The sequence below is a fragment of the Pituophis catenifer genome, unplaced genomic scaffold (genome assembly GCF_029215685.1).
Source record: "Pituophis catenifer annectens isolate HBS135680 unplaced genomic scaffold, rPitCat1.0.hap2 SCAF_2, whole genome shotgun sequence".
NCBI lineage: Eukaryota > Metazoa > Chordata > Lepidosauria > Squamata > Colubridae > Pituophis > Pituophis catenifer.
Genome location: NW_027256882.1, coordinates 177,962,405 through 178,034,493, shown reverse-complemented (window position 1 = coordinate 178,034,493; position 72,089 = coordinate 177,962,405). Strand labels below are relative to the sequence as shown.

The window sequence follows — 72,089 nt, the reverse complement described above, 5'->3', positions numbered from 1 at the left end:
CTGTGTTTCATTCCTCTTTTCAGTTTGAGGAAGTAGGAGCTGAAAGACTGAGTCATATGATTCTTTCTCATTCTCATTCTTTAACTACAGTTTCTCCCCCCTCCTTCAGAACACTACGCTAAGCTGCAAACTTCTCTCTCTGCAAAGAACATTCATGGTATAATTCCCAGGAAATGAGCAAGCAGCATAGTTCTAGTTTATCAATGTTCTTACTTCAGAAAAATCATCGGTGCTAATTGTTGTTCCTTCCAATGATCCATCGGTGACCTGAAAGCTGGAAAGATACATATGACTCCTCTGTAACTAATCCCAGATTAAATCCTGGCATGTCTAATTAAAAGGATCTTGACTAACAGAGCTGGGAAGAGCTCCTTCCTAGAGTCTAAGCAACCACCCTTCAGAAGAGATAATAATGCACCAGAAAAAAACAATCTCCTAAATTGGGACAATTCAAACATAGATAGATGATAGAATCCTCTTCATCATCTCAGCAGCAGAAGCAGCATTCCCACAGGTGCAGGGTCTGCTTTTCGGATCGATGAACACCATCTTACAGGTCAAATGCAGCTTCCGAGGCCAACTGGGCAATTTTCATGTCTGTGTTTATTGTGTCTTGACGTCTTTGATTTTGTTGGAAGAAGCATCCTTCTAGGTTCTGCTCCAAGTGGGGAAACAGACACTGGAAACATGGAGACTGCTTGGAAAGATGGTTTAATGGTGGACAGGATCACATGGCTTGAGTTCCTGAACAGAAAAGGGCAGTTACAGCGAGTTTTTCAGGTTTTATGGTCTCTCTGGCTTTGAACTTCCTGGGGTGCAGAAAGAGTACTCTGATTGGTTGTCAGACTCCCAGGGGGTGGGGGCCTTGCTGACTGATGGTCACATGTGCTTCCCAGGTCACATGTGGTGAGTTTCTGCTGCTATTGTGTAGAGGGCTAATCCTATCTTTGTTGGATCTTTGGCAATTCCTACTATGGCTCTGCCTGAAGGAGGCAGATCTTTGTTATGTAGACTAGACTGGCCCAGGCCTTAATGGCCCATTGACAAAGGGTGGGGGGCAGGAAGATGGGAGCTGCATTGTCTGTAAAATATGCTTCTCCATTTCTCATCCAGGGAAATATAATATTCTGCCTTTTTCATATTTCCTAAAATATTTCACTCTTCCAGGAAAGGGGTGGGTGCTAACTTCCTACAATTTGGCCTTCCATGTGGGCACTTGCCATCTGTGTCGAAGTGGGAGGAGATGCAGGCAACGGTGTGGGGAGCTGCTAAAGGGACTTGGCCATACCACTGTAGCAGGAGTGGGTTTCAGTGGTGGAATTCAACCAGTTCACACCACTTCGGGAGAACCGGTTGTTAACTTTCTGAGCAGTTTGGTGAATTTGTTGTTGGAAGAAATCATTAGGACAGAGAACCGGTTGTTAAATTATTTGAATCCCACCACTGGTGGGTGCTACTTAGCTTTACTACTGGTTTGCAGCGGGGCTGTGTGCCCGCTCTTCTGTGCATGCACAGAAGCATTTTAGTGACATCGGGTTGGTGGGCGGAGCCTCCCACCAGTTTTATTACCGGTTCTATAGAACCGGTGTGAACCAGGGGCAACCCACCACTGCACTGTAGGCATTTTTCTCACAGATATTGGTGCAATGCCCATTTGCTGCTGTACTGTGTCATTGCTGACATGGTCAAGAAGAGAAACACCTATCAACCAACAAAGCATATGCATCTCCATGGCACATAAAGAGCCCTCAATGCATTTGGTGGTTGGCCAGCACTCAGCACTATACAAAGCTACTAGGTGTACTATTGTTTATACACCTGTGATTTTAGATAGATTGGCATGTGTCAATTCTAGAGCGTAGCGATAGATGATAGAATGATAGAGACATTATTGTTTGTTTATTCATATAATCCAAACAAATTCATCTAGTTGCATTGGGGAAATTCAAGTTCCATACTGCTCTATCAGTGGAACTGAATCTTTTCTTTCTTTAAGCAGTTTTGTCAAACTCAGATCACTGGAAAGCCAGAACTAAGATTGGAATATCTTATGTTTGAATCTATTCCAGTTAGTCAAGTACTTGCTGCAGTGGTGGGATTCAATTTTTTTAACAACCGGTTCTGTGGGTGTGGCTTAGCTGGGGGCGGGGCTTGGTTGTCATGTGACCGGATGGGCATGGCTAGCTGGTCATGTGACCGGGTGGGCATGGCTATGTGCATAGGGACTACTCAGAGGACTGAAAAAAGTCATTTCTGACTGGTCCTCGCACTTATGACCATCTTCACATTTATGCCTGTTGCGGCATTCTTAACAACCGTGTCAGTCATTTCACCACTACTTGTCTTCACCACGGTGACAAGATAGGGCGCAAAATGTAAAATGTGAGGACAGTCGTAAGTTCAAGGACTGGTCAAAAGTGCGAGGACCGGTCAAAAATAACTTTTTCAGCCTTCTGACTTCAGTCCATGGGCACATAGGGACTATTCAGAGGGCTGAAAAAAGTCATTTCTAACTGGTCCTCACATTTTTGACCGGTCCTCGCACTTATGACCTTCCTCGCATTTATGACCGTTGCGGCATTCTTAACAACTGTGTCAGTCATTTCACCACTACTTGTCTTCACCACAGTGACAAGATAGGGCGCAAAACATAAAATGTGAGGACAGTCGTAAATTCAAAGACTGGTCAAAAGTGCGAGGACCAGTCAAAAATAACTTTTTCAGCCTTCTGACTAGTCCATGTGCACATAGGATACAGCAATAGAGAGGGATGAAGGAAGGAGAAGAGAGATGGAAGAAAGAAGGAGAGAGAGGGAAGGAAGAGAAGGGAGGAAGGAAGGGAAGGGAAATTAGAGTAGAGTGAGGGTAAGAGAGGGAGGAAGAGAGAAGGAGAAGGAGAAAGGAAGAGGAACTAGGGAGGAGAAGAAGCGGGGGGGGAAGAAAGTAAGAAGGAAAGAAAAGAGAGAGGTGGTAGGTTTGAGGAGAAAGATTGCTGTACAATAAAAAAGATGAAAGGGAAGAAAGGCAACCCCAAACAAATACAAAGATATTAAGATAAAGAATGAATAGTTAAACTTTAAAGAATAAAAGAGTACAAATATGAATAAATAGCAGTAATTAGAAACACACATACAATTTATTTTCTTTGAACAGAGTATTTGGCCGGTTCACAAATTTAAACAGTGTTTAGTCATTTCAATTAAATTTACAATTTCTATATTTCCTTTTTGCCATATTTATTCCTCATCTATTTTTTTAAAAAAAACAATATTACCCTTCATCCTCATCTCTAATCTTAATCAAATTCAATTTTTCCCTTCTATTCTATATTATACCCCTTCCCATTGTCATCTATTTTTATATCCATCCTCACATTGGTTAATTATGTAATATTACAGTTGTTTAATATAAATTCAACATTTTAATATGAATCAGTTATATAACTCTTTTTTTGTATATTAATCAATATCACATGAATATTTCAATTATTTCCATGCAATCCAATTTCTTACAAATCAATTAATTATATTTACCAATAATAATAAACCAAATAATTTCCCCCATATATTCCTCCAAACCACAACTTAACCATTTCTGCTTTCAACACAATATACAATTAATAGTATCTCAATTATTACAATTCCCTAGTTAAATAGAGCTTTTTTTCTTTTGTGTTTTAAAATCTTGAACTCTCCTCTTTTTCCCTAAAGAGGAACTACCTCTTTAGGGAAAACTACCTTTTCACTAAAGGTAGTTTGCACCTACCTTTTTTGATGAGGAAAAAGAAAAAAAATCTGCCTGCCTAATTTTCCAACGTTGCAGCAACAGCAAAGCCAACAGCCTGCTTTACTTTCAGTTTCGCTTTGCAGCATAGCTAGGGGAAAAAAAATCTGCTCCAGCAAGCAAGCAAACACCAGAGCCCTGAGCAAAACAGCTGAGAGCAAATCAGCTGAGAGTCGGGAGACTGATCTAATCAACAGGCTAATTAGCCTATGCTGAAGCTCCGCGGGCCAATAATCTGTCCTGTGCCCCTCTCCTGCAAGGAAGAGAGAGGAAGATCAGTGGTGGGATTCTGCCGGTTCTAGGCGGATCTGCCGAACCGTTTGTTAAATTGCTGGCTCGCCTGCCCCTTGCCCACCACTATTTATTAGCAATAAATAGTGGTGCGGAGGGGTGGGGCAAGGGGCGGAGCGAGCCAGCAATTTAACAAACGGTTCGGCAGATCCGCCTAGAACCGGCAGAATCCCACCACTGATCTTCCTCTCTCTTCCTTGCAGGAGAGGGGCACAGGACAGATTGCTTAAACAAGGAGAAAAACCTCCAAACAATCTCTCCTATGCTTGTCCCATATTTTTATTCTGCTCTCATAGAGCGGAGAGATTGAAGAAGAAGGGATTGCAAGAGAATAAGCAGGCACATAATGGGAAATACACTGGGCTGTTTGCTTTGGTCCGCCAACACCGCTGCATTCCTTTTGATGTATATTCCCCATTGTGTGCTTACTTTCTCTTGTAATCACTTCCTCTCCAATTAATGTAAATATAAATAATTCTATTCTTGCTATTTATCCCAGAACTGAGGTGGGTATTTCAAAGAATGAGGAAATGGGAAAAGTAAAAGCTGAAATAAAATTGAAAGCATAGTATGATCTTATGATCCCACTTACAAATTGATTCACTTAATGACCCAGCTGCCAGTGCCAATTGTGGCTACTAAACAAGAACTATCTGAAATTACAATGATCAGGAATGACCTCTTAATCTTTCTGTGCATTTGTAGATAGGATTTATTTATGTTTTTTTTTAATCTTGTTCCTTTATTTGGCACACCAGCTACAGTGTGAAAAGTGTTTCACACACAATTGGTTCGATACATTTCCTTCATAAATATTTATGGTGTCAACATCAGAAAATAGGTGGAACAGAAATTTTCCAATTTTGTATGGCTTTCAAAAGCAAACTATTGAAACAGAAAATTCCAAAACACTCTAGGATTGAAAATATAAATGCTTAAAGGATAATAGTAAGATTTAATTCTGCAAATATACATCTAAATTTTAATCTGAATTTGGGAGTCCACAAATGAATCAATGCCATGTTTTGCAAATGAATTACAGAATTTGATCTTTCTTAAGTGACCTTTTTAATTCTGTGGGAATACAATGTTTTCCTCCTCCTGATCTAATGCCATTCAGAGGTGATCCTGCAGTTTTCACCATGATACAAACTAGGATGATTGAAAGGTATCAGTTGACTAAGATATCTTGATAACAGAGCAGAATTAAAAAGAATGTATTAATTGATGGATTGATGTAAAATTCTAGAGAAAAAAATATTTTTCCACAAAAAGTGCATTTAGAAAGTGTTTAGAAACACTTTCTAAATGTACTTTTGTCAATTTTGTTATGCTGCAACCTGATTCTACAGTTGTTAAAATTCTTTTTTTTCTCACTAATCTACATTCAGTACTCCATAATGACAAAGTGAAAATAGAATTTTAGAAATATCTGTAAATTTATTAAAAAGAAAAAACTGAAATATCACATTGGCCTAAGTATTCAGACCCTTTTCAACAACACTTGAAATTTAGCTCTAGTGCCCCCCATTTCTCTTGATCGTTGCTGACATGTTTCTATACCTTGATTGGAGTTGATCTGTGATAAATTAAATTGGTTGGACATGATTTGGAAAGGCACACACCACTCTATAGAAGGCCACCCAGCTGGCAATGCATACTGTAGCAGAGCAAAAGCCATGAGGTCAAAGAAACTGCCTGCAGAGCTTAGAGATAGGATTATCGCAAGGCACAGATCTGGGGAAGGCTACAATAAAATTTGTTCTGCACTGAAGGTTCCTAAGAGCACAAGTGGCATCCATAATTCTCAAATGGAAGAAGTCTGACACAATCAGGACTCTTCCAAGAGCTGGTTGCCCGGTCGAACTGAGCAATTGGGACTTAGTAAGAGAAGAACCCAATGGTCATTCTGGCTGAGTTCCAGAGATACGGTGTGGGGATGGGACAGAGTTCCAGAAGGACAACCATCACTGCACCCTCCACCAATCTGGGCTTTTATGGCAGAGTGGCTAAGTGGAAGCCTCTCCTCAGTGCAAAACACATGAAAGCCACTTAGAGTTTGTTCCTCACACTCCGAGAGTCCTTCAGGTGCTTTTTTGCAAACTTCAAGTGGGCTTTCATGCACTGTAGGTAAGAACTCTTTTTGTGCCTTTCCCTGGCCTGATATGCCAGCTCCAGGCATACAAATACCTGTAAACTTAAGAGGAAGATGAGGGTTGTTTCAATTCAACTTATTTGGAAAGCACCATGACAAAGGCTAACCTATACCACGTAAGACTTAGCAGGACAAAAGAGCTTGTTTTAATAATACTGAAAGCTTGTCAGGGACTCGGGTTCTGGTTGGGCCCTTCTGTTTTGCCAGACTGGTGATTTGGGGTTTGAGCTATTAGTGTTTTGGATAATGGATACTGGTGCAGAATCCCGACCCTTCAGGCAGCAGCCAAAACAGTGGTGGGGTTTATCTGGGCTAGCAGTGGGTTTTCAGACACAGCCAGCTGCCTTTGAAACTCCCCAGTGAACAAGGTAAATTTTATTTCTCTTCCTTGTCCCCCAATTCTTTGCTTTCAGTATGTGGGATCTAAAGGTATATTGCCTTTAAATTTAGATTTAATCTTTAAATCTTTTAGCTACTGTATAGTAATAACTTCCTCTATAGAAAACAGTTATTAGAGATTGCTTTAAAACATGCTAGAGAAATAAATCCCAAATTCAGGAAGATCCAACAATTGTTTCTAATTTCTAATTCAAAGGTCCATGTAATCCAACAACAACATGTAAACAGAATCGCAGGTTGTAAATTAACTGAGCCACTTATAAAAGTATTACTTTTATATAGCCCTGACTATCAGTTGAATGATTGACTTGGTCATACTTCCATCTTTCCAGCAGAATATCAACTTCCTTTGCTCAACTCTTCATATATGACCCAGACCTTAGACTTTGTCTTATTTAAGCTCTGGATCAGCTGACTCAGCCCACACCTGCGCCTTTTGAGACACACTATCTTCAGCTAATTTCTGTGGGTCAGGTTTTGAGTTTCTGAATTGAAGAGTCAGACTGATCTTTCTCTTGAGAAAGAGGAAAATGCTAGGTCAGCCATGTCAAACTCAAGGCCCTTGAGCCAGATCCAGTCCGCGATGTGGTTAGGTCTGTCTGTCCTGGAAACAGTGAAGGACCGGTCTGTGGCACCTCGGCCCAGCCCAACCACGTTGCAGTCAGCCTTAGATCTGTGGGGCTACCCTGGAGCCAGTGAGGGGCTGCCTCTGCTCTGCCCCCTGGGCGTGCACAGGAGGCGGCGAACGCATAGAGCCTGGAGTCCCTGGGGACTGTCTTGCTCCACAGGCTGATTGCGTTCTGAGCGCTTCCCTTTCACCCAGGACACCAGCATTCACCGCCTCCTGTGTGCATGCCCAGGGGCATGGCTGAGGTAGTGGGGCAGCCCCTTGCTGGCTCCAGGGCAGCCCCGTGGATCTAAGTCTGATTGAGTTCCGACCTTGATGGCCACCATGAAGTTGTAGATCAGCGCTGCACCCACCACCAGCACCTCCATGGCCCGCTAGCTGGCATGGCCTCCCAGACCGTGAGGCTTCCCTTTCATTGAGACCACCCCTGTCCCCGCTTGGGAAAGCCACAGCTGGCAGTGGCAGGGCCACCGGCAGCGCTGCCAATCTTTTCCCCTCCCCTTGTCCCTTCCTGAGCTTGGAGGAAGGAAGGAGATAGAAATGAGAAGGAGGGAGGGAGGGAGGGAGGGAAAGAGGAAGGAAAGAAGGAGAGGTAACTTAGTTGGAGATGCCCCAGTTCACGCAGTTCTATATCAATCCTGAATCCATTGAGACTTGGGCTCAAAGGAGAAAGCAATTTTGTGTTCTGTTTTGTCACAGACAGGACTTTGTTGGCAATCCAAGTTAACATTGGTATTCTTGAATTGTGAGCTCTTAGGATGTTGTAAACAGTCATTTCCAGTGGGGAAAACAGGACAAAGCAGAGTGGGGGAAAATATTTTCCTTTGCTATATTTCCAGTCTGAATTAGACATGCAGGGTCCATACAGGAGAGCCTTTTTAAGGATTATGTATTAATAGAAAAGCAACTAATTTACCTCTGTTCCTAAACCAAAGGTGAAATTCAACCACCTCGGCTTGGCCTGCCTCGCCTGAGGCGGTAGGGATGATTTGAATCAGTTTGCCAAACCAAACCGATTCATATCTCCCTCCCTGCAAGCTGCAAGCCTTCGCACATTGCTGACTGGGTTTCACCAGCATGTTGGCTTGAGGGGCTTCGGCAGCGAAGTGACTGGTCGCACTTGCCCTTTTGACACCCAGAGAAAGAGCCAAAGCCACTGGAGCAACCGCACCACAGGAAAAGCCGCTCAACAAGAGAGGATGCGCCAACACTTCCCCGGCGCTGCCGCCATCCTGCTCGGCTCCCTGCCTGGACGTCATCACATCCCGTGTGCTGACCCTCTTCTGCATGCGCAGAAGAGATGCATGGGAGTGTAGCACACATTTGTGCTCCCATCTCCAAGCCGGTAGCGAAGATAAGTGCATTTTACCTCTGTCCTAAACGCTAAAGCTGTTGCACATAAAAACCAGAGGATCTCTGATCAAGTATCACAGTTACCATTTTGATAGTTTTGCTTTACTGCTGTCTGTGGACGCCCCCAATAAATGCAAGCATGGGATAAACTGAGCCTGGTTTGTTCTCAGTCTTTTAAGTAGCCACAAACTACTAGCAAAAGTGGCATTTGATCACAAGGCAAGGAGGCATCGAGAAATGTTTCCTCTTTTGCATTTGAGCATCCAAGAAGTCAGTTAGGAATGACAATATATTTGGCAGGGTAAAAAGGCGAGGATAAAATTAAAACTGCTGCAAGATGCTAGAATAAGAGGAGGTTTTGGTTTGCCGGATTGGGAATTATATTATCAAGCAACTAATTTGATGTGGATCAAAGAATGGATAATGTTAAGAAATACTAGATTGTTGACTTTAGAAGGACATGACTTGTTGTTGGGCTGGCATGCTTTCTTATGGTACAAGGGCACAAAAACACAGGAGTATTTTAGAAGACATGTTATACTATTAAATTGGGAATAGATTAAAAGACATCATTATTTAAAAATTCCAGTCTGGTTATCTACTATTGAAGCATTCTCATATTCAGTAACATTTAGAAAGGAACAAATTGTTAGATATAGTGAATTATTGAATGAAAAGGGTGAACTTAAATTGAAGCAAGAATTGGAAGAACAGGATATAAAAATGGACTGGTTTTCATATATGCAAATACATTCTAGATATGATAAAGATTCTAAGACAGAGGGTTTTTACAGTAATCTAACTAACTTAGATAAAATTTTAATAGGTTCTGATGACTATGTAATTAAAAAATTGTATGGTTATTTATTAGAGGTAAAATTGGAAGAAGAATTAGTCAAAGAAACAATGATTGCATGGGGGGAAATTTTGGTTATGGAATTGATTTAGAGAAATGGCAAAAATTGTGGATGCAAAATTATAAAATGACAATGTCAACAGCATATAAGGATAATTTGTATAAAATGTTTTACGGGTGGCATTTACCCCCGACAAGAATAGGAATGACAAGGGAGACTTGCATGAATTGATCCCAGAATCGGTAAGTGCAGCTTTCTTGTGGAGATGGGGCTACACTGTAATTTATTTGAGTTGAACAAGAGATTGGACAGCCATTTATCTGAAATGGTATAGGGCTTCCTGCCTGAGCAGGGGCTTGGACTTGAAGACTTCCAAGGTCCCTTCCAGCTGTCATTTTGTTATTCCTAAAATCTGTAGCTTCTTAAAGTCTCTTCAGGGTCAGCAGTTTGAAGCAGATCTAATATGGGGATCTGCAGGCAAAGGGGCAAAATGTTGTCCATTAACTGTCAACTGAGGAAAAAAAAGGGCAAGGCTTAAGGCAGCCATTGTGCATCCACTTCCAAAAATACAGAAGAAAAAGAAAACTAAAATCTTGGCTTTCTGTAACAAAGCTCATGGGCTGAATGTATTGCTTCATTAGAGATCAACGATCACTTCTTTTGTCTGAGGGAGAGAGAAAAATATTTCTCCTCATGTTTCCTGGTGAAGTCAGTCACACTGGCCCTTTAAAACATTCCTACTAAATAGGTTTTAAGTAAATAACACACATTAAGGTGGCATCCCATACTGGATGATGTTTTTCTGACCTTTAGGCCTCTTCAAAAGAGAAACTACAAATCTGTGCTTGCAGCAATTTACTTGGTATAGCTGGGGATTCACAGTGAGATCAGCGCTAATGATGCCAAGGTTCCTGTTGTCCTACTGATAAGCCACAAGGGCGATTGTGCAAAACACAAAAAGTCACAATCACATGATTGAAGAGAAACTTTGGAGACTTAAAAAAAAAAAGTGACAGCACTGTGTAATGGCATGGCATTTTTTCAAAACATCATTTTGCCCTTACATAGGTAGGAACAATACAGCATGAGTATTTCCTTTGGCTCACTTTCATGTTTCACCATCAATCAGCTTGGAGGGTAAATTTCGCAATATTCTCATGAGAGAAGTGATCTGCCCTTTTTGCTTGGGAGAGCTTGAGGTCTTGATTCATTTCTGTGGCATTACTCATTTTATCCAGGTATTACTTCGCCAATTTTGATTGAGACCAGGTAGATCTGATCTATTTTACACAACCCCACCCCATTTTTAATGGCAGACACAAGTCATCCAATTGACTCTTTCAGGAGTCTGATTAGGGATGACTTATTTAGGCCTGGAGTCTGCTAGCATGTTTTTCATGCTGATTTGTACCCAATGACTATCATTAAGTGTTGTACCTTATGATTCTTGGTGAACGTACCTTTTCTTTTATGTACACTGAGAGCATATGCACCTAGAAAAAATCCTTGTGTGTCCAATCACACTCAGCCAATAAAAAATTCTATTCTATTCTATTCTATTCTATTCTATTCTATTCTATTCTATTCTATTCTATTCTATTCTATTCTATTCTATTCTATTCTATTCTATTCTAGCCTAGCCTAGCCTAGCCTAGCCTAGCCTAGCCTAGCCTAGCCTAGCCTATTCTGGTGGTTTGTGTGCTTAATTTACTCTTTCGTGGAACTAGTCAATGCCTGCAAAAATGCAAGACTGATTGAGTGTGCATAAGACAATCCCTGAGGGAGAAGGGCCAGCCCAAGGAAGCAACCTTAGAGGTAAAGAGTTGCCAACACCAGGTGGGACAGTGGCCAAGGGTACAGTTGTGTTGGCCATTGACCTGCTTTCCTTCAACCATGGCTCAGCAGGGACAACTTCATGCCATGGTGCTAATGTTAATCATTTTTGAGTCAATACGGTTGTTTGGGCTGCCACGTGCTCAGCCCTTCCCTCAGGAGTGGAATGTGAGTCTTATTTCCTTATTAGTGCCTGAAAAGGGTGTGTATTTTATAACTGTGGTCAACAAATATGCTCTCAGGTTTTTTTCCCCCCTACACTTTGGTAGTAAGGATGTGCAAACTTTCAAGCTTAAAATGATTGTGTTCAAGGCTGAAATCACAGGTATCTGCCAAAGTATGTTGATGTTGAAAGGCAAGACCCACTCATCCCTTTCTCATGTGTGTGCAAAGGCTTCTGTTGCAATTGTGCAACACTGCTCCCATCATTCTGACTCCCTAACCTGCCCCTGTAGATACTGCTGATTCAAATATAAAACTAAACAAGCATTAGTGTGAGTCCTGGTTTCAGTCTGAGACAAAACATGACCATCTGGAGCAGAACAGTTGAGACTGTTTGATAGGTGATTTGAAGTCTTGACTTTTGAAACTGGGGTGTGATCTTTGGAATTTCCTTCCTGGACCAATGCAGCAGTAAGGGCAAGTTATATCCCAGTTGCTATTAACTTAGGTTGGGTGGGGATCTGAGGGTGGTGTTTTCCAGCAAAATATTTAAAGAATATATGGCACACGAAGTCATTCTGACTACTCCCACAGTCATTATGCCTTTGTCTGGCTGTGGTTTCCAATTTCATCTACTTTGAAAAATGTGGGCTTCACCTCCTAGAATATCAGCTCCTAGCAAAACTGGCTGAGGAATTCTGGGAATTGAAATCCATAAGTCTTAAAGTTGCCAAGATTGGAGACCCCTGGTATAAACAAATGGATTGGAATTCGTTTATGGAATGTGTGAGAGATTAAGATGATGTGTCTGTGTCTGTTTGTTCTTTTGTTTTTTAAAGAATGATAGCCTAGTAGTGTCTCCTAACATTTCTTTCAATGAACATACTCCAGGAAAGGAAGAATAAGCTTCTGCCTGAATTGAAGGAAGACAGCAGAAAAGGAAGATGAAACAGAACTTTCTATAATGGCAATTTTCAAAAATATATTTCCTTGCTCCAGTCGTTATGCAAGCTAACTTGCTGGCAGCATTCATTAAAAGCTACAGTACTAACTCCCTCACCCCACCTCACCCCAGTCCTGCCAACCTGGAATAAAATAAAGAGAGAAAAAGGCTTTAATTCCTAAGGCTAAAGCCTATGATGCATTTTCAATTGATGTTTCAGTAGAACATTTAAATTGATGTAAATTTTATTATGTCAAAAACAGTTAACTCAAAACATTTTATTGGACTGTCAAATTGTAATGTTTTGTTTTGAGCTTAAATAGCTTAATCTACACACACTAAGCCAAAACTAAAACGATTTGACCAAGCATGATGTCTAAACCCAGGCCCAAAGATTTAACTAGGATTGAGTTCAGAAGCAACCAGCGTTTATTTCCTGAAGAACCCATGTATGAAGACTATGTTTCACTGTATTTTATAGCTATCAAGAAATCACTCTCATCTTTTGACAGCTGTATAGAAATCTGTTTGGTCTTTATCATCATAAAATATCTTTACTACATTGGCTTAATCCAAGCAGAAGGAATGGGAAATCTAAACAAATATTTCAGAGAATAAATTCCCCATCCTTCCATCCTTAAGTCAAAAACCTCTCTAGAGCATGAGAAAGAGCATGAGAAATCATGAGCAATTCTGACACATATGTAAGCATCAGAATTGATTATGTTTATAGAGGAAGGAAGGAAGGAAGGAAGGAAGGAAGGAAGGAAGGAAGGAAGGAAGGAAGGAAGGAAGGAAGGAAGGAAGGAAAGAAAGAAAGAAAGACAAAGGAAGGAAAGAGGAAGGGAGGGAAGGAAAGAAGTAGGGAGGGGAAGAAAGAGTGAGTGAGAGAGAGAGAGAGAGAGAGAGAAAGAAAGAGGGAGGGAGAAAGAATGAAATAGGGAGGGAGGGAAGGAAGGAAGAAAAGAAAAGAAAAAGAAGAAAAAGGAAGGAAGGAAGAAGGAGGGAGAGAGAAAGAAAGAAAGAAAGAGAAAGAAAGAAAGAAAAGAAGAAAGAAAGAAAGAAAGAAAGAAAGAAAGAAAGAAAGAAAGAAAGAAAGAAAGAGAGAGATGTTTCTCTTGCTGGAAGAAATCATGTTTTAGGAAGCCTAAACTGATAATAAACTGAAACCACCACTTCATTTCTTAGAAGAGAACTTCTGTGTGCAGACTTTCCACAAATATTCTCACTCCTCAGCACTGGTGGGTTCTAAATTTTTTTACTACCGGTTCTGTGGGCGTGGCTTATTTTGTGGGTGTGGCTTGGAGGTCATGTGACTAGGTGGGCATGGCTAGTTGGTCAGAGTCATTTCTGGAAGGTCCTCGCACTTACGACCAGTCCTCGCACTTACGACCCGACTCATTTGTTTGCTTTTAACACTGATCAGCTGTAGGACGGCCCTTTGAAGCCCCACGGCAAGAGTTTAAACAGTTTTTTTTCCTCTAGTCATCAGCTGGACTCAGGAGGCAGCAATAGATTGGGGGTGGGACCAAATAAAAGGTAAAAATAACGTGGGGGGGTGGGGGGGGTGGGGGGGGTGAGAGAACCAGTTCGGTGATGTCATATCGTCACCGCTACCGGCTTGACCGGGAGGAACCCACCACTGCTCCTCAGACATATGATACTGCATCAACAGGTACAGGTAGTCCTCAGCTTACAACCACAATTGAGTCCAAAATTTATGTTGCTAAGTGAGAAATTTGTTAATTTGAATTTGCCCCATTTTGCGACTTCTCTCGTCATAGTTGTTACGTGAATCACAGCAGTTGTTAAATTAGTAACCCAGTTGTTAAGTGGATCTGGTTTCCTCGTTGACTTTGCTTGTCAGAAGGTCGCAAAAGGGGATCACATGACCTCAGGAGACTGCAACTGTCATAAGTATGAATCAGTTGTCAAGCATCCCAGTGTAAATCACATGACCATGGGGATGCTGCATTGGTCATAAGTGTGAAAAATGGTCATAAGTCATTTTTTCAGTGCTAGTGTAACTTTGAATAGTCACTAAATGAACATTTGTAAATCGAGGACTACCTGTATTTCATTGGGGCTTCTTTTTATATGCGCATGAATTAGAAAGGTAAAATTGCCATTGGCCTTTGCAAACCTAATTTTATATGAGAATTAGAGACATATTTCAATACATGGGGATGCAACAATCATTACTCAGCACAAAAGGAATTTATTAAAATAATTCCAACAAAACTAAGATTGGATTTCAGGAAATGACAAGTTGAGACTTGCCAATCTCAGTCTGATCAGAAACAGCAAAACTCAACTAAAGCACACTTCTTGAATTTTATTCTGCTATTTCTCTTAAAGGAACAGCACATACCTTTGGGAAATACAGGTCACCTAAAATACAGAGGCAAAAATTAGATGTCACTAAGGGACACTTTTCACATTTCTACTGTTGTGGCATCTAGATTAGAACAAACTAGTGATTGAGTCTGCTCTAAGTCTGCATCTGTCTTCAATTCCAATTTAATTTGAAAAAAAAAATGACTATTTCTGACTTCTGACCCTCATCCTAGAAAGAAAGAAAAAAATGCTTCTAGAGAGAAACCTTGGGAAAAGAATCCCAGAGAAAAGAACAATCTGTAAACATTTTGCTATTCTTTGGCAAAGCTGGTATTTATGTGCAGCCAAGTGGAATGTTGCTGGGATTCTGGAACTTATCAAGTGATGTCACTTTCTTTAAATATTTATATCTGATTATTGTGTCACAGGCTATACAGGGAAGGAGGGATTTAAAAAAAAGAAATAAATATAAGAAAGAGCCTGTTCACATCAAGCCAGAGGAGATTTTCATATTGTGTACATCCAGTTTTTCAGATTGTGTAGATTTGTTACACTCAACAAATAGCAGATCATGTAACGTAGCTGTGGTTGAATGGGAGGTGGACAAGATATTGTGTGTTTCAGTGGTGGGTTTCAAAATTTTTTACTACTGGTTCTGTGGGTGTGGCTTGGTGAGCGTGGCATGGCTTGGTGGGCGTGGCAGGGGAAGGATACTGTAAAATCTCCATTCCCTCCCCACTCCAGGGGAAGGTTATTGCAAAATCCCCATTTCCTCCCAATCAGCTGGGACTTGGGAGGCAGAGAATAGATGGGGGCAGGGACAGTCAGAATTTTTACTACCGATTCTCCGAACTACTCAAAATTTCCACTATCGGTTCTCCAGAACTGATCAGAACCTGCTGAAACCCACCTCTGGTGTGTTTGATGTACTTTATTACATTTTTTTCTCCATTGTGGATGAGAACAGAACATAAAGCTCCAGAGAGATAGCAGCAATAACAAAGGATCTTATGGCTAGCAAATTTATTATGGCTTACCCTTTTATGGACTAGAGTTTACCATTTCAGATAATGATGTTGATAGATTTCCACTCCACATGGTGGAAATCTGTTACATTTAAGCTTTCATGCTTCTGATGAAGGAGATTCCATTTTATAAAAGTTGATATCAGTTTTTTGGATAAACGATGTCCATGCTTGACTGGATACTAGAGAAATCCCATTACATCTATCCTACCATATCTAAGATACTCTGGACAATGGGCTTCATATTAGTTTTCCCTGCATGTGAGACATAAGCAATGTATATCAATAGAGAACTTTGAATTCAGAGTTTACTCTTGGTATTATGAAACTGATTAGAAAATTAAATTCTCTGATAAACCTGAATTGTGAAATAACTTAGAAAATGAAACAACTCAACCCAAGCTCAGGCACTCAAATCTCCCCTTATCCAGGGGTTAATTGGATTCTTTTTTCCTACAAAATCCACTGGGCAGAAGGTATTGTAATTCAATTATATGCAGTTTATAAACATACCTGCAGATTTATTGGTTGCTTATAATACATTGCCCTTTCTAGCATTTCAAGATTTCAGAATTTCAGAATAATAGAATTGAAAGGGACCTTAGAGGTCTTCTAGTCCAACATGTTTATGGGTAGAGTTTATTTTTCATATCTCAGATGTTTCTTCATTCCAAGGTCACCGAAATTCCATAACAGGAATCCTATCATGCATAGAGAAAATTACTTGTATATGTAATGGCATTCCCATGATATTAGTTGTGATCAAGCAGGAGTGTGCCAACTACTCAGGAGACTCCAGAAATGAGATTTCTTTCCCTAGTGCCCCTGCTTTCAAAGGGATGGGTCTTCATGTGCCTATTTATCAGCGTTTGTGTTTGATTTGGTTTTGATTACAAATGATGACTTGTCATTCTGATAACAAACTATTAAATTGACGCCAGTGAAGTGGGTATGACTTTAATTTATATATTCTCCTTATTTGGATGCACACATAGTTTCTGCTGCTAAAGGGAAAGCAGAAGTTCATGTTCACGTGGTCAGATGGCAAAATGAAATATTTCCTCTTCTTCCTGAGTCACATCAGATGCTAAACATAGTGGCAATAAGCATTTTGCTTTCAAGTAGCTTTCAGCATATATAAATTTATGTAATAACCTCTGCCTCCATAAATATGCACAAAAAGCCTTGTGGTCCAAAGTCTTTCCCATTCTTACAAACATGGTCTTCTTATGTTTTTCTTTCCTCTCCTGTGTGATTATCTCCATATAATCTCAACCACCCACTTCTTGTAGCCGAAAACAAGAGGCATCTAGGTTAAGGAACTCAGGAAGAGGACTATAATTCACAAAATATGATGAGATAATAAACATTTTGTTTTTAAAAAGCTACATACAGATCCTTTCCTTTTGTAATTTAAAAACTGAAAATGTGAATGATTTAAAAAAACAAAAAACAAAGGAGAGTCTGAATTAGAGTTTAATGCTAACACTAAGAAGACAAAGATGGAATTTGTTCACAATGTCTATTGATGGCTTTTTTTTAAAAAAAATTGATTTATATGCTGCCCTTCTCCGGAGACTCAGGGCGGCTTACAATGCATTAAGCAATAGCTTTCATACTTTTGTATATTTATACAAAGTCAGCTTATTGCCCCCACAAACTGGGTCCTCATTTTACCTACCTTAGAAAGGATGGAAGGCTGAGTCAACCTTGAGTCTGGTGAGATTCGAATTTACAGTAATTGCAGATAGCTGGTGTTAATCACAATGCTTTTAGTTTGCTGAGCCACCAGGCCCTTTCCTGAGAAACTGGGAAGGACAGTTTCCATGAGACATACAAGTCCTCTTTACTCTCTACACATAAGAAATAGGAGGGGGGTAATCACCAGGGAAGAAAACTTCTTCCTGGCCCTGCCATTTGTTTCAGCAACCATGAACATAGCTATAAGCAAGAACTCTTAGGTCAGGGGTGTCAAACTCAAAGCCCAGGGGCGGGATCTGGCCTGCAGGGCTACCCCTGGAAAGAGCAAAGGACCGGCCCGCGGTGCTTCTGCCAGCAAAAACGGGCTCCCGAGCTCCATTTTCAGCTGCCATGGCCTCCTGCAACCCTCTGCCAGTGAAAACGGAGCTCAGGAGGGCTGCATGCGGGGAGCCTGTTTTTGCTGGCAGAGCACTCAAGTCACCACAGGTGCCCCCGACAGGAGTGATGTTGAGCTTGCCATGCCCCCCCCCGGTCCCCCGAGGTCAAACACAACCCTGATGTGGCTCTCAATGAAATTGAGTTTGACACCCCCACCTTAGGTCATCTTAGTTTGAGGGCCATGCATTATGGAAAAATAAAAGAGTAGTAACGTAGTAGTAGTAGTAGTAGTAGTAGTAGTAGTAGTAGTAGTATGTGTGTGTGTGTGTATGTGCGCCTGCGTGCATTAGCAACCGGCCAATAAAAATGAAACTGGTCTGCTGAGATATCAATGGTGGTATAATTATCTCCTGGGATCCTGGTATTTGCCCAAGTATGTCAGGCTGGGTGCTGTAATCAGACCTGATGCTGTGTCCAATGTCCATTGTTTCTTGTAGTCCTTCCAGTGTCGCTTTTGTATTGTCAAAATCAATTTTGTATTGTCAGTATTGTCAGTCACATTATCACCATATTGCAAATAGTGGAAGGGGAGACTAAGATGAATGATGGTCTTAAATTTCTTGGTGAGTTCATAGCAAAAACAAAATTTGAACCAAGGAAAGCCTTGGATGATCTAACCAGGCATGTCACTAACCTACCAACTCTTTAAATCTCATGTTATTTCTCTCCCTCCATTCCTGGTAATAGCAATTGTTCGATTCAATTCAGGTTACTGTGGTCATAGACCAGCACAGTACACATTAAAGAATTTAAGACTGAATTAAGATACATTTGTAAAACAACTTTAATAGCTTCTATAAGTCAAGGAGAGTAGGCCAGGCCATCATTCCCCCCAAATAGTAGGCCCAGCTCTAAACAACGGCATTTTAAGTGAAAACAAAATCCACCCCTCCCCAAAATCTCCTGAAACTAAGTTTGTTTCAGCTTTGATCTCTTGCCGTCCCACTCCAAATTCCTGACTTAGCCATGACAAATGAGATGAATTTGTGAGGGTTGTTTTGACCTCTCTTCCAAACAGCTCTTCCATCATCTCAGCAGGAATCTCTCAGTTTGGCTCAAGGTCAAATAGTTTCATTTCAAATCCTCCATGCTGGAGATTTTGCAATGAGAATTCTTCTTTTTTTTCTGTTTTGTTTTTTTTTGAAGTTGTTTGTGCCTTAAGAATCTGTGGAATGGGGCCCTTCATCTCCAAAGCCTCTGGGAGGAAAATTGCCAGCAGAAACAATTGTCTGCATCAAAGGCTCCTATGGGCTGTTCTCAGCTAGGACTTTTCATGGTTGCTGCAGTAATTGGCATCTTTCCTTGCTGTTTCCGCACCCCCCCCCCTCCATTCATTCTACATTGTGGGGCCGCTGTTCAGCACCTTTGGATTTCTTTTTTTAAAACTCTGGGACTTTTTCTGAGCAATAGAAAAGCAAATCTTGCTTTCCATCTGTTTCTGGGCTTCAAGCATTGTTTATAGTTTAATAGTTTGGGGAAGTCCAGAGGGAAATGAAGTGAATCTCATGGGGAAGAAGCAGTCAGCTTAGAGCAGATTTATAATAGCAGAATGCTCCCTGTTAAGAGGCATTTATTTCTCCTCTATAAAATAGAAAGAAAGGCCGAGCACCAAAGAATTGAGGCCTTTGAACTATGGTGCCAAACAAGAGTCCCTTGGACTGCAAGGCGATCAAATTGGTCAGTCCTAGAGGAGATCAACCCTGACTACTCTTTAGAAGGCCAGATCCTGAAGATGAAACTCAAATACTTTGGCCACCTGATGAGAAGGAAGGACTCACTGGAGAAGAGCCTAATGTTGGGAAAGATTGAGGGCAAAAGAAGAACGGGATGACAGAGAATGAGGTGGCTGGATGGGGTCTCTGAAGCAGTCGGTGTGAGCTTAAATGGACTCCAGAGGATGGTAGAGGACAGGAAGGCCTGGAGGAACATTGTCCATGGGGTCGCGATGAGTCGGACACGACTTCACAACTAACAACAACAACAACATAAAGTAGAACATTTGAGGGTGGGGATTGGAGTAAAATTTTCTCTCCAAATGTTTAAATATGGCATTAGGCTAAAAGGGGGCAGTCGGTAGAAATTAACATGTGTAATTAGATAGGTAATAATGGATGGATGGAAGGATGGATGGATGGATGGATGGATGGATGGATGGATGGATGGATGTACAGGGCGCCAGGGTATCAACAGTATTGCCAAGTATCTCCCCCAATTAAAATATTTTTAATGTTAAGGTTTTAAAATGTTAAGAATATGTGTACTACATTTGTCTTTTTTTACCCCTCTGTCTCCTGCTGAAATGATGAATGGTGCTGTCCTTACAAATTCAATGTGGAACAATGTAAGGAAAGTGTATGATGGATTATCCTGACTTCATCTTTCCAAACAGCCAAGACTCTCTTGCTCTTCTGGATAGCCTTCTCCCACCTGACAGGTCAGCTGTTTTGCATTTACAGCCACCATAGATAATAATCTCATCAAAATTTGGATCTGGAGAAAAGGTATTTTAAAACTGGAATAGCCAGAGATGCCTTTTGGTCACTTCTATGGAGTTGTGGGATGGAGCTGTGACAAAAGCAACTTTGTGACAATGTGTCATTTAAAAATGATTAGAGTTTATTATGCTGTGGGCACATGCTAAAGTTAGCTACATGAATAGGATTGTTATTATAAAACCTGTCCCACACTTTCAATGATTAGACTCTATCCAAGAGAACAAATCACTCACTAGAACAATCTAATCCAATTTCTACCACGCTTGGGAATAGTTTTATGGCAAGTCATGGCAACCAATATTCCAAGTTGTTGCAATAGTCATCTCATGTGCTTTTGATGACTTACTGGTGATAAATGCTTATTATTCTTTCATTTAGGTTCATGAATGCAATCAAAGCAGAACTATGTTTGCAACCTAAAGTTTCTAGTTTCCATTATATATCATAAATAATTATATCAACTTGAGAAACAGATTTTTTTAATTCTATTCAAAAAAGAAGAGTTGGAGCCATATTAATTTCTCATCAGGTACAATCTAATTTCTAATCCTGGATTGGATGCAATCATGTATTCTCCTGGGCAAGTCTGTATTACATGAAGCTACCTCACAAACAAAACTGTGTAGAATTTTAAAATTGCCAAGTGTGATGGAATGCTGAATGGTAGCTGGGGAATTCTTGGAGTTGAAGTCCACACATCTTAAAAGTTGTCAAGTTGAAAAACAACTTTGTTCTACAATATTCAGAATAGAGCCGTGTGCAGGTGCACAATCCACTGTATGTGTATAAACAAAAAAAGACATGCTAAGTAATTTAAATAGCAGAGAAATCTACAGGTGTATTCATGAAAATATGGCCAACAAAATAAATATCAGGAAATTGTTAATGAAGACTATACAGTATGTATCATATATAACTGTATACACTGTATATATTAACATTGGAAACAAAAATGAATACCTGTTTGAAAGGAAACTTTAAACTTTTTTTTAAAAAAATCTCAAATTTGTAAGCCAAACTTATAAATGGAGGTCTGGACCATCCCCATCCTATTGGCCTTCCGAAAAGCGGTGAAGACCTGGCTTTTCCAGTAGGCCTGGGGCCATTTATCTCGCTTTGCAATCTGACGAGATCCGGCCATGAATGGTGTGAATGGGTTTTAATGTTTTTAATGTTTTTAATTTTTAAGTGTTTTTATAGTGATTTTTTGAGTGTATTGTGAGCCGCCCTGGGTCTTCGGAGAGGGGCGGCATATAAATTGAATGAATGAATGAATGAATGAATGAATGAATGAATGAATGAATGAATAAAGGAACACTGAAAGATCCATAGTAAAGAGAAACCGAGAGAAAAGAGAATAGATAGATTTAACAGAATAACAGAATTGGAAGGGACCTTAGAGATCTTCTAGTCTAGCCCCCTGCTCAAGAGGAGACATATACCATTCTTGACAAATGGCTGTCCAGTCTCCTCTTGAAAGCTCGTGATGGGGCACCTATAACTTCTGAAGGAAAGTCATTCCACTGGTTGTTCTCACTGTTAGGAAGTTTCTCCTTAATTCCAAGTTACTTCTCTCCTTGACTAGTTTCCATCCACTGTTTCTTGTCTTGCCTTCTGGTGCTTTGGAAAACAAGATGATCTCTTCTTCTTTGTGACAGTCCCTCAAATTTTGGAACACTGCTATCATGCCACCCCTAGTTCTTCTTTTCACTAGACTAGACAAAGCAATTCTTGCAACTGTTCTTCATATGTTTTAGCCTCCAGGCCCCTAATCATCTTCATTGTTCTTCTCTGCACTCTTTCCAATGTCTCTACATTTTATTCATCATATTGTGACGATTAATTCCTTGTCAATTCCTCATAGTCATGTTAGTGTTCAGTAGTGAAGATATTCCCATTCTGTGCTGTGACAAGGGACCTGGTATTGGATAGAGAAAACAAATGGTCAATGGGCACCAGTTGCAGTATTTTTTGCCATTTCAGAGCCAATATCAGGTAACTCCCTCCAAAAATGCCAGCTGCCACTTTTCCTTCTCTTTTATGCAGCACCACCTCCTTTTAATGAATTTTTCACACTATTTTCACATTATTTCAAAATATTCTGTAGATTTTGTCCTATGTCTTATATCCTCATTTCTCCAGAAATTCAAGAGGATATAGGGATTTCCTTCCATTTTATCCCCAAACATCTGAATGAGATAAGTTTCTCTGAAAGGATATGACTGGCTCAAAGCTACCAGTGAGGTTCTGTGGCTGAGGGAAGACTTGAACCTGCATCTCCCTATCACTTTATCAACCACTGTGCCTCACATTGGAATTCCAGAGTGCCTAGTTCATTTCTTTATTTCCCCCAATCATATCGTTAGCAAATGCAGAAATGAGTCTGATAATATGATTATCTAGCCCATTCCTGTTTGCCCAGGTAAACTGTGGCAATAACTGAATCATTAATGGACTGTTTTATTTTATTTATTTATTACTGCAAGGTGGCGCAGTGGTTAGAATGAAGTACTGCAGGTTACTTCTGCTGACTGTTGGCTGCCTACAATCTGGCAGTTCCAATTTCACCAGGCTCAAAGTTGACTCAGCCTTCCATCCTTCCGAGGTCAGTAAAATGAGGACCCAGATTGTTGGGGGCAATAAATATGCTGACTCTGTAAACCGCTTAGAGAGGCTGTAAAAGCACTGTGAAATGGTATATAAATCTAAGTGCTATTGCTATTATTATTATTATTTTGCTTCTGTGAGTAACTGCTCATTGGTCAGAAAAATGACAGCTGTCAGAGATATCTTGGCAAAACAACAGAAAGTCTGGAGAGGTGGCTTTTGTCCTTGTTCCTGATATTTGTTCTTTTCCTTGTTGCCTTTCCTTGGCTGGCTCCCTGCACCAGATGAAACCAGTTCAAGATATGCAGTTGACATTCTTCCTTTTAGAGGTACACTGGTATTTCCTGTAAGGAAGTGGAAGTTGAACTTTAAAGGATCAAGGTAGGACGAGTATTGATGCCTTTGAACTTTGGTGCTGGAGACTACTCCTGAGAATACTGTGCACAGCCAAGAAAACAAATGGATGGATCATTGAACAAATTAGCCCAGAGTTCTTACTTGAAGCACAAATGACCAGACTCAAATTATCTCCAGAAAAGGCTCTAAAACTGGAAAAGGTAGAAGGAAAGATAAAAAGAGAAAGACCAGCAGCAAGTGGGGTGGATTCAGTTATAGTGGTGATGAGTGCCCTATTGGGAGACTTGAGGCAATAGGTGAGGGATAGATTGTTGTAAAGAAAATATCTCTATGTGATTGTTAGGAGTTGAAAACCACTTGATGGCACTTAATCTATGAATCAGTGGAAAACTTAAAATGGTGGTGAATAATCCTCTGCCAGACATTAATGGTGGCAGTTCTACCGTGTTTCCCCTAAAATAAGATCTCCCCAGATAATAACCCCACCCCCCAAAATAAGCCCTCCCCCGAAAATACTCCCCTAAAAATAAGCCCTCCTCCTGAAAATAAGCCCTCCCCCAAAAATATTTAACCACATGCGCAGCCGGTGACCGCCATTTCCTCTGGTTAGGGTTAGGGAGACAGAGCTGGAAATCAGGTAAGATGGCAAGAGGAGCCCCGTCTTGCTCCATGCGCCCCAAAATAATAAGACCTCCTCGAAAATAAGGCCAAGCGCTTATTTCGGGGTTCAGAAAAATATAAGACAGGGTCTTATTTTCGGGGAAACATGGTAGATAGTGAAATTGGACCTCATTGCATTGTAATTTCTGCTCCTGTTATCACCTAGTTCAATAATGGATGCAGTCTTGTCTCCTTAGGCCTAATATGGAAATCTGTGTTCTCAAAGTACTAATGAGCATATTGGCTTGCTGGGGGTGGGGGTGGGGAGAGTTTGCTGGCCATTGCAGCTTAGTGACATCTAGAGAGCCACTGGTTCCCCAACTCCAGCCTAAGCTAATGCTAGCTCAGAAGAGGCCTATTTTCTATCTATTTTCTAGACTTCTGCTCTAATATACCATATTTCTGGGAATGTCCTCAGTGAACTACGATTCTAAAAGGCATACAGAATTTCTCTCAAAGGGCTTCTTGGCTGGAAAAACTGCATGATGACTCAGACCAAAGGGGAAAGGAAACAGATTTATTTTATTGTTAAATTGTACTATGTTTTACTCTCGAATTTTGTTGGCAAGCCACTGATCATTTGCTGCTTGGGGCATTTGATTCTGACGGCTGCTCTAGGGAGCTCTGTGAATTGTTGTCTATGACCTCTGAAAAGATCTGTATACCTCTCATTGTGTTTTTGCTCAACAAAATCCTTGCAATGTTGATCAGATATAAGTCATAAATGTCCTTCTCCTTTATCTCTTATTAAAAGGTCCTTTTGAGATACCTAGGGAATGAGATGAATCATCTGAACCCCTTCCAGCCTGGATATGGGACTAGGTCGTGCTTTTGGATGACCTCTGGTGAGAGTGGGAGTGGGGTAGTTCAGCCACCCTGGCTCTTCTTGACCTCTCTGCAACCTTCAGAACCATAATCAATGATTTCCTTTGGGGTTGGATCAAGGAGTTGGGTGAGGGTGGCACAATGTTATGCTGGTTTACCTTTTTTCTCCAGGATGAATCCCAATCATGTTGATAGGGAATGAGCGGTCCAGCCCACAGCCTCTGCTTTATGGTGTGGCATAGGGTTTGATTGATACTTTCTCCATTCCTTTTTAACATTACATGAGGCTACTGATAAGAACATCCATCATTATGGCATGTGGTATCATCAGTATACAGATGATACCCAGATGTACATCTCTGTCCCGGGTGAAATAAGCAACACCATGGTTTTCCTCTCACAATGCTTGGAGGCTATGGGAACCTGGATGAGGCTATGGGGACCTGGGGACAACAGTCTTCAACTGAACCTTGGTAAGACAGAGCACCTATGGGACGAGGCTTCTCTGAGGTATTTGGGAGATTACTATTTTTGATCTTGGATGGAGTTGCACTGCCCCAGATGACCCAGTGCATAATGTAGGTGTCCTCTTGGACTCATGAATCCTGCTCGAGGGGCAGATGGTAGTCGTGGCTTGGAGGCAGGGGTGAAATCCAGCAGGTTCTGACAGGTTCTGGAGAACCGGTAGCAGAAATTTTGAGTAGTTCAGAGAACTGGCAAATACTACCTCTCACTGGTCCCAGAGTGGGGCGGGAATGGAGATTTTGCAATATCCTTCCCACAGGAGTGGGGTGGGAATGGAGATTTTGCAGTATCCTTCCCCTGCCACGCCCACCAAGCCACGCCCACAGAACCAGTAGTAAAAAAAATTGGATTTCATCACTGCTTGGAGGACCTTTACTCAACTTTACTCAATTTCAGGTATATACCTCCCTGGGTCAAGAAACCCTCCTTTCAGTCACTCATGCCCTGGTCATTTCAGGAATGGACTACTTGGTGCTACCTTTGAAGAGGTAGCTCCAAGTAGTCCTGGAAGTTGCAACTGATAGAAGTTGCAACTGATGCAGAATGCAGTGGCATAAGCAGTTCTGGAAGCCCTCGGGGTGATACATATAATACCACTGCTATGCAAGTTACACTGGCTGCCAGTTTACTTCTGAGTCTAATTCAATGTGTTGGAAATCACCTTTCAAGCCCTTCATGACATGGGACCAGGATACTTGAGGAACCATCTCATCCCAAGTACATTGACCCATCCTACCCTGTGATGCAACCAGGGGTGGTTGGTGACTTGAGGGCAACCCTGCTGCTTTGTTAACCTTTTTAACCTTCTGAGTTTTTAACTTTGTTACTTTTACCTTGTAGGTTTTAATCTTATTTTTAACTCTGTTTTTAATCCATGCTTTTATTCAGGTGTTTTGTTGTTTTATTATGCTGTTATAAACCACCAAGAGTCACTTGGGTAAAATTAATGGTGTAGAAATTTAATAAACAAACAAACAAACCTCTGTCTGAGCTGGTCATCTTCAAGGGCTCTTCTCCTCAAGATGACCCTTCCATATATAGTCAGGTGGCTTAGTACAAGAGATGGAATTCTCAGGAGAGGGTCTACTTTGCAGAATGTCCTAAGCTGTTTAGCAGCCATATTGTTTGTCTATTGGTGCCAGGCTAAGAAAACCATCTTCTCCCAAGTATTTCAAAATTTAGATCTTGATAATGTAATTTTGAAATGTGGAGGGTCTATATAATATTACATACCCAAAAATATTGTGTTTTTTGTTGCTATTTGATGATATATTTACTGTTGCCAATGTTTATTTTAAAACCTTATTTGTTTTTTTAATAAACCTTTAATCTACCCATCGTTGGCCAGGTTGCTAGGCTACCAGTTATGGGTGCAAAACATTGGCTGACCACTAGATGGGAGCAAAAGTTGCATCACATTGCTACCATCTGGTGATTGGCCAGATTTTTGCAGCCTAGATCTGATAGCCTTAATTAGCCTATGAGAAATAGTAATAAACATATGAAACAAGGTTGATCCCCCCAAACCAGAATTCTCTCCTCCCTTGACTATATATCTGAATAGTATCTGCATATTTACTGCACAATTTAAAGAAAAAGACCTTGTCATGATCTCACATTTCCCTTGCTTCACTGGCTTGCAAATCTGAGACAAGCTATGATTGGGTAGCAAATACCGGGCATGTCATGGTTTGTTCTTCATTGTCAGTTGTGCTAAATGAGCCATTGCGATGCTATTAATAAGCTCTTGGATCCTATTAATTTTGATTACTCTGCCTGTTTCTAAAGGTCACACAGCAGAAAAAGGAAGCTTGATCAGGGCTAATGCTGTCCTTATGGCGCCTTTCAGAAATTCAGCATTTCCCTTTCCTCCAAATATCTAACTGTTTGCAAATGGAAAATACACCCATCTCAGAAATGTCCACCCTCAGCCCTCTTGCCTAGAGCACCAGCAAATTCTCTCTTCCTGGCCCACTTCTTCTTCATTCACCAAACTATAAATAATAATAGCAATATAAAGCACGTTATATTGCTATAATGTGGAAGAGGTTAAGTACACGTTGGGCAAAAAATCTGAGTTTATTTTCATTTTGAACAGAGAGGGGATATCTGGAAAGAAATCTTAAAATTAGGAGATGGTTCAAGTGCTAAAGATTATTAGGAATGGTCCTGAAAATAGATTTCCCAATTCTAATATCTTTATTCAAACCTAGAAACAATATTAAGTACTCAAACTGTATTAGCTCAAGTACTCAAAATATATTTCTGGGCTCAAAATTCTTTAATATTTATAGTATTTCCCACACAAAACCCCAAGTTCCTTTACAATTCTTGTTTCTTATCACTTTTTTCTTCTCTTGGAAATGTATTGAATTACCGATAGTTCCATAATACTTTTTGGCTGGTGGTGCTAGAAATCATTTATCTTGAAGCCACCCGTTCTGTGCGTGTAAGAGAGAGGGGGAGGGGAGAGAGAGAGAGATTGTGTTAGAGTTGTGTATGTGAGTTTGTGTGTGAGTTTGTGTACACACACACACATGCCTTTTCCCTAAAGTCCAGTTGATCTATTCTATCTCCAGCAAATAAACAAAAAATTTCTGCTCTTTTGAAATCTACCCTCTTTTAAGATCTACCTATACCAGTGATGGTTAACCTTTTTGGTGTCGAGTGCTCAAAGCGTGTATGCGCACAAATGCACACGTGCATGCCCGAAAATGCAATGTGACCATCCCCGTGCATGCGCCATGGCCCCCTCGTGCATTCGCCCCGGCCTCCCCAGCGTCCCATTTTGGCTTCCAGGTTGGTGCAGGAGGTTTTCCAGGCCCCAAATAGGGCTGGGTGACCCTTGCGCGGCGCCTCGTGCCCCATTTTGGCTTCCAGGTTGGTGTGGGCAGCAGAAATGGAGTAGAAAGGTAGGGCGCGCTGGGGGGGAACCTACAGAGATTGGGGAAGGCACGGGCGGCAGAAATGGACTAGAAAGGTAGGGCGCGCTGGGGAAAACCTGCAGAGATTGAGTAAGGCCCCGCCCCCTGAGCATGCATGGCAGAGACCTGAAGACCAGCTGGCTGGCAGGAGGCATGCGCGCATGCGTGGTGAAGCTGGGCTGGGGCGACTGCTGGCATGCCCACAGAGAGGGCTCTGCGTGCCACCTGTGACACGCCTACCAGTGGTGAAATTCATCCAGCTCTATCCGGATCACACGATCTGGTAGCGCCGGCAGTGGGAGGCTTTGCCCACCCACCCGGACATCATCATGTCCCATTTTTGACCCTTTGCGCATGCGCAGAAGGCTCCAAGCATGTGTGGAGGAGGCGTGCGCGAGCGTAGCGAACCGGTAGCGAAGGTAAGCGAGTACCACCCCTGACGCATACCATAGGTTCGCCATCACGGACCTATACTATATAGTTATTACAAGAATCCCAGTAGTTGGAAGGGAAAAAATACAACTGCATGTCTTCAAAATGCAATTCATTTATTTATTTATTTTAATTTTATTTTAATTAGATTTATATGCCGCCCTATATCCATAGGACTCAGGGTGGCTCACAACAATTAAGATATACAATCTCAATCCAAGTAAGAAACATGTTAAAATACATATTAAATGCATATTAAAATACATTAAAAACCAAAACCCCATCAGTCCAGGCTGGGCAATTTAAATAGCCATGTGTTTAGTTCGCGGCAGAAAGTGCGAAGGTCAGGGACCAACTGGAGCCTCCGGGGGAATTGATAAAGGGTGGGTGCGCCCACAGAGAAAGCTCTACCTCTGGGGGTCGCCAGTGGACATTGTCTAGCCGACGGCACCCTGAGTAGGCTCTCCCTGTGAGAACGCACCGAACGATGGGGAGCTGTTGCTGGTTGCAGATGGTCTGACAGCTATCCTGGGCTTAAGTCATGTAGGGCTTTATAGGTCATCACCAGCACCTTGAATCTCACCCAGAGGGCAACTGGCAGCCAATGCAAGTCACACAAGAGAGGTGTAACATGGGCATATCGGGATCTTCTCATCACAACCCGCACGGCTGCATTCTGCACCAGCTGAAGCCTCCGAGTGGTCTTCAAGGGCAGCCCCAAGTAGAGAGCATTGCAGTAGTCAATACGGGAGGTGACTAGCGCATGAGTAACTGTGCGTAGGGCATCCCGGTCCAAATAGGGGCGCAACTGGCACACCAGGTGAACCTGGGCAAACGCCCCCCTGGTCACGGTTGTTATATTATTATTATTATTATTTATTAAATTTATATACCGCCCTACTCCCGAAGGACTCAGGGCGGTGAACAGCCATAAAAATAAAACATGGAAATACAAAATTTAAAATAGAGATAAAACAAATTAAATAAATTTGGCTGAACCATATTTAAAACCCCAATAATTTAAAACCAAATTTAAAATTCCCATTTAAAAGCGGAGAAGTTTAGGTCAGGCCGGCTTGCTGGAATAGGAACGTCTTAAGCGTGCGACGGAAGGTACGCAGATCCGGAATCCTCCGTATCTCGGGGGGGAGCTCGTTCCAGATAGTAGGTGCCCCCACAGAGAAGGCTCTCCCCCTGGGGGCCGCCAGTCGACATTGTTTGGCCGACGGCACCCGGAGGAGCCCCTCTCTATGGGAGCGTACTGGTCGGTGGGAGGCTATTGGTGGTAGCAGGCGGTCCCGTAGATAACCAGGTCCTAAGCCATGGAGCGCTCTAAAGGTGATAACCAAAACCTTGAAGCGCACTCGGAAGACCACCGGGAGCCAGTGCAGCTCGCGCAGGAGGGGCGTTACATGGGAGCGCCACGTCGCTCCCATCACCACCCGCGCAGCTGCACTCTGCGCCAGTTGGAGCCTCCGAGTGCTCCTCAAGGGGAGCCCCATGTAGAGAGCGTTACAGTAGTCCAGACGGGAGGTGACGAGGGCATGAGTGACCGTGCGTAACGAGTCCCGATCCAGAAAGGGACGCAACTGGCGGATCAGGCGAACCTGATGAAAAATCCTCCCGGTCACGGCCGTCAAATGCTCTTCTAAAGACAGCCGTGAATCCAGGAGGACACCCAAGTTGCGAGCCCTCTCCGTGGGGGCCAATGCTTCGCCCCCAATAGTCAGCGATGGCACCAGCTGACTATATCGGGACGTCGGAAACCACAGCCACTCGGTCTTGGATGGGTTGAGTCTGAGCCTGTTTCTCCCCATCCAGATCCGTACGGCCTCCAGGCACCGGGACATTACTTCAAGGGCATCGTTGGGGTGGTCTGGGGTGGAGATGTACAGCTGGGTGTCGTCAGCGTACTGATGGTACTCCACCCCGAAACCACGGATGATCTCGCCCAGCGGCTTCACATAAATGTTGAACAAAAGGGGCGAGAGGACCGATCCTTGTGGCACCCCACATATAAGGGGCCTCGGGGTCGACCTCTGCCCCCCTGTCAACACAGACTGCGACCGGTCAGAGAGAAAGGAGGAGAACCACCGCAGTACGGTGCCTCCCACCCCCAACCCTTCCAACCGGTGCAGCATGATACCATGGTCGATGGTATCAAAAGCCGCTGAGAGATCTAATAGGACCAGGACAGAGGAACAACCTCTGTCCCGAGCCCTCCAGAGATCATCCACCAACGCGACCAATGCCGTTTCCGTGCTGTACCCAGGCCTGAAGCCCGACTGGAACGGATCTAGATACGTCGTTTCATCCAGGTACCGGGGAAACTGTCGTGCCACCACACTCTCGACAACCTTCGCAACAAAGCGAAGGTTGGAGACTGGACGATAATTAGCCAATATTGCCGGATCCAGGGAAGGCTTCTTGAGGAGAGGTCTCACCACCGCCTCTTTCAAGGCGGCGGGAAAGACACCCTCACTCAATGAAGCATTTATAATCCCCTGGAGCCAGCCTCGCGTCACCTCCCGGGAAGCCAGCACTAACCAGGAGGGGCACGGGTCCAACAAACATGTGGTCGCATTCAGTCTACCCAGAATCCTGTCCACGTCCTCAGGGGTCACAGAGTCAAACTCATCCCAGATAACATTCTCAGGACCTGCCTCCGTCACCCCCACTGGATCTACCCAGTCGGAGTCCAGATCTTCCCGAATCTGAGTGATTTTGTCATACAGATACTGAACAAAGTCCTCGGCTCTTCCCTCCAAGGGGTCCTCCCTCGCTTCCTGGTGGAGCAGGGAGCGGGTCACCCTAAACAGGGCGGCCGGGCGGTTATCTGATGACGCAATAAGAGCAGCAAGATGAGTACGTTTTGCTGCTTTTATCGCCACTAGGTAATTCTTAATATGAGATCTTACCAGTGTCCGGTCAGATTCAGTGCGACTGGCCCTCCAACTACTCTCTAGGCGTCTTTTCCGGCGCTTCATCTCCCTCAGCTCCTCGGTAAACCAAGGAGCCAGGTGAGATCGGCGCCGGGTCAGAGGCCGCAAAGGCACGACTCGATCCAGAGCTCCAGCGGCCGCCCTATCCCAGGCGGCCACTAAGTCTCCAGTCGAGGCGTGAGCCAGGACCTCAGGCATTGGCCCAAGCTCCGTCTGGAACCTATCAGGTTCCATCAGGCGCCTGGGGCGGTACCATCTTATCGGTTCCGCCTCCCTGCGGCGGGGAGCAGCGGTTCGAAGATCAAGGCGAAGGAGAGAGTGATCCGACCATGACAAGGGCTCGATGGCTATGTCCCCTATCTCGAGATCACTCAGCCACTGTCCAGAGACAAAAATCAAGTCCAGTGTGTTTCCCCCCATGTGCGTAGGGCCATGAATTAGCTGGGTCAGATCCATAGCCGTCATGGAAGCCATGAACTCCCGAGCCACCTCAGACGTCTCACCCACGGACGGCAGGTTGAAATCCCCCATGACCATAAGTCTGGGGGTATCAACCGCCACCGCGGCGATAACGTTGAGTAGCTCGGGCAGGGCTGCTGCCACGTGGCAGGGAGCCAGGTACGTGATCAGCAAACCCATCTGAACCCCGTGACCCCACTTCACAAGGAGGGTCTCACAACCGGCCGTCTGAGGAACAGTGGCCTCCCTCGGCCTAAAACCTTCTCTAATAATAACCGCTACTCCCCCGCCCCTCCCCTGAGACCTCGGTTGATGGAATGCGTGGAAGCCTGGTGGGCACATTTCTACCAGAGGGACCCCTCCCTCCAGGCCCAACCAGGTCTCCGTAAGCCCTGCCAGGTCCACTCCCCCCTCCAGAACAAGATCACAAATGAGGGGGGCTTTATTTACTGCGGACCTGGCATTGCACAACATCAGCCGAAGGCCCGGGCCCTGAGGGTCTGTGCAACCTGGAGAACGAGTGGAGCCTTGGGGGCCGGAGCACGCTACCGCATGGAGACAGCGGGTGCGCGCTCCCTTAACATGATATGGCCCCCTGCTCCCGCCATATCTACCCCTCCCCCTCACAGTACCGATGGTAAAAACACAATCTGGACAAGCTCGACCCCCCCCATTTCCTCCGGAACTCCCACCCCCCCCCGCCGCATATAGTGGCCAGGCCTGACCTTCCCCTTGGTGGGTTATCCCCCAAACCCACTACCCTAGTTCCAGTTTTACCTCCCCCCCCCCTGGGACCCCTTAAAATTTTTTCCAAAAATTTACATAAAAAACCCCTCAACCCCCTCTTCGCCGCATGCCACCTCTCTGGGTCCCAAGACCCGTCATTGAGGTAGGCCCTCGATAACGTAGAGGGCCAGGCTTGCGAGAGGGGGGAGTCTCGCAATGCAAGAAGCTGTGCCCTTCGGTACATATGATCTTCTAAGCTCAACGATGAGTCCAGGAGGACACCCAAGTTGCGTGCCCTGTCTACAGGGGGTAACACCTCGCCCCCTATAGCCAAAGATGGAACCTCTTGATCAGACCGAGATGCTGGTACCCACAGCCACTCGGTCTTGGCAGGGTTGAGCCGAAGCCTGTTCCTCCCCATCCAGACCCGTACCACTTCCAGGCACCGGGACATCACGTCGAGGGCATCACTGGGCTGGTTCGGGATGGATATAAAACGTTGGGTATCATCAGCATACTGATGATACCACACCCCGAAACCACGGATGATCTCTCCCAGAGGCTTCATATAAATGTTGAACAGAAGAGGCGAGAGGACCGACCCCTGGGGCACCCCACAAGTGAGGGGCCTCATGGCCGACCTCTGCCCCCCCACCAACACCGCTTGCGTACGACCTGAGAGGTAAGAGGAGAACCACCATAAAACAGTGCCTCCCACTCCTAACCCCTCGAGGCATCGCAGCAGGATACCATGGTCGATGGTATCGAAAGCCGCCGAAAGATCTAATAGGACCAGAACAGAGGAATAACCTCTGTCCCGAGCCCTCCAGAGATCATCCACCAGCGCGACCAATGACGTCTCCATGCTTTATCCGGGCCTGAAACCCGATTGGCACGGATCTAGGTACTCCGCTTCATCCAGGGCCACCGGGAGCTGACGTGCCACCACGCTCTCAACAACCTTCGCAAGAAAGCGAAGGTTGGAGACCGGATGGAAGTTGCTCAAAGTAGCTGGATCCAAGGCAGGTTTCTTGAGGAGGGGCCTAACCACTGCCTCCTTCAAGGTGGCAGGAAAGCTTCCCTCACCCAAGGAAGCAGTTATCACTGTCTGTATCCAGTCACGTGTCACCTCCCTAGCTGAATAAACCAGCCAGGAGGGACACGGGTCCAATACACACGTTGTTGCACTCAGCTTCTTCATGATCCTGTCCACTTCCTCAGGGGTAATAGGATCGAACTCCCCCCAAATAACAAGACCCACCGCCTCCCCACTGTGTGACCCTGCCCAGTCAGAGTCTAAGCCATCCCGAATCTGAGCGATCTTGTCCAGCAGATGCTGACTAAACTCCTCGGCCCGCCCTTGCAAAGGCTCCTCCCCTGCCCTCTGATTCAAGAGGGAGCGGGACACCCTAAACAGCCATGTGATTATCTGCGGACGCGATGAGGGCGGAGAAGTAGCGACGCTTCGCCGCCACCATCTCCACCAGGTAAGATCGTGTAAACGACCTTAGCTGTGCACGGTCAGATTCGGAACGACTGGCTCTCCAACAGCTCTCTAGGCCTCTCCTATGGCACTTCATCCCCCAGAGCTCCCCCGTAAACCAAGGAGCCAACCGAGATCTGTGTCGAGTCAGAGGCCACAAAGGCACGACATGGTCGAGAACCCCGGCGGCCGCCTTATCCCAGACATCCACCAGGGCTACGACCAGGGCGTGGGAGAGAGAGAGAGAGGTCCCAAGCTCCATCTGGAACCTCTCCGGGTCCATCAGGTGCCTGGGGCGGAACCAGGTGGTCGGTCCCGCATCCCAGCGAGGAGGGGTGGCATACTGGAAGCCCAGCCGAAGGAGATAGTGATCGGTCCATGACAGGGGGTAAATAGCAGATATTCCCCCACCAAACTCAACCTGCCACCGTTCCGAGATAAAAACAAGATTGGGCGTGTGGCCCCACTCATGAGTCGGGCCCTGAATAATCTGAGTCAGGTCCATGGCTGCCATGGAAGCCATGAACTCTCAAGCCACCCCCGACACCCCGCCCAGGGAAGGCAGATTGAAGTCCCCCAGTACAATAAGTCTGGGAAACTCCACCAGCAGCCCCGACAGGGCGTCGAGTAGCCCGGGAAGGGCCGTTGTTATGCAGCTGGGAGACAGGTACGCAATCAACAAGCCCAACTGACCTTGCGGGCCTCATTTCATGAGGAGGGTCTCACACCCGTCTATCTGGGGAACAGTGACCTCCCATGGACTAAGGGTCTCCCTAATAACAACCGCCATCCCCCCTCCCCTACCCTGGACCCTCGGCTGGTGTAGCACCCGGAAACCTGGTGGGCAAAGTTCTGTCAGAGGAACACTTCCCTCTGAGCCCAACCAGGTTTCCGTAATGCAAGCCAGGTCTGCGTTTTCCTCCCCAATCAAATCCCAAATGAGGGGAGTTTTGTTAACCACAGACCTGGCGTTAAAATAAAGCAGCCTGAGTCCAGTAACCCCCTCTCTCAAACCCCCAGGAAGTTGGGTGGAACCAGGAGGGTTGGAGCACGTCACCGCTCAAAAATAGCGAGGGCAATTTGCTACCCATTAGCCATCTTTACACACTGTGTTTAATTATGAGCATGGCTTCTTCTTTTTTTCTTTCTTTTCTTTTCTTTTCTTTTCTTTTCTTTTCTTTCTTTCTTTCTTTCTTTTTTGGCAATCTATAGTAGTTGTCTCCTCTAATTTAATATTTTTAAACCCCTGCTTTAGTGAAAGTGCAGCAAGACTAATAATGGTACGGTTGTTTATCATGCCAAGCCTTTTAAAGAAAAGGCTTGGCATAAATCTCTTCTCTTACAGAGAGCTCAGAGCTGTTACACTTTGCTTCTTCTTTTCTTTTTTTTTTTCTGTTGTATTTTTTCACTTTGCAAGCACTTTTTATGTGTAGTATTGTATTTGCATTATAATTACCTTTTTATTTTGCTTCCCCCCTTTTATTTTTTTAAAAAAATAAGTAATAATTTTTTTTAAAGAGAAATCAGAGTTCACCTTGCTCTTTAGTGAGATTAAAAAAGGTGCAGCTGTCCCACCCCATTTCCAGGAAATCAGGTAGGTGAGTTCTTCTAGCCATCAACACAGTCAGCAGTTACGAAATCTTGTCTGGAAAAACAAACAAATATTTTATGGCATTGCAAGAGAGAAGTGAAGTTCATCTTCCTGTGTGCTCTGCATGGAAAATTTGTGACCATTAGAAGGCAGTCATGGAAAACACACACTCTTTAGTGCAGTCTAGTTATTGTCCGGATTTTTACAGCCTGTTAACTTTTTGGAGATTACAGCTGAAGCTCTGCATGACCTAAGGCCCTAAGTGAAAAGAAAGCCGTAATCAGCCAACCACACCAACCACCTATTAAGGATCAAAACAGTGTGTAAAAATGGGATATGAAGAGAAAATGACATCAGAAGAATTGAATGGGCTGTAGAGAATAATATAACTCCTTCATGAATGATCCATATAGATTGGTCCCAGGGAATCTGGCATTATTTTTTTTAATTAAAAAGTTTTAACAATCATTACAACAATTTTCCCCCCTCCCAGCCCCCCAGCCCCCCTCTCCCTCCAACCCCCCCCCCCCGACACCCACCCCCCGGACTTCCCAGAGCAAAAACAGGGTATAGCATAACAAAAATCAGCTAAAATAAGATAACTTTCTGTGGTCTCCAAACTCCCCCTTGCTCTTTAACTCCCCTTTCAACTAACTAAACATATTCAAAAAGGAAATATAGATTTCATTCATAAGCTATTTGAAACTTTTTAGTCCGATATTTGTTTTGAATATAGTCAATCCATCTTCTCCATTCCAATATATATCTTTCATTTGAATGGTCCTTCAAATACGCTGAAATTTTAGCCATCTCTGCTAAATTCACTACTTTTAGTGTCCATTCTTCAATAGTAGGCAAGTCTTCCTTCTTCCAGTACTGCGCCACCAAGAGTCTGGCTGCTGTTATTAAATTTAAAATCAACTTAGTCTCTATAACAGTACAATCTGTAATTATGCCTAACAACAAGAACTGTGGAGTAAATTTTATCTTCTTTTTGAGAATATTTTGAATAATCCACCATATTTTTATCCAAAATGCCTTAATTTTTTTACATGTCCATCATATATGATAATACGTGGCATCATCACATTCACATCTCCAACACTTAGGTTGCACACTTGGATACATACGGGCTAGCTTTTTAGGATCCAGATGCCATCTATAAAACATTTTATAAAAATTCTCTCTTAAATTTTGGGCTTGTGTGAACTTCACATTTCTAACCCATTATTTTTTCCCATGTTTCCATCATTATTGATTCTTCAATATTTTGTGCCCACTTTATCATACAGTCCTTAACTAACTCCGTTTCTGAATCTATTTCTACCAACGCATTATACAATCTTTTTATATGCATTTGACTTTGATCTCTAATCTGTTTTACCAAGTTCTCCTCATTTTGTAGAAAACCAATTTTCTGATCTTCTCTCCATCTAGCTTGCAACTGTACATATTGAAACCATGTTCGAATTGTCCTTTCTTCTCTTAGTTGATTCAAAGATTTTAATTGTAGTATACCTCTTTCCTTGTTAAGAAGCTCTTTATAGTGGAGGCGAAGTATTGGTTAATATCATCCTGAGGACAGTGACAGACCTCTGCAATGCCGTAATTTTGGGATGTGAAAAGAGCCTTAATCTGTTGGATTTGAATTATCTATTTTGGATTTCTTTTCTTGTACTGATAAATATATTATAATTATTCTGAGCTACAAGGCAAGAGAGTTACGTTGGGGCATGCAGAAGATCTGGTTGTTACCCATTACGATGATGGGAATTAATAATCCTGATGAAAGCCACAATTACAACTATATGGAATACAATTATAATGTCACTCGGGTGGTTGTTTTTATTTTTATATATATATGAGGATATTCATTACTGATGGGGGCAGATGAAGACTGAAGACTTTGAACAAACTGTTGCACCAGGATGCTATGTTACCCAATTATGGATGGGGGACTCAACAATCTAGTGGAAAGACATCAAAGAAGATATTATATGGATTATAAATTTAAAGTTATTGTCTTTTTTTTTTTTAAATAACGGAATATATGTATATATATATATATATTAGTAGAGTGGGCAGATATTAAGAATTGAATTGTTGTGTATGGTAATTTTGTAGGAAAGTGGGTGGAAATATGTTAGTCTACTGATGGATTAGCTTAAGAAAAGGGATGTTTAAGTGATATATTTAGGGTAGTGGAGGAAATGGACAGAGTTGAATAAATGTTAAATTAGGACTTATGTGGAAGGCTGCTTTGAAATGTTATATTAATATACACAAAGAATAAATGTTAAAGTAGGATTTATTATACAGTCTTAAAGTGGAAGGTTGTTTTGAAATGTTGTAACAATACATAGATATAAGTTTTGGGGAGGACAAAAAGGGTAGATTATTGCTAAATTGGGGGTTATAATAATATTATGCTAAACTAGAAGTTATCATACAATGTTATAGCAGACTGCTTTTTTTTTTTTTTTTTGAAATGTATGGTAAAAGGGGAAAGTATTAATATTAATATTAATAATATTTTTAGTAAGTAAGGGTCAGTATATAGAGGAGAGAGTAAGGCGATGGTAAAATATTATGTAATCTGTTATGAATTAGGTTTTTGGTGTGAAGAAGTCACGGGGGGATGGGTGGCGAGGGGGGGTTAGGGAGGAGGGGGGGAAGGAAAAAAGGGGAAAAATTTGTATTTGAAAACTTTTTCAATAAAAAAAAAGAAGCTCTTTATATGTAATCACATCCTGCCTTTGCTCTACACTTATATTCTCTATCGCGTGTCTGGGTATTGCCCACAATGGTAACTTCTCGTTTATTTATTTATTTATTTATTTATTTATTTATTTATTTATTTATTTATTTATTTATTTATTTATTTATTTATTTATTTATTTATTTATTTATTTATTTATTTATTTATTTATTTATTTATTTATTTATTTATTTATTCAATTTCTATGCCGCCCTTCTCCCGAAGGACTCAGGGCAGTGAACAGTTAAAATAACATACATATAAAATGGGAATATAAGATGATTAAGCCAATTTGGTTCATCAGTTAAGAATTTGCAGCATAAAGATTTAGAACAATTAGAAGAGATTTATGCCAGCCCGGCTTGGTGAAATAGAAAGGTCTTAAGTGCACGACAGAAAGTACGAAGATCTGGGATCATTCGTATCCCTGGGGGTAACCTGTTCCAAAGGGTAGGTGCCCCCACAGAAAAGGCTCTTTCTCTGGGAACCACCAGTCGACATTGCTTTAGTGATGGCACCCTGAGGAGGCCCACCCTGTGGGAGCGTGCTGGTTGGTGGGAGGTTATTGGTTGCAGAAGGTGGTCTCGTAAGTACCCAGGTCCTAAGCCATGGAGCACCTTAAAGGTAAGAACCAACACCTTGAAACGCACTCGGAAGACCACCGGGAGCCAGTGCAGCTCGCGTAGGAGAGGTGTTACATGTGAGCGCCATGTCGCTCCCAGTATCACCCGCGCAGCTGCATTCTGGACCAGTTGGAGCCTCCGCGTGCATCTCAAGGGGAGCCCCATGTAGAGAGCATTACAGTAGTCCAGACGGGAAGTGATGAGGGCATGAGTGACTGTGCGTAAGGAGTCCCGATCTAGAAAGGGTCGCAACTGGCGAATCAGGCGAAAGCTGATAGAAAGCTCCCCTGGCCATGGCTGTCATATGCTCTTCTAAAGACAGCTGCGTGTCCAGGAGGACACCCAAGTTGCGAGCCCTCTCCGTGGGGGCCAATGACTCACCCCCAATAGTCAGCGATGGTATCAGCTGGCTATATCGGGACGCCGGCAGCCACAGCCACTCGGTCTTGGAAGGGTTGAGTCGGAGCCTGTTTCTCCCCATCCAGATCTGCACGGCTTCGAGGCACCGGGACATCACTGCAAGGGCATCATTGGGGTGGTCTGGGGTGGAGATGTTTAGTTTATACTTGTACTTTTTCCAGACACGCAATAGAGCATTCCTTAATATATTATTTTTAAAAATCTTGTCCACTTTCTTATCATATAATAAATAAGTATGCCACCCGTAAACCAAATCATATCCCTCAATATTCAATATTCTTTCTTCTGTTAAATTCATCCAATCACTCATTGCTGATAGAACAGCTGTCTCATAATATAGTCTTAAGTTAGGCATTTTGAGACCTCCTCTTTCACGTATATCCTGCATTATTTTTTGTTTTATTCTTGGTCTCTTCCCTGCCCAAACAAAACTATTAATACCCTTCTGCCATATCTTCAAATTCTCATCTTTTTTAAGTATTAGTATCATTTGAAAAAGAAACAAAAACTTAGGCAAAACATTCATTTTTACTGCTGCTATTCTTCCTAATAAGGATAATTGTGTTGTGGCCCCGCCCTCTGAGCCTGTCCCATCGGAGGAAGAAAGCTCCGAGCATGAGGAAGAGGAGTCAGCCAGGCCTCCCTCTCCAGGCCCCTCCCCTCTGGCATTGTTTCAAGTGCCGGCTGAGGGAGAGGAAACAGCTGATTCGAGTCAAAGTGATAATGAAACATCATTCCTGGACGCACGCCTCCGAAGGCGTGATAAACGTTTGCAGCAGCTTGGGAGGCGTGCTAGGGATTAGAACTGAGTCACTGGACCACACCCCAGAGACTATATAATAGAGGGTAGTGGTCAAAGGATCCTTGTGACGAACAAAGCAAAACCTTGGAGTCACTAAAGCCTCGTCCGGAACTGCTGGGAGGAATATTATTTCTGTTTGGACTTTCTTGAACGTTCGTATCTTATCTGTCTGTTTGTGAAAATAAAGACCCTTGGCAGACGGTGTGTCTATCGCTGCCAAGTCGGAGATAAGACCTGGGTGCGTTCCAAAGTGTTTCCTTAACCCTCGACTGGCTGTGTGGGTGTGTGTGTGGGTACGGGGACAGATCATCTTGTTCGTCACCCCATACTCCATCGTTAACCCACGATGGACCAACAGCTGCAGCAGCAGATACAGCAGATGCTGGAGGCCAATCAGCTTCTGCAACAGCAAGTAGCACAGCTAACTGCCCAACTTGCTTTGGGAAATGCTCCTGCAGCTCCACCTCCTCCCCCTCCCCGTCCGAGATGCCCAGTGAATGTGCCAGATAGGTTTTCTGGGCAGCAGGAGATGTTTCCGGCCTTCTTGGGACAATGCCAACTGTTTATGGCAATGAGGCCGGAGGATTTTCCGGATGACCGGGCTCGGGTGGCATTTGTTATCAGCTCCCTCTCGGGCACTGCCGCCCGATGGGCCACGCCCCTGTTGTTGCAAGATAGCCCCTTGCTCCTGGACTTTCAGGGCTTTTTACAACACCTGCGCACCATGTTTGAGGACCCCCTCCGGGTGCAGACGGCAGCGAGGCGCATCAAGGACCTCCGCCAAGGCAAGCGCCCCCTGCAGGACTATATTGCAGAGTTCCGACTGCTAGGCCAGGATTCGGCTTGGAATGAGGTGGCGCTGATGGACGCTTTCCAGGACGGCCTTTCTGACGAGATGCAGGACGAGCTGGTTCGTGTGGAGGCGCCACCGACCCTCGACGCGCTGGTGACCCAATGCCTGCGCATCGACGCCCGCTTGCAACGGCGACGGCCCCGTCGGGCTCTTCCGGAACCATCGACAGCGTCGGCACCCCCGCGTTTCGCACCGACAGCGCTCCGGACCGCACAGCGTTTTGTGGCGACGGCTGAGGAGCCTATGGAGCTCGGAGCAGCCAGACCTCAACTGACGGCCCAGGAGCGGATGCGGAGACGTCAAGGGGGGTTGTGCCTCTATTGCGGTGAGGCGGGACATTTTGCCGCCTCGTGTCCCCGGAAGCGGAGTGGACCGCTCAAGCCTGTTCCGGAGTCTCGGCGTGACCTGCCGGGAAACGGGCCAGGCCTGGCCTAGGGGAAACTCTGGGTCAGGCACGTGACCATGCCCCGCCGGAGTCGGCGGCTGTGGACTGTGAGCCCCCTCGGCACCTGATTTTGAACACCCGGGTGTTGTTGGCTAACTGGTCGGAGGGGCTCCAGGCGCACACGCTGGTGGACTCGGGGGCCACCACGAACTTTATGGACCAGGCCTTTGTGGCCCATTACAAAGTCCCCTTGGTTCCAGTGGACCCTCCGTTGAGGGTTGAAACTATAGATGGGCGGGAACTCGTGGCGGGACCCATCAAAACCGCTACCCAGCCCTTGCGCCTCGCCATTGGAAACCACGAGGAGGCGATCCAGTTTTACGTAACGGCGGATCTGCACTTTCCCTTGGTCCTGGGGATGGCCTGGCTTCGGGCGCACGACCCTCAGGTGGCGTGGTCGAGAAACGCCATCTCGTTCCCGAGCCTGCAGTGTGTCGACCACCTTCGCCACACCTGCGCCGGCCAGGACGTCTCTGCCCCAAACGTCTCCTTGCCTCCGGAGCTGACGCCCTTCGCCGACGTGTTCAGCGAGAAGGAGGCGGACCGCTTGCCCCCGCACCGACCCTACGACTGTGCGGTGGACCTAATGCCCAACGCGCCCCTGCCCTCGGGACGCCTGTACTCCATGTCGGAGCCCGAGCTGGCCGCCTTACGGGACTTTCTGGAAAAGAACCTGGCCCGTGGGTTCATCCGGCCTTCGACCTCCCCGCTCTCGGCCCCGGTCCTCTTCGTTAAAAAGAAGACGGGGGACTTGCGCCTGTGTTGCGACTACCGGCGCTTGAACGCCATCACAGTGCGAAATCGCTACCCCCTGCCGCTGATCCCGGAGCTGATGGAGAGGTTGCGGGAGGCCTCGATCTTCACTAAGCTCGATCTCCGAGGGGCTTACAACCTGGTGCGCGTGAGAGAGGGGGACGAGTGGAAGACGGCGTTCGGCACGCGGTACGGACACTTCGAGTATACCGTCATGCCGTTCGGGTTGACCAACGCCCCCGCGGTCTTCCAGCACTTGATGAACGATGTGTTCCGGGACATGCTGGATCGGTTCGTGGTGATCTACTTGGATGACATTTTGATCTATTCCCGGACCCCGGAAAGTCACCTCCAGCATGTCCGCCAGGTCCTGCAGCGCCTGCGGGAGCACCAGCTCTATGCGAAGTTGGAGAAATGCTACTTCTTCCAGACTTCCATAGAGTTCCTCGGGCACATCATCACCCCTGAGGGCATCGCGATGGACCCGCACAAGGTGGAGGCCTTGCGCAATGGGAACCCCCGCGTCGGGTGAAGGACGTCCAGCGTCTGTTGGGATTCGCCAACTACTATCGGACCTTCATCCCGGGCTTCGCCACCCTGACCTTGCCGTTGACCCAGCTCCTTCGGAAGAAGGTCCCGTTCCAGTGGGGGCCCCCGCAGCAGCAGGCCTTCGAGGTCCTCAAGCAGGCCTTCCTCACGGAGCCAGTCCTGAGGCACCCCAATCCACACTGTCCGTTCGTGGTGGAGACGGACGCGTCCAACGTGGCGATTGGGGCGGTGCTGCTACAGGCTCCGGTGGATGGCGGCACTCTTTTTCCCTGCGCATACTACTCCCGGAAACTCAACCCTTCCGAGCGCAACTACACCATCTGGGAAAAGGAGTTGCTGGCCATCAAGGCCGCGTTCGAGGCTTGGCGACATCACCTCGAGGGGGCCCGACACCAGGTGGAGGTGCGGACGGACCATCGGAACCTGGAGCACCTCACCACGGCACGGAAGTTGAACCAGCGGCAGATCCGGTGGTCGTTGTTTTTCGCCCGGTTCAACTTCCACGTCACCTACATTCCGAGCAACCTCAACCAGAGGGCGGACGCGCTATCCCGTAAGCCGGAATACTTTTGCCCCAAGGACTCCCTTCCCCCCCGGACGGTGCTGCCAGCGGACTCCTTGGCCGCGGTCCAGGAACCGGTGGACCTGCGGGCTCGGGTGCTGGAAGCGCAGCGACGGGACGACTGGTCGCAGCAGCGGAGAGCGGACGTCGGCCCCGCGTCCCCATGGACCGTGGAGGAGGGCTTGCTCAGACATCGGGGTCGGCTGTACGTGCCCACGAGTCCGCTCCGAGCCCTCGTCATGAACCAGTGTCATGACAACCCCGCGGCGGGGCACTTCGGCTTCTTTAAGACTTTGAACCTGGTGACGCGGACTTTTCGGTGGCCTCGGGTACGGCACGACGTGCACGCCTACGTGACGTCCTGTGTGACGTGCCGACAGGCCAAAGCCGCGTCCGGCCCCCCTCCCGGACTCCTCCAGCCGCTACCGACACCGGAGAGACCTTGGGGAGCCATCTCCATGGACTTCCTGACAGACCTGCCCCTGTCCGCTACGTACACGACCGTCCTCGTGGTGGTGGATGCGCTCACGAAGATGGCACATTTCATCCCGTGCCGTGGCCTGCCCTCGGCCCGCACCACGGCTCCCCTGTTCCTGCAACATATCTTCCGCCTCCACGGCCTGCCGGACCGGGTGGTTTCGGACCGCGGGGCCCAGTTCACGGCTCGCTTCTGGAAAAGCCTGATGGCCGCGCTGGAGGTGCAGGTGTGCCTGTCATCGTCGCACCATCCGGAGACTGACGGGGGCACGGAGAAGGTCATCGGCATACTGGAGCAGTACCTCCGCTGTTTTGTCAACCAGCAGCAGGACAACTGGGCCGAGTACCTTCCCCTGGCGGAGTTCGCTTTTAATAACTCCCAACACACCTCCACCCAGATGACCCCGTTCCATGCCAACGTCGGATACCATCCACGGCTTTTCCCGTTGACCATCATGGACTCCCCTGTTCCCGAGACCCGGGACTTCCTCTCGGAGCTGCAGACAGTGCAGCAACTGGTGCGGCGGCAGCTGATCCGGGCGAAAGAGGATTATAAACGGTTCGCCGATCGCGCCCGCCGGGCGACGCCACCGCTGGAAGTAGGAGATCGGGTGTGGTTGTCCACGAAACACCTCCCCACGGACCGGCCGGTGAGGAAACTGGCCCAACGCTTTATCGGTCCCTTCCCTATCGAGGCGGTCATCAATCCAGTGGCCTACCGGTTGACTCTACCCCGCTCCATGCGGCTCCACCCTGTTTTTCATCGGTCCCTCCTGGTCCCTGAGGCCCCCGCGAGCCATCTCCGCCGCCCGCCGACGCCTGCCCCCCCAGCCGCAGCCGACGAGGACGATGCCTCGACGTACGAGGTGGACAGTATCCGGGACTCCCGTTGGCTGAAGGGGCGCTTCCAATACCTCATTGCCTGGAAGGGGTACGGGCCCGAGGATTTCACCTGGGTGGACGCATCTGCCGTTCAGGCCCCTGACCTGGTGCGGGCTTTCCACGAACAGTTCCCGTCCCGACCCCATCCCGACCGTCAGACCCGGGGGAAGGGCCCTGCGGTGGGGGATAGTGTTGTGGCCCCGCCCTCTGAGCCTGTCCCATCGGAGGAAGAAAGCTCCGAGCATGAGGAAGAGGAGTCAGCCAGGCCTCCCTCTCCAGGCCCCTCCCCCTGGCATTGTTTCAAGTGCCGGCTGAGGGAGAGGAAACAGCTGATTCGAGTCAAAGTGATAATGAAACATCATTCCTGGACGCACGCCTCCGAAGGCGTGATAAACGTTTGCAGCAGCTTGGGAGGCGTGCTAGGGATTAGAACTGAGTCACTGGACCACACCCCAGAGACTATATAATAGAGGGTAGTGGTCAAAGGATCCTTGTGACGAACAAAGCAAAACCTTGGAGTCACTAAAGCCTCGTCCGGAACTGCTGGGAGGAATATTATTTCTGTTTGGACTTTCTTGAACGTTCGTATCTTATCTGTCTGTTTGTGAAAATAAAGACCCTTGGCAGACGGTGTGTCTATCGCTGCCAAGTCGGAGATAAGACCTGGGTGCATTCCAAAGTGTTTCCTTAACCCTCGACTGGCTGTGTGGGTGTGTGTGTGGGTACGGGGACAGATCAAATTGTAATTTTTTCCAGTTTTCCATCTCTCTCTGTATTTTTTGCCACAATGGATCATAATTATACTTAAATAATTTCGCATTTGATGTCATAATATAGACCCCTAAATACTTAACTTTTTTTACAATTTCAAATCCTGTTAGTCTTTCTAATTCTTCTTTTTGATTTATAGTCATATTTTTAGTTATTATCTTCGTTCTCCCTGCATTTATTTTAAATCCAGATACTTGTCCATATTGATTAATTATATCCATTAGACCTACAACCGACTGTAATGGTTGGGTTAAAGTAACAACCAAGTCGTCTGCGAATGCTCGTAATCTATAGTCATACTGCCTAATCTTAATTCCACTTCTTTTGTCCGACCCACGTATCTTACTTAACAAAAATTCCAAAGTCAAAATAAACAATAATGGAGACAAAGGGCATCCTTGTCTTGTTCCTTTTTCTATATTAAAAGTATCTGTTAAACTACCATTAATTATTATTTGCGCTGTTTGTTTCTGATATATTGCCTTAATAGATTTTGTGAAATGTTCCCCAAACTGCATCTTTTCTATTATTTTCAATAAGAATTGCCAATTCAATCGATCAAATGCTTTCTCTGCATCAAGAAATATCAGCACCGCAGCGATTTGGTTGTTCTTCCCCAAATACTCCAATAGGTTAACAACTTGCCTTACATTACTCTTCATTTGTCTACCATTTATAAAACCAGTTTGATCATTATGAATCATTTGTTGCATGACTGTCATTAACCTATTTGCTAATATTTTAGCAAAAATCTTGTAATCTGTATTTAAGAGTGATATAGGCCTATAATTTTTGGCTGGGTGTGGTCTTGCTCCTCCTTTGGAATCAAAGAAATATAAACTGTCCTCCAAGATGGGGGTACATCTCCTCCAGATTGTATATTAGTAAATAATTCTTTAAGTGGTCCCACCATTTCTAACTGCAAATGTTTATAATAAGCAGCTGTCAAGCCATCCGTCCCAGGAGCTTTACTCACTTTCAACTGCTTAATTGCAAACATAATCTCCTCAGTGGTTATTGGTTGATTTAAACCCTCCCTTTGCTCTTTTGTAATTGTAGGAATATTCTCTTTCTGTAGATATCTATCTATATCTGTACCTTGAATTTTATCACCAGCATACAACCTCGTATAAAATTCTAAAAATGCTTTTTTAATCATATTTTGCTGATAAACTTCTTTACCTTTATATTCTATTTTCTCTATGGTCTGTGGATTTTGTTTTTTCCTTAACAAATATGCTAACCACTTCCTTGGTTTATTAGCATTACAAAAAATATTATGTTTAGCATATTGCAAATTAGTTGCGACCTGATCTGCCATTAACATATTAAATTGCCCTTGCAATAAATTAATTGCCTCTTTTATTTTCTTTAAAAATTTTCCTGTTGTTGGTTCGGTGCGTAGACTCCAATTAAAAGTATTTTTTCTCCTTTTATTAAAAGTTCAATTGCTATAAATCTTCCTTGATCATCTGCTTCAATTAATTTGGCAATTAAGTCTTTTTTTAGGTATATAACTATACCATTCTTCTTCTCAGGAGCGGATGCAACAAAATGTATACCCAACCTTGCATTTATTAAGTATTTTTGATCTTTACTTCTAATATGAGTCTCTTGTAAACAAATTACATCATTTTTAAACTGTTTCAAATAATGAAATATTTTTCTCCTCTTTTGTGGTGAATTTAGGCCATTAACATTCCAGGTCAAAAATCTAGTTGCCATTCTTGGCCCCCTGAAGCACTTGGAGCATCTGCTGGAAATCTCCATGCATTTTACTTTTTGGCCTTGCTCCTCCCACTGCTTCTGTTTTTGTAGTATCTTGAATCATTTGAAGTTGCTGCACTCTTAATTCTCCTTGACGCTTGGCTGCCGCTCGAGTCTGTCTTTGATCCTTAGGTTCTTCTATCTCCAAAGCTTGAACAGTAGTCGAAAATTGTATTAATTCTTCTTGAATAATCAAATCACCCTTTTGGGCCTGTGCCAACAATTCTTCTTTCTCCCCCTTTCTTGCCCCCTCTATTTCCGTCTTCCTTCTAGCTTCCTGGGGCTGAGGGCATCCAGCCTTTAATACATTGGTATAGAAATCTCTTGCCTTCCACACTGAATTGAGATGGTATCTTTCTCCTGAATAATTCACCACTAGACCAGCTGGAACTTCCCATCTATACTGTATCTGACGGTATCTCAGTTCTTCCACCAGAAAGGCATAATCCTTTCTGGCTCTCAACATTTTGGGGGGAATTTCTTTCAGTGTTAAAACCTCCTGCCCCTGCACTTGAAGTTTATTTTTAAAAGTGACTTGTAAGATTTCATTGCGTAGTCTCCTTGTTGTAAAATAAACTACAATGTCTCTTGGTAGATGTTTCTGTCTGGCCACCCATGAATTGACACGATAAATTTTGTCAATTTGCCATTCAAAATTTGCTTTTTGATCTTCCATTATCTGTGCAAATGCTTCTGAAAAGATCTCTCTCAAATTCTCTTGCTTATTTTCCTTGAGGCCTCTTATTCTCAGAGCAAATTCCATGTCTCTATATTGTATCATTATCACATCCGCCTCTGCTCTTTCCATCTTGTCCTGGACCTCCCCCATTTTATTTTCCAAGTTCTCATTAGACTGCTTAATTTCTTCCACTTTTTCATCTATTGCTTCAATGTGTCCTGCCAATCCTTGTACTGCCATAATAATATCTTCTCTAATTTCTTGGTTTCATTTTTGAATAGTCTCTTTGACCTGAGCTATCTCTTCAGCAACTTCTCGAGTTTGCTCCTGAAACATTGAAGCAATTTTTTTTTCTGTAACAGAGGCTTGTGTTTTAAGGGCTTCCTGCAACATTTCAAATGTTAATATTGTTGGTTCCGTTGGAACAGAGAGAGATTGCAATCTGGATGTTTGAGCTGGCGAAGTCCCAGCACTTTTGGGGACAATAGCCTTAATTTGTTTTGAAGCCATTTTTAATTTCCAATTTAAATTTAATCAGCTGCCAGAACAATAGATCCACCAAATCCAGAAATCAGTCTTTAAATAATATCAATCCTTTTTTTAAAAAAGTCACTGCTGTAATCTTTGATCTTCTCCTTTTAAAAAAAACCCCCACAAATCTCTAATTTTGAACAGGGTTGCCAACACTAAAAGAAACTTTCCTTTTTAACTTTCGCTTTCACGCCCCATTAAAGCTCAATCGCCATCTTGGTTTCACTTTCTCCCCTTAATAAGTCAGAAGGAAGTAATACACATTTGGAGTTAAAGTTCAGTACGTGCCGATCTAATCTCTCCTGAGTTTGCTCAGCCTGCTTCCGAATGATGTTTATTCCAAGTGTTGTTTGCAGGGGTGGTCGCGGCATCTTCTTCTGCTTGAAGCAGAAACGTCCCAGATCCGGAGCTCTGTCGGGCTTCCAGGGAGCTCTCACCCTTCGAGCCCCAGAATTGTTCCTGGGGCACCTTGGGGAGCTCTACCTATGCCCATCTGCTCTCTTCCTCCCCTTTTCCCAGGGAGAAAGTTTTCAAGCCGCTAGACAGCTGATTTGCACTGTTCTAGCAGCTTTACGAGATCGCGGGGCTGGCACTCAAGAAAAGAGCGTCCTCGGCGCCTGCAGTGCCACCAGAAGTCCCCCTCCTCCTCTAATCTGGCGTTATTTTTTTCATCTATCACAACATCTATTTACCAGAAGATTTCCTAATTTGAAATCTCATTCTTAATGCACTTATAGTAGTTTTTTTCCTGCAATCTTTTCCTCTCAAATTTATTCCATGCTTACACTTTGTACGAGCAACATGATTCAACTAAACAAAGATTTGGTTGTACTTTTTGAGTCTAGATGTGAATCCTCATTTCTGGGAACTTTCACACAACCATCATTTCCATTCCAAATTTTCACAATCAAAGCTAACCTCTCTCCAAGTGATTGAAGAACTGGCAGCCATTCCCATGACTGACACCTCCACATCCATGGTTGACAGATGAAGCAATGAGAAAAAGACAAAAAATGGATATTTGTGATGCCACTTATCCCAGCAACAGACTCCTGGAATAGCAGCTGAAAAGCTGTTTTCTTGCGTTCTCTTTCCAAGAAATGCTCCTCTACATCTTTGTGCCATGATGTCAAAGCTGCCACACATGTCCAGGAGTCTTCCAGAGGATCACTAACATTTACCTTGTTGGTGTGTATCAATTTTCTGGAAAACTGCTGGATACAGTATAACATGGTCCCCCACAATTTCAGTGTTCAAGAGCTGAAGCTTAAAAGGGGGTTCATGATGGTATTTGAAATGTATATTTTGAAATATCTAGATAACCTGTGCTTAAAGTACCCTCCTGGAGGGGCATTGAAGAGGTGCAAAAAGCCAACCTCTCAGCTCCACTTTTCATATTCCTGGTCAGAGCCACTGGGCAGAGAACAATCTGGAACAATCTATTTGTAATTTTGGCTTCACCTCAAGTTGTGCCTAAATGAGCGCCCTCCTGCAACTGCAGACAAGGGAAAGCACTGTGTTTGTAGCCTATCACCAGCTGGAGGGATCAGATCAAGGAGGGCCCTTTATGACAGGGATGAAAATCAGCAGGTTCTGACAGAGAACCAGTAGCGGAAATTTTGAATAGTTTGGAGAACTGGGAAATACAACCTCTGGCTAGCTCCAGAGTGGGGTGGGAATGGAGATTTTGCAATATCCTTCCCCCAGGAGTGGGCAGGGAATGGGGATTTTGCAGTATCCTTCCCCTGCCACATCCACCAAGCCACACCCACAGAAGCAGTATGGAAAAATTTTGAATTTCACCCCTGCTTTACAACCTGTGGATTTCAACTCCCACAATTTCTGAGCTAGCATGTTTGGCTCAGGAATTCTGGGAATTGAAATCCACAGGGCGTAAAGGAGCCATAGAGTTGAAGTCCACAGGATGTAAAGAAGTCAAAGTTGCCCACCCCGGGTCAGACTATCTATGAGTCTCACTAAGGATGAGTCCGATTAAGGATATGAAAAGTATTGCTGAAGAGGCAAAGCTAAACCAGGGTTACATCTGGTTAAAAATTGAGATCCAGCTTGTTGAAGTAGAATGGGAAGAAAAACCTGGAGTCTTATCATAAAAAGAGCAGCTGGTTTGTTCCAAGCAAAGATAGGAGTGAATTCTGAGAATTCCGAGAAGACAGTTCTGAGTATGCAAACTCAAAACTGCTGGAAAAGTGCCCTTAATAAGCCTAATTTATTATATGTTATAATAAAAGGACTTGCTCAACATCTGAAGTGACTTGTCTGTGGATCTTGGAGCTAAGGAAGAGCCAAAGCTTTTGGCTCTTGCTGTTGGGCCAGCAAAGCTGGCATGATGTCAGAACTGAATGAACTCTAAATGGCCTCCATTCTGGTTCAGCAGCAAATGCTGCTTAGAATTGGTATAAATGACTGAAGGCATTTCAGTGCTGGTGGATTTAAAGGCTAGTGGATCCAAGTGGAAAAAATGATTTCTATGTACTTTGTTTTTGCAATTTACTAGTGAAGAAGCAGAGATGTAGAAGATATTTTAGTTTATACAGGAGCAGATAAGCAAAAACTACAATAGTAATGGAAAAGTTTTCTGAACATTTTGTCTCTAAGAAAAATATTACATGTTAGAGACATGTGCCTTTTATTAGGACTCATAGAATAAAGGGTTGATTTGATTCAGATAACTCTCTGAGTTGCTTATAAAAGACAAAATTCTGTGCAGGGAACATTCAGGCAGTCTGAACTAGATTATAGAGGGCATCTGATTTGTCCTTGCATAGAGTTTATTCAAAGTCTCAGATGCAAATTTTGGGTGCCTCCAGAAATGTAGTACATAAGTTGCATGCTAACATTGGAGTAGGTACCTTATCGCTCATCTTTTAACCTGTAATCCATAGATTTCCTAGCTAAATTAACAACTAGTAAGGATCCGGTAAGAGTAATAGGTAGCAGGCCTTATGGGAAAAAAATTATGCTCCAAGAAATTACTCAGCATTTGGTGCGGTATTTTTAAATGATACTAGAACATAAGCTATACCCTGACCAGGGAAAGCAGGATGCAGAACTTTAGATCTAGTTTGAAGATCATGCCACAGACATACCAAACAGCTCAGTTATTTCCCGTAGAGACACAAAGCAGGTGACTAGGGAAGTCGCTTGTTAAATTTTCAGGATTATGACATTATTAGTGAAAGCATACAGTATACATATACATATACACATTTAATTTTTAAAAAGTTTATTATTAGCCTTATTGAAATTGTGGGAACTTTTATATCAAGATATACTTTATTCCTTATACTATCTCTTATTTTCCATTAAACATTAATAGAATCCACAATGGACTGTGAATCAGCATCTCTGCTAGATAATTGACAGTCAAGCTGAAACTAAGCTAATCAAGGAAGAATAGCAAACAGGAAAATCTTTTATTCAAACATCCTTAAACCCCCAAATAAGTTACCCAAACCTAATCCGCATATGAAAGGAGAAGGTCTATAAAGAAATAGAGTTAATTAAAATGGTCTCCCAGTGGAAACATGTTCACAAGAATAAACATTATAGATGACATGTACCTACAGACACACATGTCCCTCAAATGTCATTTGTCAGCACATACACACTTCCTCAAGCTCCCCTATAAAACAACCCTTTTGTAACCCGTTTTCGCTGTAGCTGCCCCCATAGGCAAACCTCTATGCTTTGGGGAATAAACAATTCTCCTTTCTTCACAGCTGTTTGGAGTTCATTTTTATTTATTCCTGTGCAACCCCAGCTTGAGTTGGAACCCCAAATAATTCTTCTGACAATACTCCCCAAAGGGGCAGATAATGCCATAAATACATCTTTAAGGAGACTTATTAATCAATAAATACCTGTTAGATATCTGCCTTTTACAGTGGCATTTTATGTTGTATCTGCACATTGCATCCCTGTTTGGGGGGGGGCAGGGGTGAAATCCAGCAGGTTCTGACAGGTTCTGGAGAACCGGTAGCGGACATTTTGAGAAGTTCGGAGAACCGGCAAATACCACCTCTGGCTGGCCCCAGAGTGGGGTGGGAATGGAGATTTTGCAATATCCTTCCCCCAGGAGTGGGGAGGGAATGGGGATTTTGCAGCATCCTTCCCTTGCCACACCCACCAAGCCACACCATGCCCACCAAGCCACGCCCACAGAACCAGTAATAAAAAAATTTGGATTTCACCACTGGGAGGGTGGGGTCTGCTTTTGTATGCACTCTGGTTGTTGTGTGTGCTTGGCTGTCTTGTGATGAATAAAATGACTTGTTTGCCATTTGCAGTGACTCAGTTATGAATCTTGGATCTAAGGCAAGGTGATTTTGGTCCAGCAAATTGTACCCTAGCCTGATGTCATATAAATCCAAGACTGGCAGATTTTACAAGGTGGCAAGAACATCAGAATTTTCTACAACCGTTGCGAAGAAGGGCAAACAGGCATTCCAGATAAATGTGGAACAAAAAGTAGGAGTCAATGTTATTAAAATAAAACTCAGTTTTCAAGGAATTATGCAAAACTAAGCAAGCTCATCTTCCTTTTAAAAACATTCAATGTCTTTCCTTTTTCCAGTTTTGCTTTCTAAAGTTGCAAAGTTATTTTATTTTTTTAATTGTTTGTCAAATTTATACTCCACTTTATCATCATTTTTATTCATAGGGGCTGCACAAATTAACCAATCACCACACTGTGAGTTTGGAAAACTCCAACGTTCATTGTTTGCAGAGTTGAGGTGGATCTGGATAAAGTATCATCTGTTAGACCAGTGGTCCCCAACCTTTCCAGCTCCATGGACCAGAAGCGGCGGTGATGGGGGGGGAAGGGGAGGGGTTCACACATGTGCCCACCACTTGCACAAATGGAGCTTTGTGTGCTCACCCGCTGTTTGCAAGGCCCGGTTCCCAACGGGATGCACACCGGTACCAGTCTGCAGACCAGGGGTTGGGGACTCCTGTGTTAGAATCTTCCTTCATTAGTTACCCTGACAAACTTAACTGGGAATAATCTGTAACAGATAAACAGATAGCCTCCCACCAATCAGTACGCTCCCATAGAGAGGGGCTCCTCCGGGTGCCGTCGGCCAAACAATGTCGACTGGCGGCCCCCAGGGGGAGAGCCTTCTCTGTGGGGGCACCTACTATCTGGAACGAGCTCCCCCCGGAGATACGGAGGATCCCGGATCTGCATACCTTCCGTCGCGCGCTTAAGACGTTCCTATTTCATCAAGCTGGCCTGATCTAAATTTTCCTCTTTTAAATGGGAATTTTAAATTTGGTTTTAAATTATTGGGGTTTTAAAATGGTTCAGCCAAATTTATTTAATTTGTTTTATCTCTATTTTAAATTTTGTATCTATATGTTTTATTTTATGGCTGTTCACCGCCCTGAGTCCTTCGGGAGTAGGGCGGTATACAAATTTAATTAATAAATAATAATAAATAAATAAATAAACACTGAGCTGAGTAGTAGCTGAATCTAACCATGCTAATCTTCTACAAGTTCCCAACATGGATCCAAATGGAGTGTTGGATTTTTATTTTTTCCATATTGTTTTGTAGAGGGGTTAAATAAAGAGTCATGTTGGTATCATCATGGGTCAAAACAGATGCTTACGTTGCTTAGAATAAGGTATGTGCCTGTGACTTGTTAGATTCAGCTCCAGTCATTTAATAAAGATGATCCACCTATAAGCATCTTGTGCTAGTTATATATTTATTTCAGTTTTTCAATTAGTTGTAGAGTATCTTCAACACTACAAGAAGAGTGAATTAGAAAATTGGGCAGAGTTCATTTGGGGCCGTGTTCCCTACCAGCTCATCTATCATTGTATATTTGTACTACAAAATAGAAAAAAAATATATCCACACCTTGAAGCTCCCTTTAGACTATTTCATGTAAGCTATTTGAATGATCATTTGATTCCAGCAGGATCATATGTTGATCTGCATGGATAATACAATGCACAAATTAGGAACAGAACTTTCAGCACTGAGTTTGCAATTAGCATTCAATGCTCTTCTTTATTAAGCTGCCAAGTATAGCTCTAGTGTATGTGGCTGCTTATTACCTGGCCCTTCATTTTACTGGAGAAACTGCTGACTTCTGTACATTTTCCAAATGCTTTGAAACGCTGTCCTTGCTCTAAAAACTGGAACACACATAGGATACTTCCAAGAGCTGAACAAAAGCTTTTTCATGGCCAGCTGCAGAAAATAGAAGGGGGAGTGCAAAGGGCATTTTAATAACGTTTTTATTTTTCCACATGAAGCTGTTATGTTCCAGGCAAACTCAGCAGTTTGGCATCTTCAAGAAAAGCTCTCTGTGTGGCCAATTTCTCATTTCCCGTTTTTGTTTGAATCAAAAGGTTAGTACTTAGCATGGGAGAAGCCAGCCAGAGAAAACAAAAACTGCCAAATTTATGAGGCCTTAGCAGCTTCCTCAAGTAAAAATCAGGAGATTATCTGGAAGGTGGAAGAGCTAACAGACATCTTCCACTGTGTTTCAGTTATGATGTCTTAATTCTGCAACACTGTCTTTCTGACCAATTTATAATTTCTGACACAACAGAATTCAACAAGAGTGAAATATATTCAGCGGCCATTCTAGGTCAAAATTTAGAGAGATCTAGGTGGATTTTGTGAACATATTGTGGATATTCTCCCAAAATGTCTTCCCAACTTACAAAATGGTTTCCAGGAAGGATATATAACTACTTGAAAACTTACCAGGATGGTTTCTTGAGTTCTCTCCATCGTTGAAGGATATTCTGTCTTGCCTCTTGTCCAACTTCTAGCCCATGAATAAATGGCCAACAAAGCAGCTGGAAGCAGTCCCATCATGTTTATCTTCATGAGGCCTATTTGGGTTTCAGAGGATTCTTAGAGATGAAGATAATGGAAGTTGGTCCTTTGCTTTGCATTTATTAAAAATATCCACATTTTTGTACATGACAGTATAAAAATACATTGTAATTTCTAAATGCCAGATGAGGCAAGGAATTTGATGGGGTTCTGGATACCCCATTGAAGACTCCAACTCTAATAAAGAGACCCTTCCTCAACATTTTGTGATATCTGATATTTGCCACCCCCTTCCCAAAATCACCAAAAATGCTGTTACCAGAAGTACTATAGCTACAACTAGGCCAGCGGTCTCCAATGTTTCTGACTCAGCTTGTTTTACAATTAGTAAAACACAACTGCTTATTTTCGTAAAAGGGTTTTTTGCATGGAAGAATTTCCAGATAGATTATTGCAAGCTCCATAGTCCTTGAATTATGAACATAATTGGGACTAGAATTTCTGATATTAATCAAGGAGGTTGTTAAGTGAGTTGTTGTACCCAATTTTATGATCTTCTTTGTTCTGATTGTTAAAAAAATCACTGAAGTTGTTAAATGAATCATGGGGCCATTAAGTGAATCCAGTGTCTCCCATTGACTTTGCTTGCAGATAGCTACCTGGGAAGGTTGCAAATGGTGATCACATGACCCCAGGACACGGCAATCCTCATAAATGCATGCCAGTTATCAAGCGTCTTAATTTTGATCACGTGACTGTGTGGATGCTGCAACAGTGATAAGTGTGAGGACTGATCATAAATAACTTTTTCAGTGCTGCTGTTACTTTGATTGCTGTTATTTTGATGCTAAAGAAATGGTAATAAGTCAAGAACTACCAGCAAAGTACAAATAGTTGTATAGATATTTTTAGTTTCAAGTTTAAATGTAAACGCTGCAGAAAAAAATATTCAAAAGTCAATTATGTTAGAAAAAATAAACACAGAGAACATAGAATAAATAAAGTTGCAAGGGACCTTGGAGTCCTTTCTAATCCAACCCGCTGCCTGTGGCAGGAGATCCTATACCATTCCGCACAAATGGCTGTCCAGTCATTTGTTGAAAATCTCCACTGATAGAGCACCCACAATTTTTGGAGACAAGCTGTTCCACTGATTAATTGTTCTCATTGTCAGGAAATTTATCTTTAGTTCCAGGTTGAATCTCTCTTTAATCTACCCTTTCATATAATTTTAATTATTTAATAAAATTTAATTATTCGTTCTGCCCTCACTCCCTCTTCTCTGTGACAGCTCCTTAAGTCCTGGAAGATTACTATCATATTACCCCTAGTCAGTAGTGGGTTCTACTTACCTTTACTACCTGTTTGCAACGGGGCCACGCACGTGCTCTTCTGTGCAAGTGCAGAAGCGTTTTGATGACATCAGGGTCAGTCGGCGGAGCCTCCCGCTGATTTTATTACCAGTTCTATAGAACCAGTGCAAACCGGGAACAACCCACCACTGCCCCTAGTTCTTCTCTTTGTTGGACTAGACATACCAGATGAACATTTCCTAAATTGTTCATCATATGGTTTAGTCTTCAGAACACTTATCATCTTTGTTGCTCTTCTCTGCATTCTTTCCAGAGTGTCAACATCTTTTTTGTATCATAGTGGCCAGAATTGGATGCAGTTTTCCAAGTGTGGTCTCACTAGTGTAAAATAGTACTGTTACTTCGCATGATCTTGAAAATATCCCTTTGTTGATGCAACCTAGGGCTGAATTAGCCTTTTTGGCAGCTGCAGCACACTGGGTTATACTTAATTGGTGATTTAGATCTCTCTTACAATTGCTATTATTGAGCCAGGTATCACCTATTCCATATCTGTGCATTTGGTTTTTCTTGCCTAAATGTAGGACCTTACTTTTCTCATCACTGAATTGCATTTTGTTGGATCGGGCACAGTATTCAAAGTCCTTCTGAATCTTGAGACCATCTTCCAAAGTGTTGGTTATTCCCCCCAGCTTGGTGTTGTCTGCAAACCTGATGAATTCCATTTCTATATCGTCATCTAGATCATTTATAAAGATATTGAGGAATACTGGGCCTAAGAAAGAATCTTGAGGTACCCCACTGCATGCTTTCCTCCATGTAGATGTAGTAACATGGAGGACTATTCACTGAGTGCGGTTCACCAGCCAATTGTTAATCCATCTGATATCTCACATTGTTCTCTCTTACCAAGTAGCAGGATGTGTTCTACTGTCAAATGCCTTACTAAAGTCTAAGTAAACTACGTCCACAGTATTTCCTTTATCCACTAATTTAGTCACTTTGTCAAAGAAAGGTTTGTCTGGCATGATCTGTTTTTGACAAACCCCTGGCTTCTATTAATTGCCTTGTTCATTTCTAGATGCTCACGGATGTGCTGCTTCATTATCTTTTCCAGGATCTTCCCAGGTATTGATGTGAGGCTGATTGGTCTGCAGTTTCCTAAATCCACACACAGACACACCCCACGCTACCTTTTTATAGATTGCAACCACGCCAGCTCTTTTCCATTCCTCTGGAAGTTCCCCCATGCTCTGAAAGATTATATTCAGTGAGCCTAAGATCATGTCTGCCAGCTCCTTCAGAATTTGGGGATGTAATCCATCTGGTCCTGGCGATTTGAACTTGTCTAAAATGAATAGATGTTCTCTTACCGTTTTCTTGCCTATTTTGACTTATATTCCTATTCTGTCTCCTACAGTGCTGCTTTTATGGACTATTTTTTCCTTTTGTATGAAGACAGATGCAAAAAATGACTTAAGCATTTCTCCTTTTTCCATGTTTTCTCTCAACTCCTTGCCATCTTCTCCTATTTTGAACTGATTGTTTCCTTAACTTTTTACTTTTTTCTTGCTTCTTACATGTTGAAAGAAAATTATTATTATTATCTCTTTTATTCATTAAACATGAAAATCAACTGAACATTTAAAAATGTGTCACAAATACGATTGACTGGTGATAATGATTGATACGGGTTGCTGCCAGCGTCCTAGGTATCTTAAAATATATGATGTTCCGAATAGCACAGTTTTTTGCAGTTCTGCTGGTGTTATTGCAAGAAGCTGCAATTTCTTGATGTGTTTTGTAAAATTCTTGGACATGGTACCAAGTGCCCCGATGACAATGGGTGTCACTGTTATATGTTTCATCCATAGCCATGTAGTTTCGATGGCCATGTTGTGATATTTCATTATTTTTTTCCAGTTCTTTTTCTTCGACTCTGGCGTCTCCTGGTACAACGATATCAATAAATGGTACACTTCGGCCCTCAACAACCGTGATATCTGGTGTGTTATGTTCCAAATGACGATCCGTCTGTATTCGAAAGTCCCACAAGATCTTCACTGTCTCATTTTCGATAATTTTTTCCACTTTGTGCTCCCATGACTTTTCGGATACAGGTATGTCATATTTTTTACATAATGACCAGTGGACTAATTTAGCAACTTGATCATGTCTAACTTTGTAATCAGTTTGTGCGATTTTGCTGTACTCACATATTGAGTGTGAAACAGTTTCAACTTTGTTGTTGCAAAGTCGGAAGTTTGGATTGTCAGTGGATTTTGTATCTTCGCTTTCATGGCATTAGTGTTGTTGTTGTTGTTGTTGTTGTTGTTGTTGTTGTTGTTATTATTATTATTATTATTATTATTATTATTATTATTATTATTATTGGCATTTGTTGCAAGTCTTAATTCATTCTGAGCCTTAACTTCCCTGACTTCATCCTTGCATACTTGGGCTACTTGCTGGTATTCTGTTGCTATTATATGTCCCTCTTTCCATTTTTTTATACTTGTCCTTTTTTCCCCTCTCAGTTTGTCATAGATCTCTGTGTAACCATGCTAAGAAAATGCTGAAAAAAACATGCATGAGAAAATGTTCCAGAAATAGGCTGAAAAAAATCAAGATAGCAACCACAACAATCACACCATCCATTGGGGGGGGGGCTTTGATCACGGTTACCACCTTGGCTTTATTAATCTCCCTGTGTCCACACTAGCAACACTGAGTTTCTGAGCTGTTATGAACAATGTACTTCCTTAATATTGGAGAGGGAGAAGGATTAAAAAGGGGTTAATTTCTGTGTCCCCTGTGATCTTTATTTTCTTAAATTAACTTTGACGTGTTCCTCAACCAGTGGTGGGTTGCCCCTGGTTCGGACCAGTTCTATAGAACCGGTAGTAAAACTGTCAGGAGGCTCCACCCACTAACCCTGATGTCATGAGAAGCGATCTGCGCATGCGCAGAAGCAAGGTGCGTGCACGAGCGAAGCGAGTGTGCGTGCATGATCCTGCTGTGAACCGGTAGTAAAAGTAAGTAGAACCCACTCCTGTCCTCAACGTACACCTTTCTATTTAAACTCAGGCAACATGACAGATAAAATATATTATTTCATAAAGTCCTCACTCCACCCCATTCACTTTGTTGCCTAACTTTGGGGAAAACGTATCTCTAACTGAAAGAACACTTAATTGCTAAAACAATGGATTCCCTGGAGACTCTTTAGAACATTGTCTTCCGAGTATTAAAACAAAGATTATTTCCATTCTCTCACTTACTTTTCGGTACTTCAGACAAGAATTCCCTTGATTGCAGAGTCTTCCGTTTTCCTGCCTGCATACTCTAAATTTATGTCAATGACTTTCATAAAGTCTATTATGTGCCCAATTTTACTGTTCCACTTTTTATATGAGATTAGCTTGTTTTCTTTTCTAAATTGTTGGTACAACTACTGAGTTGGATATAATTTCAGTACTCTGGAATTCTAATAATTGATACCACAGTCATGGCAGCCATGTTGACATTCTAACATCTGCACATACCCCATGGATACCTCTGTCTATGTTTTTGAATGGCAATTCCTCATCCTGCCTTATCATTCACCATGGTGCTGGGGACTGACGGAAACTGAAGTCCAAAATGTCCGAAGAACAAATTGCATACCCCTCTTGATTAAACTCTCAAGGAACAAAAGGAAAGTGGGAATGAACTTTCATGAAGTTGAATTTAAATAACAAAACAATGTAAAATCAAGCCCTGTTGTTTCCAAAATAAAGGCTAACCATTTATTCTAGGAGCCTTGGTGGCGCAGCAGACTAAACTGCTGTTAAAGTAGCACTTAGCTGCCAGCTGTCTGCAATTACTGCGAGTTCAATTCTCACCAGGCTCAAGATTGACTCAGCCTTCTATCCTTTCAAGGTAGGTAAAATGAGGACCCTGTTTGTGGGGGCAATAAGCTGACTTTGTATAAAATAGAACACCACTTAGGGGGGGCCAAAAAGCCCTACTAAGCAGGTATATACAAAAGTATGAAGGCTATTGCTTAATGCATTGTAAGCCGCCCTGAGTCTCTGGAGAAGGGTGGCATATAAATCGAACTAATAAATAAATAAATAATAAAATAAATAAATTCTTCTTTTTTCCTTAAGGCTCATTCTAACATTCCTTCAAAATCTAGTTATTCCATCTTACCTCAACCTCATTTCTACAAATTATTTCTCAGTATTTTACTGTTTCTCTTTTGTTCATACTTCTTCTTTTGCCAGTTTGAAAAACTACTTCACTTCTGGGCAGCACCTGCCAGTGGGGGAAATCAGAATACATTTTTCATGTTCTTATTTTTCTCCACAAAATCGCTCAAGCAGTTCAAAATACAACCTGTTGCAACAAACATTTGTACAATTCTGCAAATTGTCCATGGAGTTCACTCCCCCCCCCCCCGATCACAAACTGTATGCCCTCTCCAATAAAATGGGGCCATTTGCTGTCAAATACTTCTAAAGATGTTGGGCCAAACTTAATATGTCAAGAAATCAAACAAAATGAAAGGGGCATTATCTCAGGTAAAATAAGAACACAAGCTTCTTGTTCTCTTTGCCATAATCAAGAATCTTGGCAGTCTTAGAAAAGATCTCCCAGTATGCCTTTGTCCCTTGATAAGATCTTATTCATTCCTCCATAAAAATGTCCAAGAAGAACATCACATTATGGTGCTTCTGTCATTCTGCAGACTGAGGCATTTGGGGTAAGGCTGCGCTGTAAATATTGTGTTTGTCTAAGAAGCATATTAAGGAACTATTAAATAAATCAGAAGTTTCTGACAGCAACTTTTTCAACCAGCATATTTTATTTATGTATTTATTCAAAAAAGGTGCTGCCAGATGCTTTCTGATTTTTTGTCAGCTAGACTAGCATTAGCACAAGCACTTAGACTTATATACCGCTTCATAATGCTTTACAACCCTCTCTAAGCGGTTTACAGAGTTAGCCTATTGCCCCCAACAATCTGGGTCCTCATTTTACTGACCTCGGAAGGATGGAAGGCTGAAGAATCCAAGTAATTATAAGAGTATATGTTATCAGTGTTATTGTTATACCAAAGAATGGCAACCACATTAAGATGCACAACAATTACTATGATATTCTAAACAGGAAACCAAACAAGGAGACCGTTAGGCCACTAGGCAACTGAAGTACTAACATGAGACCTTAAAGAGCTCAAGGAAATTTCAGAGAAACGGAAATTATTATTTGCTTTTGTCTTTACTACAGTGGATGTTGGGCTGATGCCTGAGTTTGAGCTGCTAAAGGCAATAAAATCCCCTGATGGATGATGATTAGTTTTATTTTATTGTGGAGATATAAGTCCAGTACAATATTATTTATACATCTGTTTCATATTTGGTAGAAATCTGTCATTTTTTTTCCACAAATCCTGATAATCTTTGTGCTTAAATGCTTGCTTAACAAAATTACATTGTTTCTTATAAAGATGTATTTCTCTATTCTGTTTCTCCAACATTTAAAAAAAAAACCTTTTCAACTAGTTCTTCTTTAGCTACAGTTGAACTGAATTATTATCAAGCATTTTTCAATGCTGAGCAATAATTTGTTTAACTAATGATAGAAAGAATATAAGCCCTTCTCAGTTTTCTGTTTTTCACTCTTATCGCTGAATATATGTAGCAAATCTAACCTTGGAGTGTATTCAGTCTTTTGTTTAGTCAAAAGGCTTATTTCATTAAAAAAATCCTCCCAAAATTTTGAAATATTAATCACATGTAAATCAGAGGTAAAAACATATATTTTGTAAATTTCCCATAAATCCTGGATATTTATGTGTCATATATGATATTCCTATTTGGATTAAATGACAATGATTAAAAAAAGTTTAAGAAACAAGTCTTGTACTCAAACAGAAATAACTCTTTTTAGCTATCATAAAGACAATCAATATAATACTATCTGCATGTCTAAAAATTCCGTTGGGCAGCAAACCAAAATGGCGACTCCGCAGTGAACCCCGAGCTTAGTGAGGCAATGTTTGACATTTTCAGGGGTGTAGGGGGTCAGTTAACCATCTTTTGACCTCCTCCCAGCGAGCTGAGGTATTGCTGACTCGATAGAGCGTGGATGGAGCCCGAGGAACAGCTGACTGTCGGGGAGGAGGTTAGAGGACTGTGGCATTACCTGGAGGCTTGGCTGCAAAGACGCCCCCGTTGTTGGTATAGAAGAGGGCAGCATTACAAACGTTAGGATCCCTCAGTTTTTGAGGGATCTGGACATTCCCCCCCCCCTTTTTTTTCTGAAGCATGGAAGGGGTTTAATGGGCTGAATGGCCTGAAGATCAAGCTTATGGAGAAGGAACTGAGAATTGTCAGTTGGGGGATGACAGTTGGTCTCCCCCTTAACTGTTCCCCCCCCCCCTTATTAGTCTTAGGCCTAATACGGCCACTCAGCATAAATTTACAACTTTTGATTGATCTGCAGCCTTATTTGACCATTATTTGACCATCTTGTCCTCCCTGGGTTACCTGGATTATTCGATTATTCAATCATTTATTCCATCCTATGACTACACCTTGCTTTTTTCTGAACTAAGCCTCGGCTATCGCTGGTGTGAGAACGGGAGGAGGCACAACACCGAGAGCCTTGGACTATGGTGGGACGGACCATCTCTCATTTGACCTTCTGACTCTGGTTTGGGCCACCTTGAAAGGGTGGCCTTTGAGACTTTTTTCCCCACCATTGAATAGACTTATTATAATCACAAGACTTCCCATCATCATGATAGGATGATGATGTCCCGATGTTCTGATGTTTTTGCATATTGTCTTCTCTTTAACATCTTTTCCTCCCTTATTTAATCTGTTTTTACCATCTCTAACACCCTTTAATAGAAAATGATCATCACTCTCAGCTCATTACTATTCTTTAATGTATTCAACTGCGGAGCTCCTTGCACTGCAAGACTCCCCCCTCTCGCAGGTTTGTCCCTCTCAACTATCGAGGGCTGCCTCATATTGTCATTGACAACAACGTCACATAAGTTGCAACGTCACCATGCGAAGGATGGAAATTAACAGGAGTCATGGGTAGACGTGTGCGGCCCGTAAAGAAAAAGAAGGAATTAACTATGCTCGCTTTGGCGTGGGAAATCTAGAGCTGGTTTTGCTTCTTCTGTGCCAATGTGGTTTATTTGGTAAAGTTACCTACTCTTGGAAAAATAATATCCCAGGAGTTTCTTTTTCTGGATTCACCTGCTGGACAGTTGGCGTGAGGTGCCATGACAGGATGGCTGGGTCTTCAACGTGGCATTGTAGCTTTTGTGGTTGTTAGTTTGCGAAAATTGACCATGGACCCACCTGAGATGGTCTCCCTAGAAGTGGGAGAAACAGCTTACCTTTGATACTGAATTAGAGGCCACTTTTGAAACTTGCGTTTTTTGCTGACAGTAATGCATGGAATTAACAGATTAATAGATCAACTCTGGGGTTTTTTAAATAGATTTTTAGATCCAATTTTAAGGGGATCCGGGAGGAGGGTGGTTTTTAATAATAAAAATGAGACTGGGGGGTCTCTTAAGGATCAGCAGCCATGCCATTTTGACAGTCCCAGCGGGTTGGGGAGGTTGGGAGTCGTAGGAGATGCTCAGAGGAGGGTGGGACAAGCTATACCTGTGATGGTGGGAAGGGGCAGAAGAAATCAAAGTAGGAGTGGGGAGCATCACACCAGATGCATTCGGATGGTAACTTGCTCCCATACCTCCTGCTCACCCTGCTTTCTTGGGAATATGAGAGCAAAGAACCCTGGTTTCCGTCTGATATATGTGAATGCCAGGTCCGTGATGAATAAAGCTCTCCTCATACGAGATCTTATTGATGAGGAGGGTGCAGACCTGGCCTGTATCACGGAAACCTGGTTGGGGCAAGAGGGGAGAATCCCTCTCTCTGATTTATGCCCCTCAGGCTTTCATGTCCTGCACGAGCCGCGACACCAGGGAAGGGGTGGAGGGGTGGCAGTAGTTGTTAGAGAAAGTCTGAGTCCTAGGGAGATCACTGTCCCTCAGATAGGCGGGTGTGAGTCTCTTCTATTGAAGTGGGACCCTGGAGTTCAGTCGGGCTTGTTGGTCACATACCTATCTCCCAGCTATATTGCCACAGCCCTGCCTGCACTGCTTGATGTCTTGTCTGAGGTGGCACTTGAACTCCCCAGCCTTTTAGTTGTGGGATATTTTAATCTGCCTTCGATTGGTGAGTCATCTGAGACAGTCCGGGAGTTCATGGCCTCCATGGCAGCCATGGACCTGACTCAGGTTATTCAGGGCCCAACTCATAGGGGAGGACACACACTCGACCTGGTTTTTCTCTCTGGGCAGTGGATAAATGGTCATGGTAAGGGGGAACTTTCCATCACTCCCCTGTCATGGACTGACCATTCCCTCCTTAGACTAGACTTTCAATCTGCCAACCCCTGCCGCTGGGAGATGGGACCCATAAAATGGTTCCGCCCTAGGCGCCTGATGGAACCAGAAAGGTTCTTAAAGGCGCTTGGGACATTCCCCACCTCTCAATCCTGCGATTCAGCTGAGGCTCTGGTGGCATCCTGGGAATGGGTGACTACTGACAGAATCGCACCTTTGCGGCCTCTAACCCGACGCAGATCCTGGATTTCTCCTTGGTTTTCCATGGAGCTCCGGGAAATGAAACGTCGGAAAAGACGCTTAGAGGAGAGTTGGAGGTCCTCCCGATCAGAATCTGACCGAACACAGTTAAGAACCCATATTAGGTCTTATCTAGTGGCGATGGAAGCGGCGAAATGTCACTACTTTGCCGCCCTCATTGAATCTGCAGAAAACTGCCCAGCGGCCCTGTTTCGTGTGACCCGCTCCCTCCTCAATCAGGGAGCGAGGGAAGACCCTTTGCAAGGCAGAGCTGAGGATTTTGTACAGTTTCTGCATGATAAAATCGCTCAGATCCGGATCGGATTGGACTCTGACTGGGCAGAATCCAATCGGGAGACTAGGGTGGGTCTTGAGAATAATATCTGGATTGAGTTTGACCCTGTTTCTGTCAAGGAAGTGGACAGGATTGTGGGCAAACTTAGTTCCTCCACTTGCTTATTGGACCCTTGTCCCTCCTGGTTGGTTTCGGCTGCCAGAGAGGTGACTAGAGACTGGATCCAGGCAATTGTCAACACTTCGTTGAGAGAGGGGAACTTCCCCACCTCTCTTAAGGAGGCGGTGGTTCGACCTCTCCTCAAGAAGCCTTCCCTGGATCCAGACTCACTTAATAACTATTGTCCCGTCTCCAACCTTCGCTTCATCGCAAAGGTTGTTGAGACTGTAGTGGCTCAACAGCTCCCACAATTCCTGGAGGAAACGGAATACCAGGCTTCCAACACGGTCACAGCACGGAAACGGCATTGGTTGCTCTAGTGAATGATCTCTGGCGGGCTCGGGATGGGGGTTGTTCCTCCATCCTGGTCCTACTTGACCTCTCAGCGGCTTTTGATACCATAAACCATGGTATCCTACTGCAGCGACTTGTGGGGTTAGGGGTGGGAGGCACTGTCTTACGGTGGTTTTCCTCCTACCTCTCGGGTCGCTTTCAGTTTGTATGGGCGGGAGGGCAGAGATCCACCCCGAGGCCCCTTAATTGTGGGGTGCCTCAGGGGTCGGTTCTCTCCCCCTGCTCTTTAACATCTATGTGAAGCCACTGGGTGAGATCATTCGTGGCTTTGGGGTGAGATATCATCAATATGCTGATGATACCCAATTATACATCTCCACCCCAGACCACCCCAGAGATGCTCTTTCCATGATGTCCCGTTGCCTGGAGGAGGTACGGGCCTGGATGGGTAGAAACAGACTCAAACTCAATCCCTCTAAGACTGAGTGGCTGTGGATGCCGGCATCTCGGGTTTCAGAGGCTCCATCACTTTTGATAGATGGGGAAAAACTTGCACCCGTTGATAGGGCTCGCAACTTGGGTGTCCTCCTGGATGCTCGGCTATCCCTAGAAGACCATCTAACGGCCGTGACCAGGGGGGCCTTCGCACAGGTTCGCCTGGTGCACCAGTTGCGCCCTTTCCTGGACAGAGATGACCTTCGCACAGTCACTCATGCCCTGGTTACTTCCCGCTTGGATTACTGCAATTCCCTCTACATGGGCCTGCTCCTGAGATGCACCCGGAGACTCCAGCTGATCCAGAATGCAGCTGCACGGGTTGTTATGGGAGCCCCTCGTTACTCCCATATAACACCCCTCCTGCATGAGCTGCACTGGTTACCAGTGGTTCTCCGGGTCCACTTCAAGGTGCTAGTCCTCACCTATAAGGCCCTTCATGACTTAGGTCCGGGATATTTGCATGACCTTCTCCTGCCTGCCTCTCACCGTCCTGTTCGCTCACATAGGGCCGCTCTCCTCAGGGTTCCGACGGCGAGCCAATGTCGCCTTGCTGTGCCCAGGGGTAGGGCGTTCTTTGTGGGTGCTCCCACCCTCTGGAATGAATTACCTACTGAGCTCCGGACGGCTCCTGATCTCCGCTCCTTCCGTCGGGACTTGAAGACTTGGCTTTTCAAACAAATAGGCTGAGACTGATTCCGGGCTTTATTATTTACTACTAATTAATTATTTGGATTAAATTATGATTTTATTGTATTTGTTTCTTAACTTGTGTTTGCCGCCCTGAGTCCTTTGGGAGAATGGCGGCATATAAATACATGTAATAAATAAATAAGTAAATATCCAGATTTCCCACACTTCTTCCAAAGAGAAGTAAAGTTACCTGCTTCTTTTCTAGTATCTATACATCTTAGAAACCATGCCATTCTACAAGGCTCCTTCATAAAAAGAAAGAAAGAAAGAAAGAAAGAAAGAAAGAAAGAAAGAAAGAAAGAAAGAAAGAAAGAAAGAAAGAAAGAAAGAAAGAAAGAAGGAAAGAAAGTTTATTAAAATAATCAGCACTGTCAGTATTTTGCCAAGTTTTCCAAATTAAAGAAATAGTGTGAGCTGATGTGCTCCTTGAAAAATGTAACTTCAAATATTGTAATTCTTTTCTTACATAAACTATTGCTACTGTTCTTTGGCTTAAGGATCAGGACTCCTTATGCACAGTCACCCATGCCCTCGTCATGTCTCGCCTGGACTACTGCAACGCTCTCTACATGGGGCTCCCCTTGAGGAGCACCCGGAGGCTCCAACTGGTCCAGAATGCGGCCACGCGGGTAATTATGGGAGCGACGTGGCGCTCCCATGTAACACCTCTCCTGCGTGAGCTGCACTGCCTCCTGGTGGTCTTCTGGGTGCGCTTTAAGGTGTTGGTTCTCATCTTTAAAGCGCTCCATGGCTTAGGGCCAGGGTACTTACGAGACCGCCTGCTGCTACTGATAATCTCCCACCGGCCAATGCGCTCTCACAGAGAGGGCCTCCTCAGGGTGCCATCGGTCAAGCAATGTCGGCTGGCAGCCCCCAGGGGGAAAGCCTTCTCTGTGGGGGCACCCGCCCTGTGGAATGAGCTACCCCCTGGAATACGACTGATCCCAGATCTCCGTACCTTCCGTAAGGCCCTGAAGACTTATTTATTCCAGCAAGCTGGCCTAGCCTAAATGGTTTTTAATGGGATTTTTAAATTTTATAGACTTGGGGTTTTAAATTGGGAGACCGATTGATTTAATCTCTTTTAATTATCTTAACTTTTGTATTGTATGTATTTTAATTTTGGCTGTTCACCGCCCTGAGTCCCTTTTAGGAGAAGGGCGGTATACAAATTAAATTAAAATAAATAAAAAATAAAATAAATAGTTAATTAATCAATTCCAGTTTTCTCTGCTTGATCATTTATTACCTAATATATTTACAGGTAGGGTCTGAAATACATTATGTATGTCAGCGTTGGAAGGATATTGATTTGAGGTACCATCATTCAGTCTAGGTTACAGTGACTCACTTAACAACTGTGGGAAGAAAGATCATAAAATGGGGAAAAACTCACTTAAGAAATGTCTAATTTATAACAAAAAAATTGGCTTTAATTGTGGTCGTAAATCGAGGACTACCTGTATATAAGAAGATTTTTATACTTAATAGAATACATGGACAGCAAGACATTTTCCTCTCACACAGGTTGTGGAATCATCTATTAAACTGAAATACAAGGAAATCTGGGACTGATAAAAAGAGGTGCTATGCCTTCATAATAAAGAAAATAGCAGATTGGAGAAGACCTGTGATTCTGAAAAGATCTGCTCTAGCTTCTTTCTCTGTAAGATGGCTTTAGCTTGTAAATCAATCAATCAATTTTCTCCCTGGCAAATAAAATGATTTCTCCAGTTAAACTGGGCATTCAATCCATATAGGTAACACAACCTTAGCCAATAACATCAAAAAACCTGCAGAGAAACCTCTGTCACAGCCTTCAGACTAAAACACTCAAATGTACTTCACACACACACACATCCAAATAACAGGCAAGCCTGTTGTTTCTAAGACATATTTGGACAGCTCTTGGGTCTGGACCCTATTACATCATTTGTATCATAACTGTATAGCAATACAAATTATATAAGTGGAGACAAATGAGATACTGTTTTTTTTCCGTCTGTAAGACGCCCCCATGTATAAGACACCCAGCCACCCCCCCTTTTCTTACCCAAAATTCAGAAATCAGATGAAAACTGTTTCAGGTGGCGGGGGCAGGGCCTGCGCATAAGGCGGCAGCAATGCCAGGGCCAAAGCGTCGGCGGAACGCCAGAGGGTCTGGGTGGGTGCTGAAGTGAGTGGGCTTCTTGCCTGCAACGCCCATGCAGGCTGCCCCTTCCCAGCCAGAGCTGCCACCGTGTTTAAGTGCCAGTAGATGCCTGCTTTCTCTCCGGTGGGCCTGGGCAACTGCTGGAGAGAGATAGGCCCATTTCAGTGCCTGGCGCCCAGATGCCCTCACTTTGGAATTGATTGATTGAACTTTTTTTTTTTAGTCCCACCAACTTTCTTCCGTGCACATGATGGCGAGAAATGTGATGGAGAAATGTGACAGAGCTGGAAATCGGGTAGCCAAAGAAATATTTGGGGGAAGCGAGGGCATCTGGGTTGTGGTGGGTGGGCCAAGCTCCACAGCGTGGCACTGTGCTGCAATGGAGAAACAGGAAATGGAGCAGCCAGTGTGAGGGAAGGAGCAGGTCGCTTTCTCTCTTTCTTCTTCCTGCTCCTCCTCCTTCCCTCGTGCCAGCTGCTCCATTTCCCATTTGTCCATTGCAGCATAGCGCCCAGGATGCACTTTGATAGCAGTGATGGTGGTAATTTAACAACCGGTTCGCCCAGGGTCAGCTATTGGTTCTCCTCTCAGCTCCCCCATGTATAAAACACCCCTCCATTTTTTGGGAAATATTTTTAAGAAAAAGTACCAACTCATACATGGAAAAATATGGCATATTCAAGTTTCATGGATATTGGGGTGGGGTGAAAATTAGATCTTGCCCTGAACTGAGATATAAGTGCTTATCAATAACGTTATTTGTAGATGGTGGGCAGAGAATCAACAGGGAGCAAATGATAAAAAGTGGTGTTGTTCTAATGTGATGCAAACTCCACTTCTTTTCTGTATGTGTCAGGTCAATGAACAAAAGGGGAACATCTTGCACCCCTTTGCTTTTTTTTTTTTTTTAACCAGAGAACTATTTCACAGACCTTGCTGCACATGATATCAAAATACTATTGCTGATACTCATACTGTAGATTTCCAGTTGGATAAAAACTAACTTTGAGAAGTACTTTCTAATAACTGCACTGTCTGTGCATAGTCTGAGCCAGAAATACTTCTTTATTCTGAGAACCTGGTGCAGATTTGACTCTTGTGTCTCTTGATGCAAATGGAAACCAAACAAAGGGGGAACAGGCACAACCATTTCATATACTTGTGCAAGTTCTTGATTATCAGAAAAGAAATCTTTGGAATGTCTATAGAAAAATTTGACCTTCCGGTAAGGATAATTTTAACCTTACAAATATTCCACCAACATTCCCAGATTGACTAATGCTTCTAACAATGAATCATTTCTCTTTTCCTTTAGAAATATTTTTAGGAAATGTTTACACAAAAGGTATACTGTAGCCAGAGAAAACCATGACAGAATGAGTAACATGCAAGAGAAACCAAATGTGACTATATCATGGAGAAATCTCATTTGTTGCACAGCAGAAGAGAGAACAAGAATACCGCTCATTTAAATAGAATTGAAATCAGATATATGCAAATTTTGGTATAAAACTATGATGGGGGAGGGGGAGGACACAGAAAAAGAAAGTTAACTGAAGAGTCATTAATGACGAAGGCTTTGATGGCGGATAGCACACTTGCCACCTTGTATGCCCCTATCTATAACAAAGACCATTAGTGGTCCTGAAAGATGAAGACATTTATTATTGCATAATCACTTTAGTCATACTGTAAAAGTGATCATGTGGTGGGCAAATATTTTAAAAAAAAACCCACCCACCAACCCTATACTAGAGAAACTTGTAACACAGTAGAAGAACCTGAGGGAAAATGAACTATAGAAAAAAAATGGTGCTAGAAAACCAGTTTGGTAAATGAATCATCTGCCAGGACTATAAATGGAATCCAAGAAAAGTGATAAGGAATTTGTCCAGCTAGGATTGCTTCTCATCTCCTAATGCATTTCTGTTTACTTACATGATGTACATGATGTACATGGAATTCCTTCTTCCCTCAGCCAAATGTCCCTGTGGTAATGGAAGTCCCTTAGCCTCTGATGGGTTTTCCCAAGCAGGGGCCTTCCAAATAAGAGAGGTTTCAACTCAAACCACCCTCAACCGGAAACAGCAATTGGCTCTCAGTGGCGGACATTGGCGCCTAGCACTCTGGAAAACCACAGGGAAAGTCCCTTAGATTACACCATAACTATACACAAGGATTTACACTGAATTTCCTGTAACAGTATAGCTCCGCCATGTGGCAAACCTATGCAAGACAAATGAAAATTACACCGTAAGATTCTCTTGTTCATTGCTCTTATTAGGACCCTGCCACCCTGTGGCTTCAAAGGGAAAAAGCCAGTTTGGAGCATGAAAGGGCCCTACAGCTTTTCCTGGAAAAAAGTGTTTCCTGGTTTAAAGTGTGACATGATACTGGAG

General features: G+C 43.6%; 1 long non-coding RNA gene across 2 annotated transcripts; it reads right to left on the bottom strand.

Moving 5' to 3' along the window:
• Positions 1-35,740: 35,740 nt before the first annotated feature.
• Positions 35,741-71,663, bottom strand: LOC139310937 (uncharacterized). Of its 2 annotated transcripts, none has more exons than XR_011599908.1 (3): positions 71,629-71,663; positions 55,550-55,701; positions 35,741-35,985 (listed from the first exon to the last, which is right to left on the bottom strand). It is a non-coding gene; the product is annotated as an uncharacterized lncRNA (long non-coding RNA). The 2 variants fall into 2 exon arrangements; XR_011599909.1 differs by lacking the exon at positions 35,741-35,985 and adding an exon at positions 54,904-55,027.
• Between the last annotated feature and the right edge of the window lie 426 nt (positions 71,664-72,089).